This window comes from Mesoplodon mirus (genome assembly GCF_964341445.2).
Source record: "Mesoplodon mirus genome assembly, chromosome: 11".
Lineage (NCBI taxonomy): Eukaryota > Metazoa > Chordata > Mammalia > Artiodactyla > Ziphiidae > Mesoplodon > Mesoplodon mirus.
In genome coordinates, this window is record NC_138987.1 from 14,432,018 (window position 1) to 14,504,106 (window position 72,089).

Genomic DNA, 72,089 nt, shown 5'->3' on the forward strand with positions numbered 1-72,089 from the left:
TTTATATAACTTTAATATATATAATGTCAAAAGAAGGGGAGTTTGTCCTTTCTAATCACTAACTGATGAGAAATATGCCTAAGATATTAAGACATTCAAGTTTCTCCTTATTTGTCTTTCCAGAGAGAGTGGCAGAGAATTTTCAAAGAGCAGCCTAAAAAACCTTGCTCTGACATTGTCCACATAAAACATAACTGCTTTATTAGGGTCTACATGAATATCATAAATGTTACAATTTTGGAGATCTCCTGAGGAAACTGGAGAAATTGTTCTGAAGAATCAGAAATTTTTTTTGGCTTTTGAGAAATATTTCCCTTTTTTTGACATGATTTTTGTTTTTATAGTTGAAAGTATTAACTTTTTAAAAAAATTTGATGGTTCTTTTTATTTTTAAGTATTTACAGTATATCTAAATAACCCTGTTCTGTTTCCTCAGTTCTTTGGGGTTTGGGGTTATAAATCTATAGATAATTTTATCAAAATTCTAATTTATGCAGCAGGACACTTTATGTTCATAATCTAAAGGACACCCTCAGACACGCTTATGAATAACAGGTTGCTGATTTGCCATCAGCATCTCATGTTTCAGCTACCTGGAAGTATTAACTTTGAAAAAGACTGAGGGTCTCAATACAATAAGGTTTCACATTTACTATCCATAAGGAACAATAACACAGACAGCAGCTTGCTATCTGGAGAATTCCAATTCATGACGTAGTAAAAAGAAACAAGTTAACACCCAGAAAATGAACTGTTTCTGATGATCAAAGCCACAAGACCTCGGCTTTTTCTGTATAAAACTATTTATTAACAGGAACTTCAAGTGAATCAGTTGATTTTAAAAAGCAGTATGATACAGCAAACATACTTTTAAAAAACTTAGTGTGATGTTTTAGAAGCTCTCCAGGAGATAAGCAGGTTTCACTTATGAAAGATATTTGTTAAGCAGAAATTGACTGGCCAATGATGAAAAGCTGTAAAACTTTACAGTAACAATAAAAATAAATCTTTATTAGCTTCAATATGGAAAATTTCTTCCAGAATGAGTGTCAGCAAAAATAACAGGGAATTAAGAGTCCCTATCCTTACTTCTTTAACCTTGATCATAACTTTGGCAATATGTTTCAATATGCACTGTTTGTCTCTGCCAACGGATTTTTTTTACATAAAATATATAACATAACAAGAAATGATTGTTAGGTCCATGAATTGCCCTCATAGGAAGCCTATAACTTACTCATCTAACTGTCCTATGTTACTATTTCCTATTTTATTTTATTTATTTATTTTTTTTTTTCTATTCTTTTTGCGGTATGCGGGCCTCTCACTGTTGTGGCCTCTCCCGTTGCGGAGCACAGGCTCCGGATGCGCAGGCCCAGCGGCCGTGGCTCACGGGCCCAGCCGCTCCGCGGCATATGGGATCCTCCCAGACCGGGGCACGAACCCGTATCCCCTGCATCGGCAGGCGGACTCTCAACCACTGCGCCACCAGGGAGGCCCTACTATTTCCTATTTTATATAATATTGGCTCAGTGGGATAGTAATCAGGCTCCTCAGGAAGTTTAGGTAATGTGTTGTTTTTGCTGATTATCCCATATTTGCATAACCATACATTAATTTTTTTTTTCTGGGAGATTTACTCTGTAGTCATTAAGGTTAGTTCTCAAAGTTCTGGACAATGGTATACTTAAACCCTTGACCCTCTTATGGTTAGATGGGACTGTGTGACTAGTTCTGACCAGTGATTTTTGGGCAAAAGTGATGTGTGTAATTTCTAGACCAAGCATTTAATAGCTAATTTTGGATCCTCCAGAACCCTCTTTTTTTCCAGTTACATTTCAGTTGTTCGCTACTCTTTCACCCTGGGTCCCTGAATGCCTACAATGGCAAGCAGAGGGACCTACAGGGAAAAATAGATGCCAGAGATGGTAACATGACTTTTTTTTATATAAAAATGATTTATGTTGGATTCATATGAATTAACTAGATTTGGAAATAACAATCCAATTATTTGGTCAGCTTCTTAAAAAAATGAGCTATATCATCATTTCAAGGGTATATTCACTTATTGTGGCACATGCTGATAAAAAGAATTTTCTTCAAGGATCACAGAAGCTAACAATATAAGAAGAAATAAAAGTGATACAAGCAGAGCTGGTTTGTTAATTAAAATAAAAATGGAGGCTTTTAACATTTATTCTCCCCTCATTTTGAGTGTCTTGTAAACAATTGGGTCTCTGTCGGAGCTACTTTCTGGAGATCACTTCTTGGTTACTGTTCTTGCCAATTATTAAGGTATATCTTTTTGTGGAAATTTTTGGTTAAAGTGAGTGTAAATAAGCACTTTATATCTAAGTAGTATAGTCTAGGGGTAGATATAACTAAAAGGAACTAATCTGTTTTGGGGTTACTGCTCCCTACCTGTATATGTAATATGTAAATTCATTTTTGGTATAACTTTTTGTTTCTTACGAAGTTGGTTAATTTTTAAAATTAGCATATGAAAATTGCAGAGACATTTTTATTCTAGTTCCCTTCCCCAGAACCCACCAAAACCATTGCCATTGATGAAGGAGGCGTTGATTTATACATTTTAGTATTTAGCTACATACAAAAATGTATCAAATACTCTGGCCAACTACTTTGAAATTGGACTAAACTGGACAAAATTAAGGGCTGACTTATAAATTTTCAAAATTTGAGGAGGAAAACAGTTTCCCTCAAAGTGTCAGTCCTATCCAAATATCTTGATTAAAGTGGCAAGATTTTGAGGTGCAGCTAGATCACAATAGAAGGCGTATCATTATGTAAACTTGGTTGGACACAGCATAAAGGCAGAGAAAGTAGCGCTAAAAAAGAAACTATCTTTACTCCGCATTTACATTTTCTATGAATTACAAACCTAGACAAGGGAAACTTCCTGAGGAGAAGTGAGATGAATTATGGAGGTAGGGCAGTAATTGCTATGCTTCAGCATCAAAATCCTGTGACTTAAGGCTTTGTTTTAAGCTATTTAAATATCTTAAACATCAAACACTAAGGAAAAATGAACTATCAGGGCAAAGGAAATAAAACATTCGGTGAGATGGTTTCAAAACAGTAAATCAGAAACAAAACTGTTAACTACCCTGTTTATTTTCCCTATGCCACCCACCCTATTTAAAACAGAAACTGACTCAAAGACTTAGGTAACGAACTTATGGTTACCAGGGAGGGAAGGGTGGATGGAAAGGATAGACTGGGAGTTTGGGACTGACATGTATACACTGCTATATTTAGAATAGATAACCAACAAGGACCTACTGTGTAGCACAGGGAACTCTGCTCAATATTCTGTAGTAACCTAAAAGGGAAAAGAATTTGAAAAAGAATAGATACAGGTATACTGATCACTTTGCTGTATACCTGAAACTAAAACAACATTGTTAATCAACTATACGCAATATAAAAAATTTTTTTAAAGAAAATAAAGCATATATTTATAAAGTATATTACTATAAAGTATATATTTATAAAATTTAAAATGAGTAATTATCAAAAACAAAACAAAACACAGAACCTAAACATAAATACTATATATAAATACAGCAAGTGTACATAAGCTAAAAGCAAATGAAAGATCTACATCATATAAAGACTTACCCAAAGAAACAGAGACAAAAATAGTTCAGATACATTGTTCTTCATAATTTCAAAGACATTAAAATAACACAGTAACCCGAATAAAAAGAATCTCAAAGTAGCCAAAATGTGATAAGATAATGAGAATATTTGAAAAGGAAGCTTGTAAATCATGAAAAAGAAGTTGAAGGGAAAAAATCCATTACAGAAATAAAAGCCCTTTCTAATACAGAGGCCATAAAAAACAGATTACTAATAACTGAAAATACAATCAATCATAGGTTGATTGACTCTAGGAAAATACACACATGCACACACACATACACATATGTAACACACACAGGTGTTGTAGACTTTTGGAAGATTTCTTCCTAGATAATTTTCAGTTTTAGTTGCTATTATAAATGGGTTATTTTTTCAAGGTTTCCAATTTTTGCTAGAGTATTGAAATGCAATTGACTTATTTTTAAATCTTTATTAAGGTATTATTTATATATAAGAAAATGCATCCATTTCAAATGTTCAGTTCTGTTAAGTCTTGATAAACACACACACCTGTATAACCTGTGCCCTTTAACAGTCAATCATTCTATTTGCTCCTGGTTACCACTGGTCAGTTTCTTCATTTTAAATAAAATTTGTCTTTTCCTATAGGTTCATGTAAATGAAGTTGAATCTGTAGACCAGTTGGAGAATTGACATCTTAACAATATTTTAAACCTTCCAGTCCATGAATATGGCATATCTCTCCGTTTATTTAGGTCTCTTAAGTTCATTTAGCAATATTTTGTAATTTTCAGTGTGCAGGACGTGCATATCTTTTGCTAAATATATTTTGAAGTATTTTACATTTTTTATTCTATTGTAAATAATGTTTTTAAACTTAAACATCCAACTATTTATTGCTGGTACAGAGAAGTGAAATTGACTTTGTCTTTACCTTATATCTTGTGATCTTGCTTAATTCACATATTGCTTTTCCTTCTGAGACTCCAAATACAGGTATGTTAGACTGCTTCCTCTTGTCCCACAAGTCACTGAAGTTCTATCCATTAGTAGTCAGTCTTTTGTTTCTCCCTCTGTGCTTCAAGTTGGATTGATTCTATTGCTATGTCTGCACAGTCTAATTTGCTCTTTATCCCATCCTGTGAATTGTTCATTTCACATTTCTTTTTATCTCTAGTCATTCCACTTGGTATATTTCTGTAGCTTCTATTTCTGTCTTCATGATTCCTGTTTTGTTTTCAAATCTCTGAACATATTGAGCATATTTATTATAGCTATTGTAATGTCCTTGTTTGCTAATCTATCCTCCCTGTCATTTTTTAGTCTGTTTCTATTGACTGATTTTTCTCCTGACTATGTGCTATAACTTCCTGCTTCTTTGCATATGCAGTAATTTTTTTAATTGTATACTAGACATTGTGAAGTTACATTGTTGAGTATCTGTAATTTGATCTTGCTTTAAAGAGTGTTGTGCTTTGTTCTGGTAGGCAGTTGACTTATTTGAAGATTAATTTGATCCATTTAATTTTTATTTTTAAGCATTTCTATGGCATGTCTAGAGTAGTTTTCATTCCAGGTATACTTCAATTTCTTTACCAAGATATGACCCTTCTTGGGGTCTCTTGAATGCCCCAATGATGACTGAAGAAACTCTATACCGGCACGTCAGAACTCAGATGTCTTCCTGCCTTGTGCAGGATCTGAGGATTGTTCATCTCACAGCTCTTTGCCTGACTTCATTGAATTTTACCTCACACATGCAGACACTAATATATGGCAAAGACTCAAGGGACCTCAATGCCAGTTTCTGAAGTTCTTTTCCTTAATAGCTCCTTTGTCTATAAAATTCTATCCCACAATTTCCAGCTGTCTCAACTTTCCTGAATTCCTTCTCCATCTGCTAAACTAAGTGAGAGTACCAAGCTTTATTTGGATTCTCCTTTCCTGTACCCATGGTATGGATATTGCCACCAGGCAGAAAGCCAGGGTGATTATTGAGCTTACCTCATTTGCTTCCTTTCTCTCCTGGACCACAGTGCTGTCTGTTGTTCAATGTCTAAAAATAATTGTTTCTCCATTTGTCCAGTTTTCTAATTATTTATGTCAAAAGATTATGTATGGCCCATATTTCTCCATTATGGTTAGAAGCAGATGTCCAATTAATTGACTTTTATATGTTGATATTACATCCAGCTAATTTACTGAACTCTTGATTATTTCTAGATACTTGGATGGGAGTCTATGGGTTTCCCTATGTGGATAACTATATCACACATTAGAAATAATGACTTTAGTTTCTTCTTTTCCATTTCTTAAACCAGTCATTACTTTTTAGTATCCTTATGGGAAGAACCTCCAATAAAATATTGTCTTATTCTGAGAGGGATAATGCTTGTGAATATACTTGCCTGAGAAGTATAACAATTACTTTGGTTTTTACCTTAATTCTTAATTTTCATTTCTAAATCGAGTAAAATTAAATTTAGTATATTATTCTAACATTAGCAGAAATAGATTCCATCTTTTTTCTATCTACTTATCCATCTATATAGTTATCATATATGGACAAAGGCATATCATGATATTTTAAATATTATCCACCAAATTTTGACATTTATTTCTGGGGAGTAGGAGTTGGAGTGGATTTTTATTTTGTAACTTGAGAAAGCTTTATTGTTATTTTAAAAAATTTTTATTGGAGTATAGTTGCTTTACAACACTGTGTTAGTTTCTGCTGTACAGCAAAGTGAATCAGCTATGTGTATACATATATCCCCTCTTTTTTGGATTTCCTTCCCATTTAGGTCTCAGAGCATTGAGTAGAGTTCCCTGTGCTCTACAGTATGTTCTCATTAGTTATTTATGAGAGTGGATTTTGAAACTAATTTTTACTTTCCTTTTTGTTTCTTTCTGCATTGCTTTAATTTTTTAAATAACAGACTTCTATTATTTTATGAAAATAATAGCCCTTAATCTAAAAAAATTACATTTTAGAAAGTCAAATAATTTGAAAGTGTAGATAGGAAAATATGAAAGTTATTTTCATTCAATACAACCCAATTCCCAAGGGTATACGCTAAGTGATGTATATACATCCATATTTTTTTCAGTGTATATACAAGCATTTATGTATGTATAAATATGTGTATATGTGTAATAAATATATGTAAATGTGTATTTATATAGGTATATATGTACATCACATATGTGTGAATATATAAAATATGTATATATATACACATATGTATATTATATATGTGTATACAATAATGTGTGTATATACATATATGACTAAAAATATACTTTTTCCCCAAATGAGATCATATTGAATATAATAATTTGCAATGTACTTTTCTTAGTTTAGCAATATACTATATATATCTCTTTATGTCAGTATATATATATAATTTTCTAACTTTGTAAAATTATATTTAAATAACTATTATCTTCTATCTATATTTAAACAATAGAGAAATATTGATAGAAAACTGTACATTTGTCACTTTGGCTACTTCCTTCTCTTCTCTACCATCTTTTCCGAAGGCAACACTGTAAATAGTTTGTTATGTAAACTTCTGTCTTCTACACATTTAAATTTATTCAATTGTACCTTTAAATAATACAATTATATATCCCCATATATTTAATTTTACATATATACTTAAATATATGTGTACATAGTTTTTATGACACTTGATTTTATACCTAACATATGTACTATAAGTTTTTCCATTTCATTGTATGTATTCTTTTTAATAGAATGTTAATATTTTTTTAGCATAAATGTTCCACCATTCATTTAGCTCCTCTCTTACTAATGGGCTTTTAGGTCCTATGGCTTATATTACACATTGACTCACCTCAGTCCATTTCAGGTATCTTGGAACATGCTTGGCTGAATGACAAATATTGAAAAGTTATAGACTACTTTTCTCAGACTCCTTTACAACTCAGGTTCCAAATGGCCTTAGCTTTCATTGAACAGACACATTCATATATTGAGAAGGCATGCTGGTACTTATGCCGTTTCTGCTAGTGAGCTTAGTTGTGGCATTTGGTTTTATGAAATGGCAATTACTGGCCTATGCATGGTACCTAGCTTCATAGGTGTTGTGAGGCAGGGTGCTTGACACCCACTTTACTGGCTTGAATCTTGTCTAAGTGAGAATGGTCCTGGAACTGGATGTGGTGGCAGCCTCACCTTCCCTACATTCTGGCAGAAGAGGCATGGAATGGTATACATGCTTCCTTGATTCTCCTGATCACGGTGAAGGTAGAAACTTGCTTGATGGTACGATTCTATGGGGGTGTTCTGGGAGTTATTTCTAGAGATTCAGCATAAAGGTTGCTTTTTAGCCCTTCAGTTGATTTCCAGGCACCTAATTTCCTGCACTAAATCCTTTTCAGCTTAAACTAGCTAGAGTAGTTTCTGTTATCTGTAACTGAACATTGAGTGCAAAGGAATTTTGAACTTGAAATCGAGGGTTGCATGTAATAGAAGCCATATGTTTGGCATTGATTTAGTAATCAAGTGGAGGATGGGGAGGACTCAGATGTTATATTCTAAAAAGATGATGAACTTTGTTATTCGATGATAAAAACTAATACAGTTGTTTCCTATAGTTCAATGTACCGACCATGGCTGTACCATTAAGAGAAATGGGAGAGACACCCATTATTACACTAGGGTGTGTTGATTACTTCTTTCACCTTTACCAAAATTCTACAAGAAAGTTATGTGCACAGTCTGAAGCCAGCCAATCTGCAAGCAGAGATGGAAGGAAATACAATCCCATTCACTGAGTGCTCTCTGCCTAGATCTACAATCTAGGCTGGCTGAGGATGCAGTAATGTAGTTCCTTGAAATAAAATTTCATTAATTCAGTTGAAGGAAGGTTTTAAAACTATTATTGCTGTCCCACAACTTTGGGAAGTCAGTAAGTATATTTTAAAGTGTGTGTTACCTGTGGTACTAGCATTTGAAAAAAATATGATATTTAAACAATTGCAAGTATTTTAGAATAAGGATACTATATGAATATATATATTGTTGATGTGTTTGTATGAATACCTGTGTTGTTGATTGGTTAACAATTTATGAATATAATGAATCATTTTTCATTTTATTATTCCAAAGCAAAATAAGCAACTATCCTTCCCCCAAAAGTCTCTGGGTCTATATTTAGACAAAGAATTAATCCAACCCTAATTCTCTTTTCTGTATAGTCAGATGTTTTAGTGCATGTTTAATGAGATAGGCAAGTATCGGTGTTCTCGGTTTCCTTTGATTGACAAGAAACTGGCAGAAACTGGAATTTCTGATTTCTTATAATTCTGTTAAGTGAATGTATTAGTATTGTGAAATATTTCGCTACAGATATTGGGCTGGCCAAAAAGTTTGTTCGGATTTTCCATAACATCTTATGGAAAAACCCTAACAAACTTTTTGGCCAACCTAATACTATGATGTAATAGTTATTATGTGGACAGAAAGACTCTGACATTGGATTAATGTTGATTTTGCATTAATAAGAGATGAGTATATAACTTTTAGAAAAATCAGTGAGAAATGCAGAACTTGATTATTCTTTGGCTACTATTGCCTCTGTCATAGTCACATGGCACTGTTTAGCCAGCTTTGTTTTAACAGGTTCTTTATTTCACACAACTCACCCTGGAAGGGATTTGATAGTATACTTTCCCAGTTGCTGTTGAGGGTCAGCTCCTAATAAGCCCACATGTATTTGCTGACTGGGATCTTCCCCAGAGCCTGAAAGAGGTGGTGGGCATTTCCTCCACCTTCTCCCTTTGTCTTGCTCCAACAATAGAACCAGGTTGCAAGTGTCATTCTAGAAGGAGGTTGTTTACACATCTAGTCTCCCAACTTTTATGACTGACACCTGAGGGACAGGCCCCCAAATTGCCTAGCTCTGAGAGCCAATGGAGCTTGCATTCACGAATCTCAAAATATAACAAACGAAGAAGCAGTTTGTTAAATGGGTGTGAGAACAATCCCTCCAGCTATATACCCAGGCTCTGCCCAGAGGGAGCAGCAAAAACTCTCAACAAAGTGAGTATAGAAGGAACACACTTCAACATAATAAAGTCAATAAGTGAGAAACCCACAGGTGACATCCTACTTAACAGTGAAAAGCTGAAAGCTTTTTCTCTAAGATCAGAAACAGACACGGATGTTCACTCTCTCCACTTTTATTCAACATAATACTGGAAGTCCTAGCCAAAGCAATTAGAAAAAAAAGAAAAGAAATGCATCTAAATCAGAAAGGAAAAAGTAAAACTGTCACTATTTGCAGCTGACATGATATTATAGATTGAAGACTTTAAAGACTCTACCAAAAAAACTGTTAGAACAAATAAACGAATTCAGTAAAGTTGTAAAATACAAACTCTATATACAAAAGTTAGTTGCATTTCTATACAGTAATAATGGACTATCAGAAAGAGAAATTAAGAAAACAATTTTATTTATAATTGCATCAAAAAAAACCCCAAAACCCTAGGAATAAATTTAACCAAGAAGGTGAAAAACATGTACATTGAAAACTATAAGACATTGATGAAAGAAATTTAAGAAGACACAAATAAATGGAAAGATATTTCACACTTATGGATTGGAAAAATTAATATTGTTACAATGTTCATACTACCAAAAGGAATCTACAGATTCAATGTAGTAACTATAAAAATTCCAATGGCACTTTTCACAGAAATAGAACAATCCTAAAATGTGTGTGGAAACACAAGAGACCTTGACTAGCCAAGCAATTCTGAAAAAGAATAACAAAGCTGGAGGCATCATGCTTCCTGGCTTCAACCTACATTACAAAGCTGTAATAATTAAAACAGTATGTTAATGGCATATAACAGACACATAGCTCAATGGAACAGAATAGAGAGCCTAGAAATAATCCCATGTGTATATGGTCAATTCATTTATGACAAAGGAACTAAGAATATATAATGGGGGAAAGAACAGTGTCTTCAATAAATGGTGTTGGTTGGGAAAACTGGACAGCCACATGCAAAAGAAAGAAACTGGGCCACTATCTTACACCATACACAAAAATTAATTCAAAATAAATTAAACTTCAATGTAAGACCTAAAACCATAAAACTCTTAGAAGAAAATATAGGTGGTAAGTTCCTTGACATTGGTCTCAGCAATGATTTTTTTGGATTGGGCAACGAAAGCAGAAATAAATAAGTGGGACTACATCAAACTAAAAAGCTTCTGCACAGCAAAGGAAATAATCAACAAAATGAAAAAGGCCATGTACCAAAAGGGAGAAAATATTTGCAAATCATGTATCTCATAAGGGGTTAATATATAAAGAACTCCACAAGTCAATAACAAAAAAAAAAATCAAACAATATGACTAAAAAGTGAGCAGAGGATGTGAATAGACATTTTTTCAAACAAAGACCTACAGATGGGCCAAAAGTACCTAAAAAGGTGCTCCACGTTACTAATCATTAGGGAAATGCACGTCAAAACCACAGAGGCATCACCTCACTACTGCTAGAATGGTTGTTACCAAACACACAACAAATACCAAGTATTGGTGAGGATGTGGAGAAAAGGAAACCCTCCTGCACTGTTGGTGGGAATGTAAATTGGTGCAGCTACTATGGAGAACAGTATGGAGGTTCCTCAAAAAATTAAAAATAGACCGACCATATGATCTAGCAATTCCACTTCTGGGTATTTATTTGAAGGAAATGAAAACACTACTTGAAAAGATAGTTGAATCCCCAGGTTCATTGTGGCATTATTTACAACTGTCAAGACATAAAAGAAAACGAAGTGTCCACTGATGGATGCATGGATAAAGAAGTTGTGATAAATATATATACAATGGAATATTATGCAGCCATAAAAAGAAGGAAAGTTTGACATTTGGGACAACACAGATAAATCTGGAGGGCATTATGCTAAGTGAAATAAGTCAGAGAATGATAAATGCCATTTGATCTCACTTATATGTGGAATCTACCCCCTTCCCCAAATGAATTTATAGATACAGAGAATGGATTGGTGGTTGCCAGAGGTAGGGGTCAGCAAAATGGGTGAAGGTGGTCAAAAGATACAAACTTCCTATAATAAAATAAATAAGTCCTGGGGATGTAATATACAGCATGATGACTGTCATTAACAGTACTGTATTGTATATTTGAATGCTGCTAAGAGAATAGATTTTAAACGTTCTCATCACAAGAAAAAAATTTTTGTAACTGTGTGTGGTGATGGCTGTTAACTGGACTTACTGTGGTGATCATTTTGTAATATATACAAATATCGAATCATTATGTTGTACACCTAAAACTAATATAATGTTATATGTCAATTATATCTCAATGAAAAAATAAGATAAATTTTTTAAAAAGATATGCAAGTGGCCAACAGGTATATGAAAAAGTGCTTAACATTATTAATCATCAGAGAAATACAAAGGAAAACCACAATGAGATATCACCTCACACCTTTTAGGATGTATATTATCAAAAAGTCAAGAGATAACAAATGCTGACGATGATGTAGAGAAAAGAGAACCCTGTACACTGTTGGTGTGGATGTAAATTGGTATGGACACTATGGAAAATAGTATGAAGTTTCCTCAAGAAATTAAAAATGGAACTACCATGTGATCCAGTAATCCTACTTCTAGGTATATATAAAAAGAATACAAAAGCATTATTTCAAAGAGATATCTATACTCCCATGTTCACTGCACCATATTCACAATAACCAAAGTATGGAAACAACTTAAGTGTCTATTAACAGATGAATGGATCAAGAAAATATGGTATATCTATTCAGTGGACTATTATTCAGCCATGAGAAAGAAGGAAATCCTGTCATTACAACTACATGGGTGAACCTGGAGGGCATTATGCTAAGTGAATTAAGCCAGACAGAGAAAGACAAATACTGCATGGTATCACTTATATGTGGATTCTAAAAAAAAAAGTCGAACTCATAGAAACAATGTAGAATGGTACAAACATTCAATTATAAGATGAATAAGGATCTAATGTGTAACATGGTGACTATCGTTCACAGCACTGTATTATGTAATTGGAATTTGCTAAGAGTAGAACTTAAGTGTTCTCACCAAAAAAAAAAAAAAAAAAAGGTAACTATGTTAGATGACGGCTGTGTTAACTCGACTGGGGGAAGCCTTTTACAATGTGTACATATATCAAATCATCACATTGTACACTTTAAATATATTATAATGTTGTCAATTATACCTCAGTAGAGCTGAAAAAAAAGAAATGAGCTATCAAGACATTAAAAGACATGAAGCTTAAATGCATATTACTAAGTAAAAAAGTCAATTTAAAAAGGCTATATGATTCCAACTGTATGACATTCTGGAAAAGGCAAAACTATGGAGACAGTAAAAAGATCCGTGGTTGCCATGAGTTTGAGGGGAGGGGGGTTGACTAGATGAAGCAAGATGTTTTTTAGGGCCGTGAAATTAGTCTGTATGATATTGTAATGGTGGATATATGTCATTATACATGTCACATGGGTCAAAACCTATAGAATGTACAACACCAAGAATGAATCCCAATGTGAACTATGGTGATTATGATGTGTCAATGTAGGTTCATCAGTTGTAGCAAGTGTGCCACTCTGGTGGGGGATGTTGACAGTGGGAGAGGCCAATCACGTGTGGGGTCAGGGGCTATACGGGGAATCTCTGTACCTTCCTCCTCTCACTCTTGCTGTGAACCTAAATCTGCTCTAAAAAAAAACAAATCTATTAAGAAGCTTCTAAAAAGATGGATCAGACTTCCCTGGTGGTGCAGTGGTTAAGAATCCGCCTGCCAATGCAGGGGACACGGGTTCGAGCCCTGGTCCGGGAAGATCCCACATGCCACAGAGCAACTAAGCCCGTGTGCCACAATTACTGAAGCCCGTGCGCCTAGAGCCCGTGCTCCACAACAAAGAGAAGCCACCACAATGAGAAGCCCACGCACTACAAAAAAGCGTAGCCCCCACTCACCGCAACTAGAGAAAGCCCGCGTGCAGCAACCGAAGACCCAATGCAGCCAAAAATAAATTAATTAATTAATTTTAAAAAATAAAATAAAGAGATGGATCTCATCTAATTCCAAAACAACTCTAAGAGTTAGATATTATTGTAACTCTTATTGTATCGATGCAAAGATGGAGGCACAGAGAGACTAACTTGATCAACACCAGACAGTGAGCAGGTGATAGACCTGGGATAAGAAACCAGTGTGACTTCAGAGTCTGTGCTCTTAACTACTACTTCATACTGCTTCCCAAAAGGACCAAAGTAATAGAATTTTGAAAAAGACTCCACATGGACACAGGCTGCCTTTCTCTTCAGGAATGTGACCATCACATCAACTACCTCCAGTAAGAGTATAATGAGAACTACCCATAATATTTGCTGTGTTATAAAACATATACGTATGTGAAATATAGTATCTTGTAAATTTTAAAATTGTCCCTAGGTATTTATACTACGTCTTCTTCCTGAAAGTCTATATTGCAAAAGAGCATTTGCTTTTTATTTGCCTTTGGGTTTTTCAGTGAGTGTAAATCTGAACCTATAAAGCTTGTCCAATGTCAACAATGTCAACAAACAAAACTGTGCCTTTTCTTTTGTGAATTAATCTGTGACTTTGCATACATACATCCTTAGACCATTCCTGTAGGACAGCAGCAGCAGATTAATTCAGAAAGAAGCAGACAGGTTTCTATGGGTACAGAGAATGCCTGTATACTTTCAGTAGATTTACTTTTATGGCCTAAAATTTTAACAAGAGTCTTTGAACAAGCTGTTGTAGAAATTCTTGTTAACAGATCCAGTGAAAAGACTTGGGCAGAGAGTCCGGCTGTTACTGCTTTACCTCACTTTACCTAATTAGAAAACCTGCAGATAATTGGTGAAGAGAGTTATTTTAAGTTAAAAAAAACACAACACATTAATTTGCTCATCTCATGTAAGTAAGCTAGAGACACAGTTTAAGAACGTGCTTTCTCTTATCAGGATAACAATATCCTTTTCCTAAAAAAAGTATTTGTATCACAGTGAAAATTCCCCTTTTCCCTTAGATACCTATGGGAAAGCTTCTAAATATTGCATTTGTTTTGGCTCTAAGGCAAATCATGGGTAACTTGAACCTCTCATCAGTTTCACAATTCTCTGTAGATTAGTACTGCTTCTTCAGCAAATTTTCCTTGATCACAATGGAAATTTGGGCAAAAAAGTGTTTATATTTTCCACCAGTAAAATAGTGTTATCTGAAGGGCCTACTCTGTGGTATTTGGGGTACTTTGCTTGTCTTTTACTGTGAGCAGTTTAGACGAGAACATGAGTCAGGCTGCAATATTTGGGCTGTTTCAGAGCTCATTCTAGGGCATTTTGTTCACATCACAAACCACAGTGTGATGGGAGCTCTTACAAATTTCAAAAACACGCTCTCCTGGGGCAATATTTTAGTGTGGTAAAATATCAGCAAACCATCTTCCTTACCCTTGCTAAAGATCACCAGGGAACGATGTGGTCCATTTCTGTGGCCCAGTAGCAAAAATGACCATTGACAGAAAATAGTTTATATTTGGCATGTGCATGCATGAAGCCCTTCAGTCTAATCTTCTCCTCAGACCACTTTTTTCTTTTCTTCTTTCTGCTCTCCTACTTCACTATTTTAAATCTTTTTCTAAGTTTTTCCTCCCATAATTGACATAAAATATTCCTACAGTATTTTCAGTGTTTAATAACAAGCCCCTGGGAGGACATAACATTATACATATTTTAAAACCTTTTGTTAATTCTGGTGATTTATAAAGATAGGTCTGCCATTAAGTATTCTTGTTCCAGGCTCTGAGCAAAAATTTTAAGTGCCTTAAAGAGAGAGCAAATGACATAGTAGAAATACCAGAGTAAGAGAACAGTTAAAGAATAGTTTTGGAAATTATATACAAATTAGGAATTTTAGAGAAATAGTGGCTTCAAAGGAATGAGAAAAACAAACAAACACATCCAACAATTATTGAATACTTCCATGCACTAGGTACAAAATTAACATATTTTTACCATCCTGGGTATGAGAAGCATCTCACATTACTTAAATAAAACTAATTTTTAATAATGAAAACATTTATAGACATCCTCTTGTTAATTGAAAAGCTAATTTCATCAATGAAACACCACTTCCAATATAAGTAGAGCTTCTTACGCCAGCATAAAATAAAGATGTCCCAGAGTGTAATCTTTTCTGATTAAATGTTGAGTCTGCTATACTCCGTGAACTCATAAGTAAGGCAGTTGATGACACATATATCATATCACAGTGTCTATTCTGAGGTATTTTAAAATAAATTACAGACATCTTAGCACACCATGGATTTTCCTTCCTACCTCACAGGTCACAGTTTCTTAGTTAGCTTTGCTGGTAGATCTGGAATCAACCTATAGATGTTGAGCTGCCTAGGGCTGAAGCTTCAACACCCTCTTTCTCTTTAAATAACTTTAAACATCATCCATATGCTGATGAGTCTCAATGTCTATCTCCTACCCTGACCTTTCCCCTGAGCCCCTTAACCACTACTTGATGTCTCTACCTGGATGGCTAATCAGCATTTCCAGCTCTTCACAGTTGAAACAAGTTTCTTGATTCCCACACCCAACTCCCAATAAGGGAAAAAAAAAATCCTGTTACGTTCTGGGTCCTCTCATCATCTCAGTAAGTGGTACCACCTTCTATCTAGTTTCCCAACTCAGAAACAATGGAGTGAGCCTTGGTTCTTTCCTTCCTTTTCTCCCTTGCAACCAATCCAGAAATTCTAGTCTATCTGACTTCCAAAATCCTCTTGCACTGTTCCACTCCACTCTATTTTCTTCATTACAGTCCTAATCCAAAGTAGCATCATATCTTACCTGGACTGCTGCAGTAGCTTCCAAATTGTTGTCCCTGCCATCCAAACCATCCATTGTTCACCCAGCAGCCAGTGGTCATTTTTAAAATATAAATCAGATCATATTGTTCCCCTGCTTAGAACCTTTTAATGGCTTCCCATTGCATCTATATGAAAATTCAATCTGTGATCTGGCTGCCCACTTCTTTATCCTTTTTGTATCAAATTTACTCCTTCACTACCCTCCCCCATTTGTTCATTACGCTTCAGCTTCACTGGCCTCCTTTCTGTCCCTGGAGTAACCAAGTCCTTTACCAATTCATGAACTGTTACCCCTGCATGGCGTGCTCTTTATCCAGATCCCATGTGGCTGATGCCTACTCATTCTTCAGGTCTCAGCTCAAATCCACAGAAAGCCCTTACTTGGAAACTCAGCTGAGGTTACTTTTCCTTAAAGCCTCCACATTCACACTCCATCACATCAGCCTATTTATTGCCACAGAGGCACTTGCCTCAATCTATAATTCTCTATCTATTTACTCACTGGCTTCCTTATTGTCCCCCCAAGAGAACTTAAGCTTTCAGAGAAAAAGGACTTTGCCTATCTTGTTCATGGCTACATTCCCAGTGGCAATCACAATGCCAGATCTATAGATCAGTGCTTGATAAACATTTGCTAAATGAATGAATGAATAAAAACAAAGAACAGAGGAGTTGTTCAAAGAGTGAGAAATGAAATCATCACAGTAATAAGATGTTACAAGGCAAAAGGGCTTTAAAGACTTATCTGATGAACCTTCCAGATGAGATAGCCCAGAGGGGTTAAGTTGTCTAAAGCTGAGAAAGTGAGTGCTAAAATCTGAATGTCCTGACTCTGAGTTTAGTGCTTTCCACTAGACAGATGGCTCATAAACTTGATCCATGATAAGGTTTTCACTGAATTATGTTGAGAAAAATAAGAGCAATATTACATGTGGTTATCTTTCCAAGAAAGAAAGCTTATCTTTCTTGGAAAGAACACCTCTAGCTCATGCCTTTCCTTTCTTTTTGTTTTAAATGTCTTTTCTTTTATAAAATATTGATAATATAAATTTTTTAAATGTTCTATTTTGACAAAGTAAAAAACTGGCAACTTTAGGCTAATTTTTTGTGTTTTTTGTTGTTGTTTTGTTTTTCATTTTAAAGAGACTGAATTTGAAAACTCTGATAATCAAGCAGCTCTAAACAAACCTAGTCATTAAAAGTGGTTTAGTTTATAGATCCTACCTCCTACCCATCAACTCTTCCAGTCCTGCTCCAGGGAGAAAACAAATAACAGTCTGGTGTATCCTTCCACATCTTTCTCCATACTCACAAAAATGTGCACCTGTGCACGTACCACACACACACACACACACACACACACACACAGAGTTTTTATTTTGATTTAGTACAAAGGGATCATGTTATCATATTATGCACATCACCCTAAGTTTACTTTTGTAACCTAGTAATCAATCTGGAACAATGCACGTATAATTGTATGTCATTCTTTTAATTTTGCATAATATTGCATAGCATGGATGTGCCAAAATGTATTCAACCATTCCTCTACTGATAAATCTTCTCAATTTCCCAGGTTGTTTTTTTGTCCACCACAAACAATCCTGCCATAAACATCTCTATATTTGTGTCAATAAATTAATATAAAAATCTCCATCTCCATCTCTTCCTACATTTACATTTCTTCTCACATAATAGTGCTTTTACTTCTTTAGGAAACATGTTCAATAGTAGAATTGTTAAATTAGGGAGTGTATATATATTTTAATTTTAATATATTTTGGTAAGAGTTAAGAAATTCAACCAACATGGCCTATATTCCCAAACACAGTTTTAGCTCCTTGAAACTTCCTGCTATATTCATTGTGGCCTTGGCTCAGAGCACTTCAGTTACCTCCAAGACACAACCACTTAAGCCATCTCTTCGCTGTCTCTATTTTTTTCTGTTATTTGCCACTCTAGAGACAGTTTAGTAGTCTGAACTACCCAAGAGATTAATGTATCTTCAGGTGAGATGGAACTCTATATTCAAAAAGATACCCTCAGTTTCTGCTCCTTATTTTATATTTCCAGCCACTTGCCCCAACATGGTAACCCACTGTCTGAAAATGCAATTAGCTCTGACACTAGGGCATAGTACTTAATGCTGGTACATGTTGCAAAAGAAAGCAAAAATGCTGAAGTCACCTAAAATAAAGCTGCTATGAATTGCTATACCAATTTTAAATTATGGTAGTTTTGCTTATTTAAAAAAAATAAAACCAGTCAAATCCTCACCTGTCGGATTGGTAGGAAGCCCATGGTCCAAGGAGTCTGAAGGGTGGGAAGACTGACCTCCACTCCCCAAGGAGAGAAGCCTGTCACTGCTTTTGGTTCTAAAGGCTTTACAGTCACAGAGGTGATGGGGATGTACCCTGGGTCCAGGTCCCTGCACAGGAACGTGAATTTTCTCCCAAGCCAACCTCAGCCTGGTATTGTTTACAACACCTCAGGCTGGCCAATCCCTTAAAATGCTGCTTCAAGAGTGTCAGAATTGGGACTTCCCTGGTGGCACAGTGGTTAAGAATCCACGTGCCAATGCAGGGGACATGGGTTCAAGCCCTGGTCCTGGAAGATCCCACATGCTGCAGAGCAGCTAAGCCCATGCACCACAACTACTGAGCCCATGTGCCACAACTACTGAAGCCCAAGTACTCTAGGGCCCATGTGCTGCAAATACTGACCCCACGTACTGCAACTACTGAAGCCTGCATGCCTAGAGCCCGTGCTCCGCAACAAGAGAAGCCACCGCAGTGAGAGGCCCACGCACCGCAATAAAGAGTAGCCCCTGCTCGCCGCAACTTGAGAGAAAAGCCCGCACACAGCAATGAAGACCCAACGCAGCCAAAAAACAAAAAATTAATTAATTAAATAAAATTATTTTTTTAAAAAGAGTGTCAGAATTAATTCTCGTGTCCATCTGCAAACTTAAAACCATCTTGCCCTTTGCTTCACTGGGGTATCTCACTCCAAAGTTTCAATTCTTTTTATGCTCCTGAAAGATAAAGGGGGTCATGACACCCTTTTAAAATAAGCACTGCTATGGGATAACCTACCTAACTACCTGGGGTGGTAATTCTGATTGCCTCAAAGAACCCTGTAATTTCCTCCTCCCACCTGTGCGTGCATGCATACACACACGGAGTCAGAAAGGGAGTGATTTATTTCCTCAAAGGTAGCTTACCAGGCTAAAGACAACACGGTGACTTTCTGGTCATGGAAAGAAAAAGGGAAACAAATCTACAAGATAAATCTTCAATAAGATGTTTATTCTGCAATATAACAAGTGGATTAAAATTTTGACAAAAATGAATGCGGGGCTTCCCTGGTGGCACAGTGGTTGAGAATCTGCCTGCTAATGCACGGGACATGGGTTCGAGCCCTGGTCTGGGAAGATCCCACATGCCGCGGAGCAACTAGGCCTGTGAGCCACAACTACTGAGCCTGCGCGTCTGGAGCCTGTGCTCCACAACAAGAGAGGCCGCGACAGTGAGAGGCCTGCGATGAAGAGCGGCCCCCGCTTGCCACAACTAGAGATAGCCCTTGCACAGAAACGAAGACCCAACACAGCAAAAATAAATAAATTAATAAACTCCTACCCCCAACATCTAAAAAAAAAAAAGAATGTGCACTCTAAAATATTCAAAATGTGTAAAATCTAATCAGAAATCTGCTCTTGTGCCTTAGTACAGACTACAGAAGAGAGTCATTGATGTTCATTTTCTCATAAACAAATTTGGAACTTATTCTCTTCTCTAAGTATTTAAACAGCTTCCAAACCGAAGAACGTTTTAAAATGTCAGTTTATTTATTTACTGTGAATAGGTAAGTGTTTTGCTTCATAAATGCTAATTCAAGAAAAAACAGTCACTTACAGAGTGAGTTCTTAGGTTACGTAAACAGTCTGGGCTGCATTCGGTGTTGGGTGAATCAAGATATGAGTCTGCTGGCAACATTTTGCATAAACGGTACATGTCAGGCGAAGATTCGACAAACTGTACTATTAATTTACTCCCCCAAATTCCTTAGCTGAAAATGTCCTTCAAATTATTTTTTGTTTGTTAAATGTTCTATTAACGGGAAATATTTCTGCTTTACTTTCCTCAGAAGGTCCATATATATTTTTTTAAACTGTGCTTCACTTTGCTTCATGAAGAAACTGAATTGTACTTTTTATGACTTGAGTTGGTCTGCATAATAATTAAAAAGGAATACATCTACATGTCTATGTGATACCTTAAGAACTGAAGTTAATCTATAAGTCAGTTATTTGCTATAAAAAAATGACATAAAAATCCTAGAGCCAGATATTTGTCTGATTTGGCAAATAGTTGTCTATTGGATATCATGGATTTTCTTTTCATATAAGGCTGAGTGCTAAATGGTTGGATTTAATATGAATAAAGAGTTCATCTTTCACATTCACTTACTTTTAAAATACAGGCAGTCACTAAAAATCCCATAAAATGCAAGAGTCCACCTCTCACTCCAGTTCCTGAATAAAATAGGGGATGAATCTCACTAAGGAATAAACTAAATACAATTTTATTCTATAAATAAAGAGCCAAAGACCATGGGCTATTTTAAATATCAATACCATGAGGAAATTTTAAATGGTAAAATGAACCCAAAACCAATTTCTAGCAGTAAAAAAATATAAAGTGGGAGACATGATTACAGACTAAATAGCTGTGCTCAAATAGAAAATAGCAATAGGTTGAGCATAACATACCAATTAAATATGAATTAAAAAGTAGATTTAACTCCCCCCCATTAGTAAGTCAAGAGTGATTATGACCCCCAAAGTGCAATTTGGAGGACGGAAGATAGTTTTCTGGGTTTGGGTGGCGACTGCTGCATTCCAGAAGCAAGCAGTCACAGTCTGCTTTCAAAGATGGAATTATAGAGGCTGTGAGAGTCCTAGATTTGTCCTCTAGTGGGGGTGACAGAGATTCCTCCTCAAACATGCCTTCCTTACTGGCTAACCCTATTATCAAGCCTCAGAAAGGGCCATGATTGATTTTGTGATCTCTTGTACTTAAACTGAAAACATCTCTAACATCACATTTCAGCTGAAAGGGTGTGTCTTCTTTTCCTGACATTCACAAACTACCAGATGTTCTTTCAGGAATTCCATACACTGATCTAGATAACTTATAAGCAGCTCATACTAGATACCACATCACTGAATGGATTTGCTCTTTGCTGTTCCAACCCTACTGCCAACCCCACAGAGTAAGAGAGCCATGTATCGAGCACTTACTAAGTGCCAGCCATTGTGCTAAATTGTTCACCTGTTGTCATATCACTTTAGCCTCACCCCAACTATATGTGATAAGGACTGTTACGATTCTTAAGTGTACAGAGAAGGAAAGTAAAGATTAAGAAGCTAATAACTTCCCCAGAATTACACTGTGGAACCTGTGTTTCTCATCTCGATGACATCATCCTCTGTAGAGTGGAACAAGCCAGAAACACAGTTCTGTGTCCTTCTCGTCCACCTCCTGCATTTAATCAGTCACTAAGCCTTGCCAAACACTCCAGTACCCCTGGAATTCATCCTTATCTTTTCATTCCCTATCACTGCCAAGTTCAAACTTTCATCAATTTTCTTTTTTTTGTCCTAAGGATTACAGTAATCAAATAATCTTCTAATTGGTTTTCCTCTTTCTTGTCTTTCCCACTCTAATCCTTGAGTCACACTGACATTTCCAGCCTGCCTTTTTTTTTTTTTTCCTTTTTTCCTTTCCTCCAAAACCTCCCAGAATTTGCTGCCTTGTCATTCTTGCCCAAGGTTAATGTGCTCATTTCTGCACCAGTAGAACCTGTGTGTCTTATCAATATAAAACTCATGGCATTGAAGCACAGATGGCTAAGGTATTTCTGTTGCTCTTCCAACCATACTATTAACTTCTTATAGACAAGATTCTGTCTCACTATACCTTCATTCATTCATCCATCCAACATTTATTGATTACCCACCTTCTGCCAGGAACTTATTTTTTCAATAATGATAGCTATCTTTTACTCATAATATGCTTAACTATCCTATGAGGTAGGTATTGTTATCTTTATTTACATTAAGGAAACTGCAAAGTAGGGAGGCAAAGACACCTATGTCAAGAGAAACATTTTGGTTGTATGCCTGGGCCTGGGTAAGGGTTCAAGTGTTCGTTGAATTTAGCTGAACTTAAAATCAGAGAGCAGGGCTTCCCTGGTGGCTCAGTGGTTGAGAGTCCGCCTGCCGATGCAGGGGACACGGGTTCATGCCCCGGTCTGGGAAGATCCCACATGCCGCGGAGCGGCTGGGCCCGTGAGCCATGGCCGCTGAGCCTGCGCGTCCGGAGCCTGTGCTCCACAAGGGGAGAGGCCACAACAGTGAGAGGCCCGCGTACTGTAAAAAAAAAAAAAATCAGAGAGCAGACCAGCACTTAAGAGAAACTTGTTCAAGAGGCTAAGAATAGTAGAGGTAGTAAGGAAAGCAGTGATTGAAGAACTTGGGGACCTTAGAGTCAGACATACACATTGCAGTCCCTGCTTTGTCTCTAGTAAGCTACATTACCGCAAATAAATTGCTTTAAACATCAATTCAAACCCTATAAAATGGAGATATTATTAGTACTACTTCAAAGGGCTATCATATTGGTTAAATGTGAAAATACATGTAAAGTGCTTAGTAAGCCACCTGGTACAAAGTAAGCCCACAATAAGTATCAACTATTATTATAATAACAGTACAATAACATAATGTAATAGGGGTCAATAGTAGGCTATTCAATGAGGAATTACAAATCTTCTAGTTAGAGTTCTCGATGTCATTATTTTCATCAATATATTTGTTTTTGTTATTGTTGCTGTTATTTTTATAGAGAGCCAATAGGAAGTACAGCATGGGAATGGCCAGTATACATTGAGTATCAACTGATGAGTTCCTCCAGCTTTACTATAACAGGATTCAAAGCTATAAAATATGACCCTAAAGGAAAAATAATACTATCTCCTTCTTCCATAATGAAATAGAGCTATTTTGAAATGTTTTACACTTTATCTTTCTTTCACAGGATTGCTGTACCAGGAAGAATAAATAAAAATGAAAGTAATTACTGGGTTAAGAAACTAGGTTAAACATCATAGAAACATTATTTACAAGCTAACTTAACCATCTCAATTGTTGTTGAATTAAAGAGCAAATGCATTTTTAAACAACCCTAGGGACTGTCCTCTTAAGGGAGAGAGAAGAATTTCAGATATCTCAGAATACAAAGAAGGAATTTCTGAAACTTAGAGAAGACTTCTGGCTAGAACATCAATTAACCAGCATACTCTAGGCCTGAGACGCCAATTGGCCTGACCTGTGGTTTTCATTGCGCTGTTAGGAAGAAGATGGCACATTGCCCAGAAGTGGCTGTCCTGTGTGGCGGGTGGGTGAGCACGTGGCCCTTCTTTCTTTCGTCCCATTAGGTATGCCCAACTCCACACTAGTGGTCACTTTCCCAATGAGTAAATAATGCCTGATTTTTGACACACATTCCCCAGGCAAACCAGATTTTAGGAGACAAAAAGTCATATGTGTCAAAAGGAAATTACAGAAGCCCAAGAAGCCACACAAGAGTGGGGACTGTGGGAGGTGGTAGCAGGGGCTTTGCTGAAAAGCCAGGGCAAGGATTACCCAATCTTCTCTTTCTATAAACATCGTTAGGATGGAAGCACTAGATTGTGGGCCACTCCAGTAATTCCCAAGCTAATATATTGGGCCTTTTGTGGCTTATAGTCTAGGATTTTATTTTGCTGTATCATCTGTGTATTTTTCAATGTTGTATTTCTTTTGGTGAATCTTCCTTCCTCCTGGGAAGCAAAATGTTCTGCAATAACAAACACTGTCTCTGGTAAGTCCCTAAAACTCCAGTGCAACAGATTGCAAAGCCTGCTGTCCATTCTAAATACACTTGCACTGTTTCTCTCTGAAGCTGGTTGTGTTCATGTCTCCAACTTTATATTCCATATGTGTCATTTTTCTTTGGTCACCAACCATTGATCACTCTTTTCAAAAGATGTTTCACCATGTACAGCAAATGTGTTCTTCAAATGAAATCCACAAACCTGCTTGACTTGGAGAAATTATTGACACCCCAGTAATATGAAAACTGTGCCTTTTTTGCTGCTTTTACTATGTACAAGTCTGTATACATGTTTCTAAGTGTAACCTTATAAACGAAGGCTAAAATCTGAAAGATTTTTGTAGCCAGTTTCTTAGAGACTAAGAATGTATAAATTTGCTTTAATGAAAACTTAACCTTCCTTATTCACCAAATGGACCACTGTAAGTCAAAGGTAGTCTTACAGATTCTCAGTATTATATTCTGAAAGACTTTCTGCAAAGCTTAGGAATGAAAATAAGGATCCACACTGTGACTCTAATGTACCCCAAGCCCCTCCCCCAACTATATAATTCCTACTCTAATCAGAAAGTATCCAGGCGCTGGGAGCGCGGGGAGCGCGCCGTACCTGCGCAGCTGCCGGGGGTGGGCACCGCCGGGACACGACCCTGGAGGACAGGCACTGTGTGAGAATTCTTACTTCGGCCCTCTTAGTGTCAGGCTTCCTTGGTGATGCGTGGTGTATACTGAATTAAAAAGGAAAAGGAAGGCAAGAAATAACCATGTGCCTATTGCTGAAGATATCTCATGTAAACTTTTAACAGCTAAGGGTGAAGCAGGTTTTGTTTACCCCATTGCACAGCAGTGCTGAGTTCTTGGAGAAAATTATTTTGTGGACAAGAATTGTGCTCCTTCAACTTGGGGTGTGTGCCAAGGGCAAACAGCCATGAGGAACCACAGGATGGATGCGTTGCCACTTCCTGGAGCAATCCATTTTACTTGAGGAATCAGAAGGGAAGAATCTGCCCCACCTTCTCAGCACTCTGCCCCTCTCCAAATTGAAACCCTCAAGGGGGAGGAAAGGATGCCTGCTGCACACGGGAAATCCAAGTCCAAGGCACCAGCCACATTTGGGGATTTGGCCATCTACTTCTCCCAGGAGGAGTGGGAATGGCTGAGCCCCATTCAGAAGGATCTGTATGAAGATGTCATGTTGGAAAACTACCGGAACTTGGTTTCTCTCGGACTTCCCTTTCGGAGGCCAAATGTGATCACCTTATTGTAAAAAGGGAAAGCACCCTGGATGGTGGAGCCAGTGAAAAGACGCCGGGGCTTGGATTTAGGGTCTAAATGTGAGACCAAGAAGTTATCTCCATATCAGTGCAACAAATCTGGGCAAAGCATCTATCAGAAAGCAGTTTCTGCACCACAAAAAGTTCCCACAGGAAAGAGAGGCTGCAAGAAAAATTCAGTCCTAGTAAAACCCAAGAAAGTGCATTCAAAGAAGAAATCTCTAAAATGTAACGACTGTGGGAAATGCTTTAGTCAAAGCTTATCTCTTAAACTTCATCAGAACTCTCATACTGGAGAGAAGCCTTATGAATGCAGTAATTGTAGAAAAGCTTTCAGACAGATCTCATCCCTTACTCTTCATCAGAAAATTCACAATGGAAGGAAAAGCTATGAATGTGATAAATGTGGGGAAAGCTTCATTCAAAGAACAACCCTTATTTTACATGGGAGAAGTCATGATGAAAAGGAAATCTTTGACTGTGGGAAGGCCTTGAGTCAATGCCAATCTCTGAGTATACATCAGGAAATCCAGCTTGTCCAAAATGTCTACCAGTGCAGAAAATGTGAGAAAGCCTTCATTCGAATGTCATCCTTTTTACTTCATAAGAAAATTCACAGTGGAAAGAAAATACATAAATGCAATGAGTGTGGGAGAGGCTTCAGTAAGAAATCAGTCCTTGTTATACATAAAAAAATTCATACTGGAGAGAAAACCCATGAAAGTGAGAAGGCCTTAAGTCAGAGTTTACAGCAGAGAAGTCACCATATAGAGAATCCTTATAAATGCAGAAAATGTGGGAAATCCTTTAATAGGATTTCATCCATTATGCTTCATCAGAGAATTCACGCTTCAAAGAAACCCTACAAATGTGATAAATGTGAGATCTTCATGCGGCTTTCAACCCTCACTCTACATGTAAGAATTCATAATAGAGAAAAACTGTACAGATGTAATAAATGTGAGAAGGTCTGCAACCGGCATTCATCCCTTATTCAACATCAGAAAATTCATACAAAGAAAAAGAAACTGTTTGAATGTAAGGAATGTGGGAAGATGTTTTCTGGAATTGCCAACCTTAAAATACATCAAAACATTCATTCTGAAGAGAAACCTTTCAAATGCAATAAATGTAGTAAAGTTTTTGGCCGCCAATCATTTCTTATTGAACATCAGAGAATCCATACTGGAGAAAAACCCTATCAGTGTGAGGAATGTGGGAAAGCCTTCAGTCACCGAATATCTCTTACTCGACATAAGAGAATTCACACTGAAGATAGACCCTATGAATGTGATCAGTGTGGGAAGGCCTTCAGTCAGAGTGCACACCTCGCCCAACATGAAAGAATTCACACTGGAGGGAAACCATATACATGCAAAACGTGTGGGAAGGCCTTTAGCCAATGCACATCCCTTATTCTACATGAAAGAAGTCATACTGGAGAGAAACCCTATGAATGTAACGAATGTGGGAAGGCATTTAGCAGTGGCTCAGATCTTATTTGGCATCAGAGAAGTCATTCTTCAGAGAAATCCTATGAGTGTAGTAAATGTGGGAAGGCATATAGTCGGAGCTCATCCTTGATTCGACATCAGAATACACATTCTGAGGAAAAGGCTTAAGATTGTTTTAAATATGTAAAAGCTAAGAGGGAGGCTAGCAAAGTAGCAGAGACACAGGCATGGGAAAATGCATTTGTCTGTAACATAAATTGTGTAAAAATGGGACAGTTTGATGATGTGTCCCACTTTGAAACCCAAAGAGCAAAAGTCATTGGTGATTTTGACCTGAGTATTTGAAATCAACTGAGGCAGTGACTTTATCATAGGTCTTTGTTTCAAAATAGCAAGTTCAGATGATTGGATCAGTCATTTTTAATGAAGAGCATTCTTCATTTGATAAAAATAACTGGTACTTTATTTCCAATGTAATTTTAAAGCTATTTCATTGGTTATGTACAACAAAGTGAATTGTAAATCCATTTTTCTGGATGGAGCTGTGAGCCTGATTTAAGGTCACATGAAGAAAGAGTTTGAGTTTGTCCCTTAGAACCAGAAGTATCACACAGAAGGGATTTCCTCATAAACCAGGGTGCCATTTTCAGCTGGCAGAAACTTCTGGTTGAGAATAAAGAAGATTGAGTAAAGATAGCACTCACAATTGTGTGGAGCAATAGAGTCATTACCATACTGTCTCTATGGATATGAAGACGTATGATCTTAATGGTGTGAAAAATCTAACAAGCCTGGGACAAGCTAATGAAAAAAAAACAGGATGTATTGAAGAATGAGGAACTTCAGAACAAGGAGAAATCATTTGTTACTGTTTCGTTTGAAAATGAATTTATATTTATATGAATAACATTGGTATTTTCATGTGAAGACACTGGTGTACAACAAGTGATTGGTGGAGAATGGGATGTCATGGTCTGAATGTGTCCTCCCAAAATTCGTTTGTTAAAACCCTAACCCCCAATGTGATTGTATTTGGAATTGAGGCCTTTGGGAGATAATAAGGGTTAGATGAGGCCATGAGGGTGGGGCCCTCATAATAGGATTAGTGTTTTTAAAGAAGAGACACCAGAGACCTCTGCCTCGTGAGGACACAGCAAGAAGGTGGCTATCTGCAAGCTGAGAAACTAGCCCTCACCAGTATCCAACCTTGTGGCATCCTGATCTCAGACTTTCAGCCTCTAAAACTGTGAGAAATAAATTTTGTTTACATCAAAAAAAAAAAAATAGAAAGTATCCAGAAAGAAGATATATCCATTCTTTTGTAAGACATTTTTCATCTTTTTATTGGATCACGGACCCTTTGAGTGAGTGTGTGTGTGTATGTGTGTGTGTATTTTAAATGTTCATCCTTCCACTTACACAGCAGCAAAAATCTTCCCCTCCCCATCAAACCCCTCTCAGAATCAATATTATCTGCCTCTCTAGTATCAGCACAGAAGATTCTGTGATGCTCATTTCTATTAAAAAACAATACAAAACAATTACAAAAACAATACGTACAATATGACTTTCACTTTTCAAATTGAAAAGTATGACATTGAGTAACCTTTGCAAGCTAATATGCTATCCCTTCAGAGATACAGAAATGTGCACAACCCTGTTGTGAAACACTGCTTTCAATTTTCAAAAGAAAAATATTATTAAATAGCCACATCTACATATTCGTTGAATGTAAATGTATATGACCATTATTTCCTTGTTGAAGAAATCAGAATTTAAGATGCAAACAATGTAAGACACAAGCAAGTTTTTTTAGAAATAAGCAGTCCTTTAGCTGAGATTAATTGACGGTCTTTCTGAGAGTAGCAAGGATGGTGGTAAACACAGTTCCTGATTAGTCTGCCATGGTCTTATCAAAAGGCCATATACCCTAGAGTAAAGGGCTATGGTTTGGCACTAAACCAACCTCTATATCTTACTAACCTATCCAACTCTGCATTTGTGTGTGTGTGTGTGTGTGTGTGTGTGTGCAATGGAATAGATGATACTCTATGCAATTTGGTTTTTTGAAGACTAATGATAATATAGAGTGCCTAGTACAGTGTATAGCATGCAGTAGGAATTTAGTAGTTGATAACAATTGTAATTATGGTTATTATAATTCTAAGAGCAAAACTGTCAAGCAAGAGTTCTATAAATATGTCCAGCAGTACTTGGTCTAAGGTTCCTTTAAGCATACAGCCAGCACTCCTCTCCCCACCATGCAGTGATAATTTCCCACATTTGTGGCCCCAGCTTAGACATTAATCTTCCAGGAAGCCTGCCCTGTATCCAAGCCTGAGTGACACGTCCCTTCTATGACTTCTCCAAGACTTTGTGTTATTATAACGATTATCACTTGTATTGATAATGTCTGTAGGCTCTTGAATACATTTTGCTTGACATGTATCCCCACAGCCTAGTTTGGTGCTTAAAACATTGTGCATGCTGAATATGTGTTTTTGAATGGCTGCTGATAAGTAATTAGTACATACACTATTAACAGGCTGAAAAGATGCCAACTGAGAAAATTATTCAGATCACCCTAGGAACTGATTCTGGTGGGATTCTCTTTTGTTCCTGTGTAGATTTTCAAATTTGTGAACCTAACTTTTCCTCTTGGTCACCGTCTTCCTAGTTTGGCATACGCCAATTAACTGAGGCTATTTGACCCTACCTGTCCTCACACAACTTCATGTATTGGATCATGGACCAAATACAGCACCTGCTCTTGCTACCTCTAGAAATGATGCTACGTGTACCCTGATTTCCTTCCCGCTCAGTCCTATTTGGGTCCAATTGAGAGCACTCTCATTTATATTATCTGCTTCTCCAAAAATCTTTCCAGTTATGCCCTTCACTGTGATTTCTAGTCTTTTACCCTAAGGTGACTTTACTTACTGCATGGTTTTAATACCCCTTTACTTTGGTTTAACCCACATAGTTCTCAGTATGGTTATCTTGACCATGTATTCTGCCTTGTTTTCCTAATTTATTCCTGTACTTGCTATCTAATGGATTCACTTTTGCCATTGACTTACTATTTTTTTTTTAATTTTTACTTTATATTGGAGTATAGTTGATTAACAATGTTGTGTTAGTTTCAGGTATACAGCAAAGTGATCAGTTATACATATACATGTGTCTATTATTTTTCAAATTCTTTTCCCATTCAGGTTATTACAGAATATCAAGCAGTGTTCCCTGTGCTATGCAGTAGGTCCTTCCATTTTAAATATAGAAGTATATACATGTCAATCCCAAACTCCCAATCTTACCATTCTTAATTAAGTGTCTCTATTGAAAATGTGACTTTTTTCTTTGGGATTTGTGCAATTGCAACTCCCTCAAGGAGTGTCCTTCCTTTACCAATAATTTAAAAGATGAGTAATCAAATACCGAATTGTGGTGTGGTAAATTGTCTGCGAAAATGGCCACAATACTTCCTCCCATCCCTGTGGGCTTTTGTAATGTGACTTGTCCACTTCCCCCATCAAGAGCCAGAGTCTATTTTCCCAGCCCTTAAATTTCAGTTGGCCTATTACTTGGTTTGACCAATAGAATACAGCAGAAATGATGATAGAGGACTTTTAAGCTTAGGTTCCAGGAGACCTTATAGCTTCTGTTCTCACCCCCTTGAATCACTGTGCTGAGGTACCGTGTGAGGAAACCTAATCTAACAAACCAAAGATAAAAGGCCTCCTGGAGCAAGAAGAACCCTCCCCTCTGAAGGTCCCTCAACCAACTATCTGATAGCCAGTAGTAATCATCAGAAACATAACCAGATTATACCATCCAACCCCAGTTAAACCTCCAGATGATTGCTGTTGTATGAATAACTCCAGATGAGAATAGCAGAAGAACTACCCAAGTGAACCCAGCCCAAATTTCTAACTCACAGACTCATGATGAAATACGTTAAGCCAGTACATTTTGGGATAGTTTGTTAGATAACTGATAGCAATAGTTAATGGCTAAAACACATGGCTTTCTAAAGAAACACTATTTTTGTTTGTTTTAAGTCAAATCTGGAAATGTATCCTTTTTGAACCTACAGTGTTATTTCATTGTTGTTTCTCACTCGTATCTAACAGTTGTGGAACATCTTAACATTCAAACTCTATCTTTATATCTATTCCTTTGATCCTGACATCCACTCTGTAGGAAGGAGGTGGAGCAGGTGTTACAAACATCCTCATTATCTGGATGAGGACATTGACTGCAGAGAGAGCCCTCCGTCCATCCGAGGGCGCGTGGTGGAGGCCAGGATCATAACCCAGCCCTCTGTCCTGTGCAGTGCTCGCAACCCGTTCTGCCTCAGTAGAAGAATATTATTTCTAATAGTAGCAGAATTGCATTAGATCTAGGGTTGCATTTACCAAATGTGTGATTCTCAATTGTTTTAAAATCCCTTCTAATGTTCACTTTTCATCACTGCCTTTTTTAAAAAGTTTTACAACCATGTTCATTTTAAGTAAACGTAGCTCTGAAGTTTCTGATTCATTTTCAATCAAATGTTTGTTTAACAATACTTCTTTGATGTTCTGTAAGCCCTTTGAAACATTTTATAAGCCAGTTATACCTTTTATCTTTGAATCATCCAGTCACATATTGCCAAGGTAACCCAAAAGTGTGTTTCACACTCTTTGTATTAGGTTCAAAATGCACTGTATTTCTCTAGAACTAATAATGAATTTGGTAAGGTTGCAGGATACAAAATTAATGCACAGGAATCTCTGGTTCCTATACATTAACAACGAAATATCAGAAAGAGAAATTAAGGAAACAAACCCATTTACCATTTCACAAAAAGAATAAAATACCTAGGAATAAACCTACCTAAGGAGGCAAGAGACTTGTACTCAGAAAATTGTAAAACACTGATGAAAGAAATCAAAGATGACATAAACAGGTGGAGAAATAGACCATGTTCTTGGACTGGAAGAATCAATATTGTGAAAATGACTATACTACCAAAGCAATCTACAGATTCAGTGCAATCCCTGTAAAACTACCAATGGCATTTTTCACAGAATTAGAACAAATTTTTTTACAATTTGGATGGAAACACAAAAGACTCCGAATAGCCAAAGCAATCTTGAGAAAGAAAAATGGAGCTGGAGGAATAAGGCTTCCTGACTTCAAACTACACTACAAAGCTACAGTAATCAAGACAGTATGATGCTGGCAGAAAAACAGAAATATAGATCAATGGCACAGGATAGAAAACCCAAAGATAAACCCACACACATATGGTCACCTGATTTATGACAAAGGAGGCAAGAATATACAATGGAGAAAATACAGCCTCTTCAATAAATGATGCTGGGAAAACTGGACAGCTACATGTAAAAGAATGAAATTAGAACACTCCCTAACACCATACACAAGCATAAACTCCAAATGGATTAAAGACCTAAATTTAAGACCAGACACTATAAAACTCTTAGAGGAAAACATAGGAAAAATACTCTTTGACATTAACCACAGCAAGCTCTTTTTTGACCCACTTCCTAGAGTAATGAAAATAAAAACAAAAATAAACAAATGGGACCCAATGAAACTTAAAAGCTTTTGCACAGCAAAGGAAACCATAAACAAGATGAAAAGACAACCCTCAGAATGGGAGAAAATATTTGCAAATGAAGCAATGGACAAAGGATTAATCTCCAAAATATACAAACAGCTCAAGCAGCTCAATATCAAAAAAACAAACAACCCAATTAAAAAATGGGCAGAAGACCTAAACAGACATATCACCAAAGAAGACATACAGATGGCCAAGAGGCATATGAAAAGCTGCTCAACATCACTAATTATTAGAGAAATACAAATCAAAACTACAATGAGGTATCACCTCACACTGGTCAGAACGGCCATCATCAAAAAATCTAAAAACAATAAATGCTGGAGAGGGTGTAGAGAAAAGGGAACCCTCTTGCACTGTTGGTGGGAATGTAAACTGATGCATCCACTATGGAGAACAGTATGGAGGTTCCTTAAAAAAACTAAAAACAGAACTACCATGTGACCCAGCAATCCCACTACTTGGCATATACCCTGAGAAAACCATAATTCAAAAGGACACATATACCCCAATGTTCATTACAGCACTATTTACAATAGCCAGGAAATGGAAGCAACCTAAATGTCCAATGATAGATGAATGGATAAAGAAGGTGTGGTACATATATTCAATGGCATATTACTCAGCCATAAAAAGGAACAAGATTGGGTCATTTGTAGAGACGTGGATGGACCTAGTGTCTGTCATACAGAGTGAAGTAAGCCAGAAAGAGAAAAACAAATATCGTATATTAACACATATATGTGGAATCTAGAAAAATGGTACAGATGAACCTTTTTGTAGGGCAGGAATAGAGACGTAGACATAGAGAACAGACATGTGGACACAGAGTGGGAAGAGGAGGGTGGGACGAATTGGGAGATTAGGTTTGACATAAATACACTACCATGTATAAAATAAATAGCTAGTGGAACCTGCTGTATAGCACAGGAAGCTCACCTCGGTGCTGTGACGACCAAGATGGGTGGCATGGGGAGGGTGGGAGGGAAGTCCAAGAGGGAGGGGATATAGGTATACATATAGATGATTCACTTCATTGTACAGCAGAAACTAACACAACATTGTAAAGCAATTTTATTCCAATTAAATGTTAATTAATTAATTTTTTTTAAATGCAGTGTATTTCTAACCCGGGTATACTGTTGCTTTCTTCACTGAAGGAATTGCTTTATTATATCCTTTACAGACTTGTCTTCCCCTAGAAGAGGATATTTACCTCATGCAAATTTTATTGCTATCTCAGGTTGTTATAGTTCAGAATGGGCTTTCGGAGGCTTGTTTTGAATTCTGAGGAAGCAGTCACATAAACTATGAGGACAGAAATTATAATAAGCACCAATTCTGGGAAAAGCATATTAAGAATAAAATCTTAAGTAAAGTTCATTGAGCCACCAATGCAGTAACACACACACACACACACACACACACACACCTTGGATTACTTATTTAACCGCAGTCTAATTTATAGGTGATACATATTGATACTCAGTGTTCCACTGAAATCAAAGGAGTGTTTCTGTCATCTATCTAAAAGTAGCACTGCTAACATTGACTTTACCTCTACTGTGTTCCTGGAACGCTTCTTGTTACATATTATCTGTTTAATGCTCTCAATAATCCACTAGGGAGGTAGGTATTTTTTATCTCCAGTTTACAGACAAGGAAAGTTAGACTTAAAAGTACTAATGGCTGGGCTTCCCTGGTGGCACAGTGGTTGAGAGTCCGCCTGCCGATGCAGGGGACACGGGTTCGTGCCCCAGTCCGGGAAGATCCCACATACCGCAGAGCGGCTGGGCCCGTAAGCCATGGCCGCTGAGCCCGCGCGTCCGGAGCCTGTGCTCCACAATGGCAGAGGCCACAACGGTGAGAGGCCCGCATACCACAAAAAAAAAAAAAAAAAGTACTAATGGCTGAACCTCCACTCTATCTTGTATCCTATGATACAAGGGTGAAAATTGCTTGTATGTATGAAAATCAGTGAATCTCTGGATTTTCCTTATATGTAAAAGAACATATTAAAGTATGCACACTGCATAAAATAATTGATGTGAGAGCAAATCCTAACCTCTAATATGCTATCCATATAGCTATCATCATTAAATTTTTCCAAAGAAATCATTAGTCAAAATTATTCTTTAGTGTGCTGTGGAATAAAGTGTGTTTCCATTTGGGCGTGCAAAACACACAAAGAAATGACAAGAATTAATACCTATTCGTGAAGCACACAATGGAACCCCACATTGGGGATTCCTGCGCTGAGGGGCCTGGTCTTAATTTCTATTGGCAAGTGAGGAACCAATTAAATACTTCGATTGAAAGAGCTTTACTTGTACCTAATTGAAATACACAGCATGAGAAGAAACAGTATCTTCCATTCCGAATATTCTAAAATGTTGATTAAAATTAGTAGATGATAATTATATTTTTAATTAAAGTGTTAAGTCACCTATACTTTATTCGAAAAAATCTTATGAGAAAGGTATCCCATGTCTATATCTCTATTTCCCAGTTGTGGAAATTGAGGCAAAAAGACATTAAATCTAATAGTCACACAGCTAATAAATGATAAAGTGAAACCTAGATAATCCAGTACCAGACACGCATTCCTAAATTCTCTGCTCTTGGCAAACCCAAGGTTCTTAGGACAATGATACGATATTATATCTAAGAGATTTTGCAAATCATAAATGTAATACCAATGGAAGCTACTGTTTTGACTAAAGAGTGAGAAAGTCAACAAAGGATTTTAAAGATACAGGCACCAATGTGCAAACGGTGTAAGATGATTGCCGTGGAACTACTTGTTCACTGAACTCAAAAACAAAACAAAACAAAGTCAGTAAAAAAGGAAAAACGTTAGAGACAATGGAGCAGCGATTTCTAAAATATTTTAGGCATAATTGTCTTAGCTTCTTTTCCTCCTGTCCCCCCAACTATTTATTAGATGCATAGTAGAAGTACATTTATGAGATTAATCTTAGGGCTAATTTAGATTGTATTATATTGAAGACCAAACTTAAGCATATACTTGGGAATAATTTCTTTTTCTCATCTCCTCTTATTACAATAGTTTTGTTTTTTTGGTTTTTTGGTTTTTTGGATTTTTTGTCTCGATGTGTCTTGTTTTACATGACTTACTTTTCAGGATGTTAGACTACCCCTACCTATGAAAAGACCATTCCACCAGCACCAGCTTCAGTGAGTCTGGATCAAATAGCAGTTGGATTTAATAAGCCCATAAATAAGGCAGTAAGTAAATACAAATGGAGTTACTTTTAAAACTTTATGGCCCAATAAAACCATGTCATTCCCGAGGGATAAGATATTTGAATAGTCAGTATAACTCTGGATATGCAAGGTAATATAGTGCAAAATGTTTTAGCTATTGAAATGAATAGATCTGGCATCCTTGATTCTACCACCAATCACCTATCTGAGCTCAGGCAATTTATTAAACAGTCAAACTCATTTTCTTCATCAGAAAAACAAAGTTAGTGAAAACATACCTTAAGGTTTTTAGGGAGGACTAAAAAAGATATGTAATGTTTCCAGCAAAATTTCCTTTCACATTGCAGGTGCTTGATAATTTTTAATCTCTTTTCTTCTTCCTTCTGGTCTCCTTCTCCAGCTCTCCATCTTCTTTCATTATGAATTAATTGTGTCAATGAGGAAAAAAAACGCTTACAGACTTTCAGGTTTAAGCTGTGAATTATCATATAACATCTTTCATGTGAGACTTTTTAGAAAATGGATTAACCATAGTGTTAGTTTCGATACCGTGAAAGAGCTAAATTAGCCTTTCCTGGCTTTCTGTGGGTCTCTATTTTCATAAAAATTGCTAAGGTTTATATACAAGACATAAAATGAACATTTGTACAATTCAAGATTTATGGAAGTTTAGAATTGGAATATTCAAGAAGGAAGAGATGAGTATTTATTCAGTCAAAAAAAGTGTGAGGTCTAATTAGGTGCTAAGTCAAGAGGTCCCTGAATTTTAGAAGTTTTTGTTTTTGTTTTTAATAAATTTTATTTATTTATTTTTGGGTGTGTTGGGTCTTCGTTGCTGCACGTGGGCTTTCTCTAGTTGAGGCGAGTGGGGGCTACTCTTTGTTGCGGTGCTCGTGCTCCGCATTACGGTGGCTTCTCTTGTTGTGGAGCACGAGCTCTAGGCGCGTGGGCTTCAGTAGCTGTGGCTTGCGGGCTCTAGAGCGCAGGCTCAGTAGTTGTGGCGCACGGGCTTCGTTGCTCCTCGGCATGTGGAATCTTCCCAGACCAGGGCTCAAACCTGTGTCCCCTGCACTGGCAGGAAGATTATTAACCACTGTACCAACAGGGAAGCCCTAAATTTGAGAAGTTTATTTTCTAGTTGGGAAGGTACACAATGTTCAGTTTTACTTGGCAAGAAAGAGACAACACAGATTGGGTGGTGAAAGAAGATCTATCCAAGAAGGTTTCAATTAGCAGATGCTTAACCCTGGGAGAAGTCAGCTGCATGGAGGGTGGGAAGAAGAAAATAGCAAGTATAAAGATATTAGGTGGGAACAATCTTGGCCTGTTTGAGGACTAGCAAGAAGATCAGTCAGGAACAGAAAAGGAGAAATTGGCAGGATATGAAGTCAGAAGGGAAAGCAGGAACAGACTGTGTAGGGTAGGTATTGTAGACCATGATAAGTAGTTTGAGTTTTATTTTAGTGTGATGGGAAACTGTGAGCAGAAGAGTGACAGATCTCTTTTATAAATTTAAAAGGTATCTCTGGCTGCTGTGTGGAAAATAGATGGTCAAAGGGCAGAAATGGAGGCAAGGAGACAGTTAGAAGGCTCTTGCTGTATTAAGACTGAACAGGATGGTGGTTTAGATTAAGCTGGTAGCAGTGGAAATAAGAAGTGGTCAGATTTAGGTTGAGGCAATGGGACTTGATTGTGGATTGAAGTGAGGAGGCAGGGAACTCAAGAAACCAACTGTGATTCCTAAAATTGGGGCTTAAGCAACTAACTGGTTGGGAGTTGTTGCCATTTACAGTGATGGGAAGGGTTTTGGGAAAATAAAATTTGAGACGTCTTAAGAATTCTATTTTCAACTTGATAAGATGGAGATGACTATTAGACATTAAAGAAGAGATGTTGTCAAATAGTCAATCAGATACATGACTTGAGTTTGGGAGAATAGTCAGGAATGGAGATATAAATCGGTTGGTTAGCAGCATTAGATGGTTTCTAATGTCATGGGCCTGGGCAAGTTCACCTAAGAAAGGAGTATGGCTAGAGAAGGTTAGAAGGTCAGAGACTGGGGCATTTATCAATTGTAAGAGGAGACGTCATCAGGAGAGTTCGAGGAGTATCTATTGAATTATTGGGTAAAAAGAAAATCAGGCAAAACTAAAAGACAACCAGTTTTAAATCAGAGATAAATCAACAAATAAAAAATGATGAATACAATCTTAACAGGATGCCAAGAAAATGTCAGGTAATCAATCGTGAAGGTCAATATTGTGATCTTAGAACCAATGCTGATTTTTTAATGATTTTGCCAGACCGAGTGATGAGTATTATTTTATTTCAGAAGTCCAGGAGAAAACCTGGAAATCTGAAAAGAATTGGTAGAGGGAAAGAAAGAGGAATAAAGGAAGGGAGAAGTCAGAGAGAGGTGCTCTGAAGACCTTGCCTCAGGTATTTCCCCTCTCAGAGACACTAATTTTCAAGCGGGAATCAAAGGAAGGAAAAAGATCATACAGGCTTTCTTTTCTCCTGATACCACTGCCCGTAGCTGCTTCCTGCCACTTTTTGTGTTGCCTGTCTTCATTCTGGCTCCAGTCCCAAGCCAAAAGGTGGAAGCCTAAGCTCTACGCAGCAATAGGGGACATGATCTAACCCCCTAAGTCAGTTGAAATTTGAAAATACATAATTACCCCACCAGGGTCAAACTGACCCCATTACTCAAATGACTGATCCCCTCAAATGGTTTCCTTATTGTGTAACCACTATCCATGAAGGAATGGAGACACGTTCTGAACCTTGAAGGAGTGTTGCAGGACATCGAAGTCCCAAGTGGTTTCCTTCAGAAAAAGCTGTTGAAATACAAATGTCTAACATCTAGCAACCGGGTTCAAAGAGGAAGAGAATGACACTATGAACTCCAATCAGTGTGATTAAGAAAATTTTAGATTAACTAGACAATCGAGCACAGGCTTTGGAGTCAGTCAAACATTGGTTCAGCACCACCACTTATTATATTTTGACCTTACACATATTACATGACTTTTATCATAAACCTCAATTTCCTTTCCTGAAATGAGCATTCTGATAACACTTAACTGAAAGGTTACTGTGAGAATCAGATGACAAAATTTCCCTTAGCCTCTTCCAGGCATACTTCTTTGCTGACTCTCTCCAGCAGCAGATCTGAGTAGGAAGGGCTGCAAGTCCAGGTTCTTTCCCCAACTTCCTTAAACACACTTGCTCCCTTGACTACCCTCCCCATAAGGCCCGTGAAATACAATGGCTCTGCTTGATCATTCCATTCTTATCCTATCCAAATTCATTTTCCAAAACTTCCCACTCCTTACTACCTGCTTCTCAGCCTGTTCTGGCCAAGTCAGTCCCCTCCTTATACCCCACGTCTCATTGCTTAGTCCTGCTTAATATCTCTAACTTTCATTGCCCCACAGCCACCTCGTGGGCCTGAGCTTTCCTTCCTTCCTTCCCTTTGTACCTCCAGCTATTATTCATCTTCAAAACTTAGTGCAACTAAATGCAATGAGTTATCCTGAGTCGGGTTGTCCTGAAGCAGAAAAAGGACATTAATGGAAAAACTGGAGAAATCTCAATATATTAATGCACTGATGTGACGTTAGTTTCAGTTTTGACAAACGTACCATAGTAACGTAAGATGTTAACATTAGCAGAAACTAGGTGGGGAGTATACTGGAACTCTCTGAATTATCTTCATAGCTTTTCTGTAAAACTAAAATTATTCCAAAATAAAAAGGTTATTTAAAAAAATCAATACGACATCAAAGAAGCAGATTCACAGATATAGAGAACAAAGTAATGGTTACCAGTGTGTAAGGGGGGAAGGGCAATATAGGGGTGGGGGAGTAGGAGGTACAAGCTATAGGGTGTAAGATAGGCTCAAGGATGTATTGTGCAACACGGAGAACATAGACAATATTTTGAAATAACTGTAAATGGAATGTAACCTTTAAAAATTATATAAAAATTAACAAAATTCAGGCCCTAACCTTTCTTGAAGACTACCTTGCCTATAACACTTTCTTTGCCCTCCCCTCCACAAACCCCTGTACATCTTTCCTAGCAATGTGACCTTGGGTCCATTGCTTAACTGTCCTGCGTTTTAGCTTCTTCATCTGTAAAATGATGCGAATGAGCATAAACCACAATTAAGAGAAGGTCTGGGAGGAGGTATTATACTTTGTGTGTGTTTGTGGAGGTGTTAGGGGGTTGTGTGGAGGGGGTCTGGAGGAAACCTAGGGAAATATTGAGCTGGGCTTCACGCCAATGCTGTCTAGTTCAAGAGTCTCTGTTCTTAACCATTAAGCTATGCTGCATGTGGACACATTATAAAATTTTTTGTTGTCAACATTTATATAGTATTCATAGAGAAAATTAAAGGGAAACATATCAAAAATCTTAGGGGTTGTCTCTAAGCTATGGGATTGTGAATGATCTTAATTATTTTATTTTCCTTCATTTTTCAAATGTTCTACAACAAATACATATTCCTTGTGATGAATAATATATAATTATACACACCAAACTCATAGTAGTAATTGCCTCTGGAGACAGAGTGATAGAAATGAGACTCAGGTAAGGGTTAAGGGGAGCTCTCATTTCATTTTTAAAAATCAAAACCAAATACCATATAATGCCAAAGAATGTTTCTTCTGGCTTATGGACAGGGAAAAATTTAGAGGACATAAGGAAAAAACAGGATTTTTGGTGTCACCTCAACGCTATTTAATTTTTTTTAATAAAATAAAAATAATCTATCCAAGTTCTAGCTATTCACACAGTGAATGATTTTAGTACCTGTTTTGAAATGTCAAATTCCTTCAAAAAATTTTTGCACAGAGCCTGTGCTTTACTGATAGGCGTCACAAGTGTTTTCTTTGCCTACAGGGTAATTTGGCTCCACAAAGGTTACTTCTTCATTCAAGTTCCAGCAGAACAGGATGGGTTTGTATGCACAAGTGTGTCCTCACCAGGTTTCCCAATTGTTAAAGCACATGGTCCATAATAATTCAAATATCTCTTTGAGAGTACAATTTTATACTCAGAGTTGCTCAAAACCTTTCAAATGCATTATTAAGGGAAATATTATCTAGGGAAGTTGCCTAGATACTCAGTGATCTACCCTAGAATTAAATGTCTTATATTGACTCAAGAAGTATTTTTACTCATTTGCCTTTTAGCATGGTGACTGGCTGTATCAAGAGATGTTATAAAAAGCAATCCATCACTGTTAATATTGTCAGGATATTTGGGGGGGGGTTGTTGACCATTATAATCCACATATGAACCAGTCCTAGAGGAGAAGTTTTACTCTGACCTCATTATCAGGTTATTTCTGAATATTATTTTACTTTTACCTTGTGAACACTGTGAACTCTATACTTGGTTGTGCATTCTTTTCTTGTTTGGCTGCTAAAAAATTGTTAAAGTAAAATTTGTGGCCTAAAAAAGTTAGAGGAATATCTGCATGACATTATTATATGCAAAAAGTTCTCACACAGGACTCAAAATCACAGTGACTTAAAAGAAAAGATTGAAAATTGGACCTCATTAAAATGAAAGTTTCTGTTCATCAAAAAATACCATTAAGAGAATAGAAAGGCAAGCCATAAACTGGGAGAAAATATTTCTGACAGATACATCTAATGAGCAGTCCATTCTGAACATGGGCAAGAGACTCAAAAAGACACTTCACAAAAAAAAAATATCAAAATGACCACTCAGCATGAAAATGTGTTCAGCATCATTAGTTATCAGAGAAATGCAAATATAAAAAATAATAAGGTACCGTGATCCACCCATCAAAATACAAGATATAGCTTATAAGCAAATACATGACCACATGAATAAAAGTCCAGGTTTTCCTAAACTGAACATCAGAATACTTGGAATCAGACGACTCAGATTTTCATCCTAACTCCACTTACTAAGAGTACAACTGTTGGGGAAATTACTTAAGATAGCATCTATTTCACATAGTTGTTGAAAGAATTAAATAAAACAGCACAACAAAACTTATTTTAAATTTTTAAAGTGAAATATAAGTTACATTTAAAAGCAGCCAATATTAATCTAGAAACATGAGCCTGAGAGTTAACAAAAAAAACAACAAACCACCATCAACAAAAACTGAGTCTTACGAGGAAACAATTTAAGTCCATAATTTTTGTCTTTCCCGAGATTGTTTAGAATTGCTTTAGGAAATATTTGGCATCCTTCTTTAAATTCTGTCCAAGTGACCACTAACATGAGTTTAGATGTTTGAGAAATTGCTGGTTCTCCCTGGGTCAACTTGTGATAAGCTTTCAGAAGAGAGGACCAATTTGCCCATATAAAAAGTATCCCATTCATGCAAAATGGTTTGTTGAATCGGGAGATAAATATGCAATATACCAAAGGTCAAGTTGAATTTGTAAAATAAAATCTACTGTAGCCTCTATTTAGAGGGGAAAATGAAAGAGGGAGTGAGATGAATGTGGGGGCTTTTTTCATCTCTCATTGTGCAGCTGAGCAGTTTGTGGAAAAATAATAAGTGCTATGAGACCTTCCCAAAGGAGTTTCTGAATATAAATACTCTGATTTTCATGTTTAGAGATGTCAGCTCTGCCAGGTGATTTTCTCAAGTTTCTTTCTAACTTGACACATTCCTCAACACATTCCAAATAGCTTCTGCTCCCAGTATCCCATTGGGATCATTCTCATCGAGATAATTTTCAATCCTCTTGTTGCTAGATCTAATATACAGTTTTTAATCTTATCTTATTTGGCCTCTTGGTATTTCACCCTTCCTCCTTGAAAAACTTGAAAAACTTCTGTGGCCCCATACTCTTGGTTTTCTTTCTTTCTCTAGCAGCTGCTTCTCAATGTTTTTTGTGAACTCTACTTTTGCTCAGTGTTTAAAATTTGATGGTCCTTAGGTTTTCCCCTGTGTCCCCTTTATTCTCTCTCCCAAAGCAATCCCATCCATTTATCTGGCTTCTAATACCATTTGACAATGACTGTTAAACCTCTAGCTTCGGGCCTCCCTGGTGGCGCAGTGGTTGAGAGTCCGCCTGCCGATGCAGGGGATACGGGTTCGTGCCCCGGTCTGGGAGGATCCCATGTGCCGCGGAGCGGCTGGGCCCGTGGGCCATGGCCGCTGGGCCTGCGCGTCCGGAGCCTGTGCTCCGCAACGGGAGAGGCCACAACAGTGAGAGGCCCGCATACCACAAAAAGAAAAAAAAAAAAAAAAAAAAAAAAAAAAACCCTCTAGCTTCAGCCAAGATTTTATTCTTGTGCTCCAGACTTGTATAACTCCCTACTGGACATCTCCACTTAGGTTTCCTGTAGAGACTTCAAAACCAACAAGTCTTAAGTAGACTCTGTCTTCTCTCTCCTCACCCTGATGCTACTTCTGTTCCTGTGATATTTCTCAGTATATGCACAATCACCCATCAACTCCTTTCTTTCTATATTCTCCACTTTCACACAATCAGCAAGCCCTGTCAAACCTATCTGCTAACTAGTGCTGCAATCCATTCACTCTCCATCTCATTTCTTTCAGTTACATAAATGCTTGACTATAGTCAATTCTACACATAACTGCCAAATCTGATTATGCCCTCCCCTTGCTGAATATATCCCGTTTTTAGCAAAAGATGTGCATCCCATAGTGACTGTTATTGACTATTTGTTATAACAGCTCTTGAAGAGTTAGATTATTTTTAAGAAAACTTATTTTTTAGTATAACAATTTTTATTTTTACTTCCAAACACACTAAATAAATACACCGTATGGAATAACATTACAATTTTAAGCAAAGGCACATTTACCAATTTAAGTGACATCGAAGGACAAATTTGATGTGAATGCAATTTTGGGGTGAATCTAAAACATGTTGTTTTGCTTACGTAAGCTGAATTAGTGATAAGGAGGTATCACTCTTTAGTCTATTGTGAGCATGCACTATTTTCATGTTAGCCTTTCCTTTAGCTTCTAGCTATTTTGTGTTTGTATATATGTGTGTGTGTGAAAACTTCCTTTTTAGTGCAGTTTGAATACAAGATAACCATATGCCCCTCCCCAAGACTTTCTCCTTTATATGCTCCTCCACCACTTTCTCCAGCAAGTACAATAAATTTTCAGGTATCATAGATATTATACATACAGATTGTATTTACCATCATACTGTGATATTGTGGCTTATAAGAAATACTTATTTGGTCATTCAGGTGGCCAAAATGTATTTCTCATATGTATTTGGTCTTTATCCATGGTTCCTGGCTCTCAGCTTTTAAGAACCTTGGAATTTCCTGTGATAAGAGTGACTAAGGTGTCTTTTGTTATGTTAATGAGGTGATTTTTGGAAAGCCCTTAGGTAACTTGAGGATGGGGGGCTAACTGCCAGGAGAACCAACCACTTGATTAGAGGGTTAGAACTTTCAGTTCCTCCCCAACTCCCCCCTGCCCCCCCACCCCTACCCCTGTCCTCCTCCCGTCCCCACCTCTAGGGAGGGGAAAGAGGCTGGAGATGATTGAGTTAATTGCCAATGGCCAATGATTTAATCGATCATGACTATGTAATGAAGCCTCCATAAAAATCCAAAAGGGTGCCGTTCAAAAAGTTTCAGGGTAGGGCTTCCCTGGTGGCGCAGTGGTTGAGAGTCCGCCTGCTGATGCAGGGGACACGGGTTCATGCCCTGGTCCGGGAAGATCCCACATGCCGCGGAGCAGCTGGGCCCGTAAGCCATGGCTGCTGAGCCTGCGCGTCCGGAGCCTGTGCTCCGCAACGGGAGAGGCCACAACAGCGAGAGGCCCGCGTACCGCAAAAAAAAAAAAAAAAGTTTCAGGGTTGGTGAGTAGTGGAGATTTGGGGAGAATGGCACACTCTGAAAAGGCATATACATTTTCCCTTCCCGTACACCTTGCCCTATGCATATCTTCCATCTAGCTCTTCCTGAATTATATCTTTTTATGATAAACTGGTGATCTAGTAAGTAAAATGTTTCTCTAAGAGCTGCCCTAGCCAAGTAATTGAACTTAGGGAGGGGGTCATAGGAACCTCTGGTCAGAAGGTAACAGGTAACAAACTGGACCTGTGGCTTGTGTCTGAAGTCCAAGGAGGGGGTCGTTGGAACCCCCAATCTATAGCCGTTAGTGAGAAGCACAGGTGACAACCTGGGCTTGCGTTTGGCTTCTGAAGTGGGGGTGGGGGCGGTCTTGTAGCACTAAACCCTTAAGGCGTGGGATCTGATGTTATCTCCAGGTAGATAGTGTCAGAATGGAGTTGAATTGTAGCACACCCAGCTGGTGTTGGAGCATTTCTTGTTGGTATGGGGAAACACCCGCACACACACATTGGAAACGGGTTCAGAATATCCATTCACATACTTACAGAAGTGTTTTAGTGTTCATGTGATATCTATTTTTCTGTATGTGCAAATTGTTCATATATCTTGATTTGGGATGGAACATGTAAGAACATGTCTCATTAAAATAACAGAATTCTTTTCAATTAATGACATTTCATCTAACTGAAGAGTTTTCAAGAACAAATGAAAGTTGTCAGGTGCCATTTGTATTCTCCTTGCTTTCAGGATAAACTCTAAACTCCTTAACCTAGTTTGAAAGGTATGTGACCTAACCCCTGCCCCATCTGACACCAAGTCCCACTTTACCTTTCAGCCATACGGAGTGACAGAAACTTTGCACCAATGCAGGAGATGTACTTTCCTTAAAAGTACCTGGGCTGGCAGAGCGAAGGCTGGCATGATTAAGTAAAGTCTCACGTATGATAGAGGATTCAGGGAAAACAAAAAAATGATATTAAACGTGTATACCACAGCACAGAGGAATGTTAGAAAGCATCTTCTTCTGGAACAGAATGAATCAACAAATGACTATTCTCCTAAACCATCTTTTTGAATGCCTTCTGAAAAATCATGGTGCTATGGTGATCTAATGAGGCTGAAGAGTTTACATGTTTTGTTACACTGACTACCTCCATTAAATTTTGTAAATCAACCCCTATAAGTTTCACATTTAGTTAGGCTACTCATAAAAATCGATTCATCCTATGCCATTCATCCTATGTTTTGTTGATTATAAACTCTCCATAGCGCTTAATTGTTTTTTGTTGTTGCTATTTTGGTTTGGTTTTTAACCAATACTGGGGTGCTTTAGTCTTTAAGGCATTTGAATACATGCGGTACCTAAACATTTTCTTGAAGGATCTTTTTAGGTGAAATGCTATTAATCATCTGGGCTTTAATGAAAGCACCTCTCTGGCTGCTTTGTCAAGAATGGATACTAGGGCACAAGAATGCAAGCAGAGAGATTAGTGTGGAGGCTATTAGAATAACCCAAGTAAGAGATAGTAGTAGCCTACCTAGGCCAATGGCAAGGAGATGGAGAGAAGTAGGATAAACAAGATTTTAGAATGAGAAACCTTGCCTTTCGTGACAACATGCATGAACCTGGAGAACATTATGCTAAGGGAAATAAACCAGACACAGAAAGACAAATACTACATCATACCACTTATATTAAAAAAAAATCTATAATAGTCAAACTTACAGAAGCAGAGAATAGAATGGTGGTTGCCAGAGGCTAGGAGATGGGAGAAATAGGGAGGTATTAGACAAAGGCACAAAGTTTCAGTTATGCATGATGAATAAGTCCTAGAGATCTACTGTACAACCTAGTGCCTATAGTTATTAATACTGGATTGTATACTTCACATTTGCTAAGAAGGTAGGTCTTATGTTAAATATTGTTATCACCAAAATAGTAATAAAATAATAAAAAGAGTGGGATGAAACTCTTGGGGGTGAAGGATATATTTATGGCTTAGATTATGATGATGGTTTCACAGATGTATACTTATCTCCAAACTCATCAAATCGTACACATCAAATATGTACAGATTTTTGTGTATCAACCATACCTCAGTAGAGTAGTTTAAGAAGAAAAGAATGAGCAACTGAAATGTTTAAGACTAAAGAAGGAATAGGTTGGGGTGGGGGAAGTAAGGAATCAAGAGGTTTGTCTTGGACATGTTGTTTAATTTGTCTACTAGACATGCAAGTGGGGATCTTTTTTTTTTTTATGTAAGAGCATTTATGTTTTTAAACTTCTTTGGTGTTCTTTTATTAATTAGTTTATTTATTTTTGCTGTTTTGGGTCTTCGTTTCTGTGCGAGGGCTTTCTCTAGTTGTGGCAAGCGGGGGCCACTCTTCATCACGGTGTGTGGGCCTCTCACTATCGCGGCCTCTCCTGCAGCAGAGCACAGGCTCCAGACGCGCAGGCCCCATAGTTGTGGCTCACGGGCCTAGTTGCTCCGCAGCATATGGGATCCTCCCAGACCAGGGCTCGAACCCGTGTCACCTGAATTAGCAGGCAGACTCTCAACCACTGTGCCACCAGGGAAGCCCGCAAGTGGGGATCTTAAAGCAGTCATTGGAGAGTTGTGGGAAGAAGATGTAAATTTGAAAGTCATCTCCATAGAGCCATGAGACTAGCTGAGATCCCAAGTGAGCCTAGAAGACTTTCATATTCATATTCAGACCAGCACAGGAATTAAAGTGAATAGAAATGGACCCTTGGTGGATTAAATGTCAAAAGAAAATGGCATAAAACAGGACTCTATCCCAGCCTTCCTCCTCTTCAATTTACTCATGAAGAATTTGTATACCACTGCAAGCCTTTTTTAGAATGAAGTGGACCTCACATAAATGATATAAATCATTTTTTACAGGATGTCTGCCTTCCTGCTATGCTAAATGGGAAGTTAATATTCTTCTCTATACTGATCCTGTGATTTTACTGTGGCATTCTAAAAGTAGCCTTAAATAGCAAGTCAGTCTGAATTTATTACCAAGCTCAATATCATTTTCACCAAAACCAGAAGTGTTTGGCATATGTTGACATGCAGAGGGATAATTCTAAATAAATCCTGTTCCACAGAAAATCCACTTAGTTGTCTTACAGTATATTTTCCAGTTAACCCAAGTTATTAGAACTCCTGAAATGCTATTTTCCTCAAAACAAAATATTCCAGAAGAACCATATTAGGAGTCTTTAGACAGTAGAAGCTAATTCCTGCTATCATATACTCTTAGACCACAGTTTATCTCTTGATAAACTAGAGACAGAGCTCTTATTCAAGATTTGCATCAAAATCTTTTAGGGACTTTGTTTTTAAATACTCATACCCAGGCCTCACTTTTGGAGATTCAGATTTGGTGGGTGTGTGAAGAGAGTATTCTGAAAAAAATTCCCCAAGTGACTGTGCTCTGGACCCCTAGTTAGGAATTACTGCTTGATGAGAACAACCTTTGGGTCTCTAAGCATTTGAGATCTAGATGGATTCCTAGGAAATGTTTCTTTACCACCACCCCTACACCACCCCCATCTGCCTCCCACCCACCCACCTGTCTGCCTGCAACCCACCTGTGAAAGTCATCTTTTCATTTACATCAGAATCAGGTCAGATTCTTTAATTTTTATAACAAAATAGATAACTTCATCAAACACATGCCAAGCATTTGATCTAAAGCAGATGGATCTCCTTTAACAATTAAGAATAACTATATTTTAGGCACGTATGATGACTTCTATATCAAGTTGATGGCTCTCCTAATTCAGGCAAAATCTGGGTTATTCAATAAGTGCCCAACAGGGGCTGTACTGTATAAGTTGTATTCTTACCGATTCAATCTAAGCCTCTCTTCCTGAATGATCAGAAAGCCAAATTTCTGGACTGTATCCCCTTTGATTACTTTTGTTTCCTATGGAAATGCCTTCAGAGAATGAAAATTTTAAACACTAAGTCCTTCAAGTGTTATGAAGGTTTATAAAAGAGATAGCTTCATCTAATAAAAACTACTATTGTGTACACTGTCTACATGATAAATTTCCCCTCAGAGTGGAAAGCCAGGGAAAATATACCTAATATAAATTGATATGCTTCATTTTATTTATAAAGAGAATTATTTAAGTGCTTTGATCTTAACAGCAGCAAGTTTTATGTGCTGCTGTAGTAATCATCCCTAACCAAGTCTTTCTGGCTTAAGCATCTTCTCATATCACTTGGCCTTCATTCTTTAATCCTTGCTTTAATGGTGCCATAGTACCTATCCCTTTTATTGTAAGTTACACTTCAAATCCTTTTTTGGAAGTAGGTGAATTATTAATATTAAATCTATCCTGGATTCTACTCTTTCATAAAATCAATACCTATTTATTTTCAATTATTGGGAGACCAACTCCAACAAGTCTAGTTTGAAGACTGTCTAAGTAAATCCCAAAATCTTCTGCTTTTTTTCTTTGTTTTAAAACAGGCCCTGCCATGACAAAAGGCTTTCTCTATGGCAGATCATGTTGTAGTCAAGGGTTGAGAATGCTCCTTTTAGCATCTGTAATGGAACTTTGTGACTCTTCTCTCCATCCTCTTCTTCTGCATCATCATTACTGATATTTGAGCACTTTCTACGAGCCAGGAACCGTGCCGGAAGCTTTGCATGCAAGCACTCATCTAATCCTCACAAGATTGAAGGCCATCCTAAATAACATCCCTATTTTAGATGAGGAAACCAAAACTTAAAAGATTAAATATCTTGTTTTTAAGTAAATGCATAAACTTATGTAACTGAATATCTAATTATTAATTTAGTTCTGGCTGAGACTAGGAGAAACAAGTTAAGGAAATGCTCTGGATCTGGATGCAGGAATAAAGTACTGCTGTTCCAAGCAGCTCTCTGGGGCTTTCTCAGTCTCACCGTAGATTAAAAGGATGGCCTGCTCTTGCCCTGTGCATGGGGCAGACAGTTCAACTTAACATAACATATAAAACAGAGTTCTCCTTCTTTGATCTGGCCTTAGACTTTTCTCTTTACCTGTGTTATTTATGTTTGAAATTTATTTTATTTTATTTTTTTTATTTTTTTGCTGTACGCGGGCCTCTCACTGCTGTGGCCTCTCCCGTTGCGGAGCACAGGCTCCGGACACACAGGCTCCGCGGCCATGGCTCGCGGGCCCAGCCGCTCCGCGGCATGTGGGATCTTCCGGGATCGGGGCACGAACCCGTGTCCCCTGCATCGGCAGGCGGACTCTCAACCACTGCGCCACCAGGGAAGCCCCTGAAATTTAAATAAAGGGTAATTCCAGCTGACCAAAGGATCAGTCACATACATTTGACTGCCCCAAGGCCCATAGAATCCAAGTGACAAAGGTCACGGCCAGTATCTACTTGGTTGACCACTGACTGTGCCATGGTTTTCAGTCCCCAAAACGGGTCTCTCACAGCACTTTTTCTGCATGTGAAGAGTTAGCCATCATCTACTTAACATGAGGCATGTATTTCACCATAGCCTGGAGAATGATAATTAGTAGCCCATTTGATTCATATTCTTTGACTATAGGATTCAAAATTAATTAATAGAGGCAAGGATCTAATGACCCAGTAAGTCTTCTCTGGCAGCAGTGGATTGGGAATCAGGAAACCTGTTTATTCTAGTAATGTGTGACTTCAGATGAATTATTTAAGTGCTCTCAGCCTCAGCTTTTTGACTGTGTGATAAGATAGTTGTGTTAGATTGTCTTGAAGGTGTCTCTCAACTGTGAAAATTTATAGTTACCAATCTCTCTGATTTCCTGTCTCAAGTGACTCTTTATCAAGATAAAGCTATGCTTTATATAATCTTCTTCAGTCTGGCAAAACATAGTTCAAAATCAACAGGCAAAAGCAAGAAAGAGCTTCTTACAACACAAGGATAAATTTAGAAATGATCTGTTCTCACATGCCTCATCCAGTCATTCATGAGGATTTTCTTTCATTACTTCTTATTTCCATAACTGATTTTAGATATGAACATATGATACATGGAGATGAGGTCAAATAATCATTGATGAATTTTTAAAAAATTAAATGTAATAATTGCTTCCCATTGTATCATACCCTGAATGAAGTCACTTTTCCCAAGTTAACAGATCCTAACACATTGCATTTATTTATGAAGATATGTAATTATAGACTGCTCTCTAAACCTATAAATATTTAACAACATATTTCCTTACAGATGTTTAAGAAAAACAAGTCTTTCCTTTCACTAACTCCCCAGTTCAGTGAAATCATCTCTGTGCTCAGAAGCCTGGCCATCCCTTGGTCATGAGCCCACGGAAATCTTTGTTTTAAAAAGATATAAAAAATCAGAACTTCAAGTTACAATGATTCCAACTTAGTCAAAACAAAAACAAAAACAATTTCCTACCATAATCCCTCTTTTCTCAGTTTATTATCCTTTATTTCAGTACACTTTACACACAACCATGCTTATTTTTTAAATTTTATGTTTGCTTTTCTAAAGCCATCCCTGCCTGCAGTTCTTTCCTTATTCCACAAATGGCAATAGGCCAAGCCCCACTTTCTTCTAACTTAATTTTTCCAGACTTCTTAATGGCTATGTCAATTTCCTGTCATTGTTCTTCTGTAGGATTTCCTTAGTCCCCTCCTAATGCCTTTGGCAGCTACACATTTAGACTGAAATTGATAAAGGTGGGGAATAGTCATCAACACAGTCCAGAGGAGAAGAGACTGAGTCATTATGATGTAACTAAGCTGAAAAGCACCGTTTAATGGACTATTTCAGTATCATGACTTGAGACTCAGAGGCTATGCTTTTTACTCCCTGGAAATGGTTGCTTTTAAATGGTATTCCCAAGGTCAGGAAGGAAACATGACATCACCAAGGAGAAGCTGCTCCTGAGGTAGTGAAAAAAAGCTTCAAGAAGCTCCTGTGTTTAAAGGTGCATGCATTGTGACTATCCAGTTGGCTAAAAGATAAGATAAATACTAGGAGTTGGGGCAAATTCAGAAAAACTCAGAGGAGAAGAGATCGGAGTTTTGTCTTCAGAATCAGTGAACTCAACCTTTGTAAAATGCTTCCTAATAAAATTTATTGTTTTTTCATTCTGTAAAGAAAATAAGTGCTACCATTTTCTTCTCACGTACAAGGTCAATTGAGTGGTCCAGCTTCTCCCTTCAGAGTCCAGTGTTAAAACTCAAATACATAGTTCACAGAATCTATGTATATCTCAAGGCACATGAAGATCTGGGCAGAAGAGAACTATTTTGGAACTATATAGATATTGGACATGAACATTTTGAAACACAATATTATAAAATAAATTTTATTGTTATTAAGAATATACACATAGCCTTTGAGGAATGCAAAGAACCTAATATTTCAGCATATTTGGAAAATTATTACTTTTCCTAATTGGTAAAAACTTTTTTTAATGGTAAAACAGTCAGAATTTTGCTAGTATCGATCTCATTTGTTATAACAACTTCATTTAGTCCTTTATTTTTATTTAGAAGCTATGCTAAGCTACACATATATATGCTGTCAAACTCATGAATATTATAGGTTATATATATGTACATATGAATATGGTGGCTATAAAACTTTAGAGTTAGGTTTAAAAATTATATCTCTTGAGTGAGTGTACTGGTTCCCTATTGTGGAAACAAATTACCACAGAGTTAGTAGCTTAAAACAACACAAATTTATTCTCTTACAGTTCTGGGTCAGAAGTCTAGAACCCAAATGTTGTCAGGGCTGCTGTTCTTCTGGAGACTTGAGGGGAGAATTCGTTTTCTTGCCTTTTTCAATTTCTAAAGACCACCTTCATCCCTTGGCTCCTGACCCTTTGCATCTGTTGTCACATTTCCTACTGCTCCCTCTAATCTCCTGCCTCTCCCTTATAAGGATACTTGTGACTACATCAGACCCACCTGGATAATTCAAGATAATCTCCCCATCTCAAAATCCTTAACTTAACCCATCTGCAAAGTCCCTTTTGCCATATAAGGTAAGATTCACAGGGTAAGAAGATTAAGATATGGACATCTTTGGGGGAGGTCATTTTCAGCCTAGCATAGTAAGATTCATTTACCCAGTAATATACTTCATGAATCCTGTAGTCTTAGTGGAAAATGACAGTCAAAAGTCATTTAAAAGATATTTATAAGTAGAAGTCAAACAAAGGTTCTACATGATAATATTATAAAAATGATGATACTGAGAAATAGATAAAATATATGACAGGAAAATTTACTGCAATAGTAAAACATCAATCAATCAAATTCAAGAAGGATAAAATGGTAAAGGAATGTTAAATATAATTAATCTGATCTGGGGTTATATTGGAAATAACGGAGCTTGCAAAGTCAAACTTTGAATGGATAAAAACATATTTATTTTGTTAAAGTTCTGAAGAAAAAGTATTTATCAATGGATGAATGGATGAAATGAATTGTATTTATTCAGCTATAAAAAGGAATGATGTACCTATACACAACACAACATGGATGAACCTCAAGAACATTATACTAAGTGAAAGAAACCAGACACAAAACATCATATATTGTGTGATTCCTTGTACATGAAATATCCAGAATAGGCAAATCCATAGAGACAGAAAACAGATTAATGGTTGCCAGAGGATGTGGGATATGGTAACTGGTGAGCAATTTCTTAATAGGTAGGGGGTGTTCTTCTGGGGTGATGAAAATTTTGAAATTAGAAAGAGGTGGTAGATACACAATATTGTGAATGTACTAAATGCCACTGAATTGTACACTTTAAAATCGTCAAGTGTATGTATCATGAATTTCACCTCAGTTAAGAAAAAATTCTAAAGAAATCCCAGCATGACAATTCTCTTTAATAGCAGCCAGTCCAACAATAGATTTTGTGAGGACCACAAGAAATATATAACTCCATCTCAAGAAGTGCTTCAAGAATGCTGATGAGCAATACAGGCAATGAGCAACCTCTGCTCTAATCTCAACTTAGCCACATACTAGCCATCTGATTTTGGGGAAAATTACAATGTCTCTGGGCCCATTTCCCTATTCATAAAATAACTTGAGTAAATCAGATAATTTCTAATATTAAACTTCAAAATTCTATGATTCTTTTGTACTATCTGTTCAACACTGAGCTAGTTTCTTTGGGAATCAAAAAGTTACTATATTTTCTGCCCCCAAACAGTTTACATTTCAATGTAAAAACCAAACATGACAAATGTTCTATTTATTTGAATATATATACTTTCTGGACAAATTTGTCTACAACCACCAATAAATTAAAAGCAAGAAGGACAGAGAGACACAGAGAGAGAAGAGAAGTGCATATACCTATTGATGGTTGGTTATATCTGGATGGTGAGATTATAGCTTTTCTTTTGTTATTTTTATCTCCTAACTCTTTAAGAAATAACAAGTATTATTTGTATCATTAAAAAAAAATTAAATCCCAATAAATTTGTCTCTATACTTCAGTGTTGAAGTATGGCTAAACCTGTAGTTATTAGGAATTTATAGTAATCTGAATAACCAGCAGTCCTTTTGAAAATAATAATAAAATTCTTTTTAAAAATTAGCATAAAAAGTCATAAACCTGTTCGATTATTTGACCCAAAAGAAGTAGTTGAACAAAAGCAAAAAGTTGTATAAAGGAAGATGTTCATTGCAGCATTATTTATAATATTTTCAAATAGAAAGTTATCTCAAAATCCCAAAAAAGAAGAGTGGTTTAGTGAAAAGCCCTGCACCCCTGCTTCTTTTCTTTTCTTCAGACATACTAATTGCATTCCCAGGACACAGCCCCAGGTCTGAAACATTCTTCCCTGGCTCTTTGCATAATCAGGTTCCTCTCCTCCTTCAGGACTCAGCTCAAATTGCAGCTCCTCAGAAAGTACTCCTCTGATCACCCAACCTACTACCTCATCACTCTATTATGTCATGTTTTTAATTTCTCTTATATTATCTTTTATAATCTAAAATTATATTGTGAATTTATTTGTTTACTCCTTATTGTCTGTCTTTTTCCACTAGAATGTAACTCCATGAGAAAAGGCATTTGCTGAATGATCACCATTGTATGTTTAAGGGCTAAAATAGTATCTGAGACACACAGTAAGAGGTCCATCAATTTCTATTATTTAAAAAAACCCACACTATTGTAAAGCAATTATACTCCAATAAAGATGTTTTTTTAAAAAAAAAGAAGAAGAATGATAAATACCTGCACCTAAGAAAAAAGTTTAGTAGGGAATGTACAAAAATGAAGTAATGATCTTAAGTAGATGAGATTTTGATTATTTAAAAGTTTATTACATACATTTGCTAAATTATTTTCATAATACCTTTTCTTTCTTTCTTTCTTTCTTTTTGGCTGTGTTGGGTCTTCATTTCTGTGCGAGGGCCTTCTCTAGTTGCGGCGAGCGGGGGCCACTCTTCATCGTGGTGTGCGGGTCTCTCACTGTCGCGGCCTCTCTTGTTGCGGAGCACAAGCTCCAGACGCTCAGGCTCAGTAGTTGTGGCTCACGGGCCTAGTTGCTCCGTGGCACGTGGGATCTTCCCAGGCCCGTGTCCCCTGCATTGGCAGGCAGATTCTCAACCACTGCGCCACCAGGGAAGCCCCCTTTTCTTTTTAATTAAAATTCTAACAGGGTGTCCTCAATGGTAGTTGTTGTGGCCTTGGTTTCCTATCACTATACACTCTGTTCAAATATAAGGTCTAGTAGCCATATTTACTTACTTTTCTTTCCCTGATTTCTCTTACATGCAAGCAAAGTGTTATATAAGAATAGCACAGGACTTGTAATATTCCTAGAAGTACCATTTTATCAGCTCTGTGATCTTGGACAAGTTACCTGACTTTTATGGTGCTCATTTTTTTTTTTTTTATCTTATTAGGTTGTGTATCTCATGAGGTTTTGGTAGGAACTGAGACAATATTTGAATTATTTAGCACAGTTTTTGACACATTGTAGCTCAATAAATGATTGCTGTCACTACCCTTATTGGCTCCTTGTAATCATCAAATTGATATTGAATCCCATTTTCTGTTCTTGGAGTAAGAAGAGCAGAAATATTAAAAGGGTTTTATTTATATTCCCATTGTTCAGCTTTTCTGATCCTCTCCAAGCCTTTGTTCTACTACAAGTTTGGGTTATCAGATTTGCATGAAGGAGGGTACCTTACTCTCTGTCATCCAGAAAACTGGAAGGTAGCATATTGAACACAATGTTCTAACCATGCTTGTGCCATGTGATTCAGATATATATATATATATATATATATATATATATATATATATATATATATATATATATATATATCCTGCTATATGAGATTGGATGCACCTTTACCAGGAAACAGAAAGTCATCAGCCCAATTTTTTGAACACTTTTTTGTGAATCAAAGAACCACTGATGAAAATTTTAGAGCTAGATGGACCCATTCACTCCACTTGATCTATCTCTGTCTAAGGGACAGAGAAAGGAAGAGTATGCAGCCTAAGGCTACCCAGTTAGTGTCAAAATTGAGAGCATAGTCCAGCTCTAGACCCAGGCCAAGGCTCTTTTCACATACCTCCAGAACTGAATCTTTACCAGATGGCATCTAATGTAAAAAAGAAAAAAAAATTCAGTTCAGTCAATCATGAAAAAAGATCGGTGCCACTGGCTATGTGGCCTAAGTATCTGCCAAGGTTTATTTTGTGATGTTTGTTAAATGACCAATCTGGTTTGGCATGAAGACACAATGTTTTAAAGTTTGGGGACTGTAAAATAATAAGAAGAATATTAATAATTATAAGATTCTTGATTTAATTTCAACATTTTCTGCTGTAATCATTCTGAATTTTAGAAATTAGAATGGCCATGTTCTTGACTCTGTTAAATGTCTGGCAAGTCAACTTCCATGTTCCTTGATGGGGTGTGGCCATCACTGTTTGATATTTATGGGGTTGCTCCTGTCTTTTCTTCATCAATGTACAGAGTTCTTTTGAAAAAATAACCTCGAATATCTTCTTCATCCTTAAAGCAGAATTTCCTGGGGATTTCATATTCATGGCCATTCTCTGGGGCAGTTATAAGTAGATCAGGAAGAACAAACAGGTAGTTAGGAAACTTTAAAATGAACATAATAGCATGCAGTTAGAGGAGAAAGCTCACCCTTCAACCAAAGTACTCTGATTCTGCTCATTGTAGAATTTGCTGGTGTGTCTCTAACTTGAATGCACTTACTTGAATGTACAGAATCTGCCCCAGAAAAGGTCCCTGGACATAACTGTAGTGGTGATAACAATGCGTGCATGACTTCAAAATACCCAGTTGGCAAATCGAAGATTGAGCCAAACTTCTATGATTATTTTCTTTTCTAATCGAGACCAAAATAGGTTGATTTCTGATTGTGCCACTGTATCAATTTAGCAAATATATTCTTGGCCTCATGTTGGTACTCCCAGAGAATATTCCCTTGTTTGACCACAGCTTCCTGGCTCACAATAGTTTCATGTGTTCTAATATTGACAAATATGTCCTAATCTATCATTTTCTTGAGAATTTATGATCCCCTTACACAACACAGGTCATTGCAGTAGAATCAGTTCACTAAGCAAGCTATGTTTTCTTCATTTTTGTCAATATCTACTCAAATATGTACCATTTCATGGATTTTGTTCTTACACATTTGTCCTGATTCAAACATACAGAAGTGTTAGTCTTTTTTTTTTCTTTTTTCTGGGAAATAGTTTTTATCAGAGTTTGATTACTGCGTCAGCAATGGAAAAGACCTAGTTTCAACCTGAAGTATTTTCATCTAAAGCAGTTCCAAATAATATAGCTCTAAATTCTAGAGTTATAGTATCTCTGATAAGGCCTTTTAATTCTGTGGAAGGGATTATGGGTGGGGAGAAGCTCTAATTAAATACATTTTACATTTAATTCAGTTTTGCAACACTCCTTGCTAATTCCCAATTCGGCAAGCTGTATCTTGGAATGCTTAGTAATAAAGATCAGAATGGTTTTATTGCCAAAACCTGAAATCGTTTAAAAAAAATCAGGCATAGTTCCTATACAACCTATAGGGTATTAAGAAGTTATTTAAAATGGACCCCTGTTGTGTTAACATATAAGTACAGACTCACAGCTCTCCGCATACCACTTAAAGCTAATGATGCTTTCAGCCATCCATCGTATTGCTCAATACAAATTAAGCATTTATGACCAACCAGGAACAGTGCTAGGCTTCTAGGATACAGTGGTGAATAAGACATTGTCCCTGCCTTCAGGGAGATTACATTTCAGTGGGAAGATGGCATGTAAGCTGACACATTGCATTCAGTAGGACAAGAATTGTGTGATGGAGGAAAGTACAAAGAACTATGGAAATCCATAGAGAGATCTCTAACTTAGTCCTAGCCAGTCAGGAAAGGACTGCCGTGAGAAATGTCACATAAGCTGGAATTTAGGATGAACAGGAATTAGCCAGGGAAGGAGGGATTGGGTGAGTGTGTGCATGAATGTGTAAGTGTATGTGTAGATGGAAGTTTTCCTAAAACCGAAAGTAGTTCAGTGCACTGGAGCATAAACTGACGTGGGGCAGAGTGTGTGTTTGTTGATAGGGTGGGGTTAGCAATGACAAGGCTGAGTCAGGCGTTAGGTAATAACGTTCTTTTTTATTCCATGCCAAGGAATTTGGATGTTCTGAAGGGGACAATAGGAATTGAAAGGTTTTAAGTCCTGTGGGGAGGGAGGATGGGGAGAGACGTGGGCAGCAGTATCAGGTATGAGTTTTTTGGGAAGGTCACTTTCCAGCTACAGAGAGGCAGCTGTATGGTGGGGAGATATGAGATAAACCACCCAGTGGTACTTAGGTACCACTAAGGACCATTCAGGGTTAGTTCTGAGGTTGCTCCCATGCGCCGCAGACATGTCCTTGGTTTGTTGCACTTGAGAGACAAGGAGTAATTTCAGACGATGCACAATTCCAGGGAGCACCATTCCCTTTCCAGCCCTGATAGGGTTGTCCTCTCACACAGGGAAGGCATGGTTGCCAATGCAAAAAGGCTTAAAGAACCTGACAGGTTCATGGCCTATAACCATTTCTTTTTCAGAGGCACCTGAAAAATGACCACTAGTTACTCTGTCTTTTGGGTTGCTGCATCTTTGGGAAGAAAGACACCTCACTTTACATCATAAGGCTACCTACTGGGAGACACAAATAAGGATACACAGGTAGACATACTATGTAAAAGAGTAAAGGGTGGTACAAAATCCAAAAGAATATCATTAGAGATCATACTTTTTGGAAATGAGATTATCATTTTTTAAAATTTCTTTGTATATAGTCCAATTCAGGAAAAATAAAACGTATAGGCCTCCAAACTTGTTTTTGTAAAATAAAAATGTTTTGAGTCCCATTGGAAAGATACATTTTTACAAATGCATCATATCACTAGTGCCTCAAAATATCTCCTTAAGGTAGAGGATTATCATTATTTTCATTTCACATCTGGTGAAACTGGGTTTCAATGAGCCAAAAGTGAGTTGTCTGGGCTGCCCTGAGCTCATAATACAATCAATGGCAGAGGTGGGCTAGGATTAGTTCATTCCACTCACCATAACACAATGCTTACTCTGTGCCAGATGCCGTAAAAGGTTTTGAAGATGCAAAGATAAGTAAGATGTGGACCTCTGCCCTTCCTCATCTTAGGTTTCCTCCCATGTTTGTAGGATTTTCTCTCTGCTTTGCCCACAGTGGACCAGGGAAGTTCTGAACCCAGAGCAGCACAAAGGACTCAAAGGACCACTACATTCCTAGACAGCTAAGAGGTCCACGGTTGTTTCACTCTGTGCTGGGCTCAGTGAATCTCCAGCTTTCTATAGTACTCAGCATTGCACTTACTTGCTTTCATGGTGTGGCCCCGCAACCCACAGCTTCTGAGAAAAAAAAATTCTAAAACCAATTTCTGGAATTTTTATGATACTGTTCTTGATCACAATACTTTGCATGCGATAAAAGTTTGCATCTAAAATTTGCTAGGTGCGTTTTGGGTTACTCATCACTGACCTAGACTGCAGACTCTGAAAACAGGATGTAAACTTTATTATTTTGCCTAGGATCTACTCTTCAGAAGGAAATAAGCCCAGTCAAGCATTACTTCAAATATGTACTGAGTAGCATACAATTTGGACTTTTGAGTGCAGAAAGGATTGCTTTATATATCCCTGGAGTAAAAGGCCCGTCTTGGCTCCACAACTATTCCTAGGAAAGACGTTTCACGTGATGATTAAAACAAAATAACATCTTTTGACAATTTATGCCTACCGTTTAAAAGTGATTGTGATAGGGGAGCGAAGACTCTGCCAGCAAGTCCTGCCTGCCCTGCATTGCACAGGAAGGGCTTCGTCTTCGAGAAGATCTGTAGGAGGAACCTTTTGACAACAACAGGTCCCTGATAACTGTCAGATTACACTGCTGAACAGGCCTGAGGCAGGGAATCTATTTAAGGGCTGAGCAGCAACACTGGCCTCACTGTGGAATGACTCTGACTGCTGGTTCTACAGCAAGAAGCTGTTGTCATCCTCCGGACTTCCACGAAAAATTGACCCGGCTAATGTGACTGTAGGGACTACTGACCGTGGGGGAGAAAGACTCTCACCATCTTCCTGTCCCACAAGCCAGTACATCAGAAGGACCTCCACTGGTAAACGTTACCGTACAACTGACTGCCCTTGAGTCCCCCCGGACTGTGCTGTGTGGAATGGAATAGGCTGGCTTCTGGACACACAAGTCCAGCTAGTGGGATTAACTGGTTTTTGTTTGGAAAGACCTAATGGGTCCACCACGAATGGCGCCCAACATTACATGGGGTGACAGATCTGTACTGTGACTAATACAGTCTGTCTGGTGGCTAGGCCACCAGAATATTTCTTTTAAAGCCAGGCCTTCCCCTCTTCATGGGGGTGGATCTGGGTTTGTGAAAAACAGAGGTGGCCTTACCTTCCTTATAACTGGACAGGGCACTGCTGCTGTTGACTCCCTTTCCATTGACTCAGTAAGCTCCAAAATTTGCCCATATCGGGACAAGTGACTGTTCTGAACATACTAGGTGTCTTATTCTTGATACTCTGGCTGCTGCTGTCTGTATTGAATTTGTGGTATCTGGTCGCAGTGCCCCCTACATACCTGACCCCGCAGAAGTGGGGAGGACCAAGATGTAAGGGTTGTACAGAGTATGTAGGGATGGGGTGTATGGTCAAGATGGCTGCTCTCTTGCTCTCTGTACATCGCCTGCCTGACCAGTGCCCGCTTCACCTACACCTACTCACATGACTGACCTTCCTATTACTTGCCCCCCCGGCCCCAGCTGGTGATAACTTATCAGAGGGGCAGTGAGGGGCGTGCCCCTCTACTGGTTTCCCTGGTAACTAATGAGCCCACCTTAAGTCAATTCCCCTGTAACTGGTAAAATTCCCCATCCCCCACCCCCAGTGAAGACAACACCATGCTGGGGTGTTGCTCCAGGACCTTGTTTCAGACATGTAAGCTCCCTCATCCATTAAACCTCTGATGTCTCTATAAAAAATAAAATAAAAGTGATTGTGATTTACGTGCAAGAAGTTCTGCAAGAATATATAATAACCAACCATAGTATAGGGAAAACAGAAGACTTTTCACTTCCTAAGTTAAATATTGTTTAAAAAATTTAATAGGAACATTTTATGACCAAAATTTTAAATAAAAATAAAATTTGAAAACTAAAAAAAAAAAAGTGATTGTGATATAGCTATCAATTTTAAAGCAGGTTAATTTTAGGGCAAAGTGGGTTTAAAAAACAACCTATCGATCAAAGATTGCCAAGATTCGTCTCCAGTCACAATGTAAAATTGATTTTATAAAATTAACTCACTAAGCAACAATTTAAATAGCATTTTGGATTCTGCAACCTATCACAGTGTATGTCAGTGGCTTTTTTTCCTGAGAATTTGGTATAATAGAGCAATGAAATCAAAGGGTAGTTTTCATCTGATGATCACTTAGGCTTCAGAAATAAGTACCAAAAAACTCTCTGGGGTTTAAAGCATAGACTGTCTTAGGCTATGAAGTACTAAAGTTAGCAAACCACATTTTCACATCTTCCTTTGTAGTGAGAACCAAAAGTGACATAAAATCTATTCTGTGATAATAATATCTTTCAGCTTTTCCATTATCCCCTGAAGATCCAAATATCTGTCACTCTCATGCTTGCAAGAATCTCTCCACCAAAGTAAAGCTAAGAAAAATATCTGTGTCCCAGTTTCTAGTTTATATTATTGCTCCTGTCAATCAGACCCACCCCACTATCACAATAAGTTAACAAGGGCCTCTGAAATAAATGAATCCTTCAGAACTAATAAAAATATATGTAAATTTTCAACACAAGAGTGTCTTTTGGGTTTTCACGCACACTCCTTATGAGCCTCAATGGAAGGGCCCACAAACTGTAAAATTCTAGTCAGAATTGATAAAAGTAGCAATGTTTGCTGGTAAAGTTATTTTCATGCTCAAAGCTCAAAAGAATCCATATTATAAAATCTTTTGACCAAAAAAAAACCCCAGGCTTAGATGGCTTCACTGGTAAATTCTACCAAATATTTAAGGATTTAAAAAATACCAGTACTACAAAGCTCTTCCAGAAAATATGAGAGAAAAGGCTACTTCCCAATTCACTTTATGAGGCCTGTGTTATCCTGATAATAATACCATGTGAAGGCATTTCAGATAAAGAACACTTCATCAACGTGTTAGCCTGATAATATTTAAAATATCCTTCATCAACATGATAGTTGCAAAAAAAGTTCTTAAAAAGTTTAGTGAGCCGAATCCAGCATATATAAAGAGCTTAGGACCTAAATGCAAGAACAAAGACTATAAAACCACTAGAAGAGAATATAAGAGAAAATCTTTGTGACTTCTGGATTGGTAAAAATTTCTTAGATAAGACATAAAAGAAAAATTGATAAATTTCCCCCAAATTAAACATTTTCTCTTCAAAGGATATTAAGAAAATGAAAAGACAAACCAGAGATTAGGAGGAAATATTAGCCAACCCTTGCATCCAAATTATATAAATAAATCTTATAAACCAATTATAAGACAAACCACCCTATTAAAATACACTAAATATTTGAATATTCAGATCATCAAATATATACATGAATGTCAAATGAACACAGGATATGTTCCATATCATTAGCCATTATAAATATGTAAAATAAAACCACAATTAAATATCGGTACAAAAAAGGGCTAAAATTCTTTTAAATGACAACACTAAGCATCAGTGGGGATTGAGAACTTTCATACATTTCTCTTGGGACTGCAAAATGGTACACTTACACAGGACATATGACCCAGTGATCTCACTCCTACGCACTTATTTACGAAAAATGAAAACATATGATCACACAAAAACTTTTATGCAAATGTTCATGACAGCTTTATTCATATTACCCCAAAACTCAAAACAACCCAAAAGTTCATTAACTGGTAAATGAATAAGCAAACTGTGGTATAGCCATACAACCTAATACTGCTCAGCCATAAAAGGGAGTAACTTACCTATGCATGCAACAGAATAGATTAACCTCAAGAGTATTATGTTAAGTGAAAAAGATAGACACAATATACTGTATGATTCCATTTATATGAAATTTTCAAAAAGGCAAAATTATAGTGACAGAAACCAGCTCAATGATTGCAGGAACCGGCTGGAGGTAGAGGATTGATTGCAGAGGGTCAGCAGGCAAGTTCCTTGGTCGATGGACATGTTTTATATCTTGACTGGTGATTACATAGGCTAAACTCATCTAATTATACACTTTAAGTTTTTGAAGTTTATTTTGTTTAAATTATACCTCAATAAAGCTGACCCCAAGAAGAATAAATGTTCTACCTAAAGGTCCCTGAGGTTGTCTCAGTTGAAATGTTAGGTTGATGATATTTAAAAGAATGTTAAGAGGCCCCCCAAAAAACTTGGAGAAATCATAAAAAGTAGACCATAAAAATGTAAATAAAGAGAAATTGCCCAGAATTGAAAAGTTACAATTGGAAAATCAAACCAGTAGTAATTTTGTCAGGACAATTAAAAAATAATGAGGGAGAGAGGAGGGAGAAGCAGGCTGAGCAATACAAATAGGAAAAACAAGGGAAAGGAAGTGAGAACGAATATGAGTGATCTCGGTATTGTCACATAGTGAGGTTTGCAAAGTTGCTTGTAAAGCCACTTTCTTGCATATTAATGATGTATTGGTTCCAGTGCCAAGGTATTGATTCCTTGATGTGGACAGTTCTTGTGCTTTCCTGCAACAGCAGGGAAAATTTCAGAGGGCACCTCTTCTCTCTGCCAGTGTCAGAAGGGGGCAAACTTGAACAATGCTTGATTGTTTTGTAGTTGAATGGGTTTGGGGAATGTTTTGGAATTAAAGACAAGAAATGCTTATTGATGGCTTCCATGTCCTGGCTATTGTAAATAGAGCTGCAGTGAACATTGTGGTACATGACTCTTTTTGAATTATGGTTTTCTCAGGGTATATGCTCAGTAGTGGGATTGCTGGGTCATATGGTAGTTCTATTTTTAGTTTTTTAAGGAACCTCCATACTGTTCTCCATAGTGGCTGTATCAATTTACATTCCCACCAGCAGTGCAAGAGGGTTCCCTTGAATGGATAAAGAAGATGTGGCACATATATACAATGGAATATTACTCAGCCATAAAAAGGAACAAAATTAAGTTATTTGTAGTGAGGTGGGTGGACCTAGAGTCTGTCATACAGAGTGAAGGAAGTCAGAAAGAGAAAAACAAATACCGTATGCTAACACATATATATGGAATCTAAAAAAAAAAAAAAAAGGTTCTGAAGAACCTAGGGGGAGGACAGGAATAAAGACACCGACGTAGAGAATGGACTTGAGGACACTGGGAGTGGGAAGGGTAACTGGGACTAAGAGAGTGGCATGGACATATATACACTACCAGATGTAAAACAGATAGCTAGTGGGAAACAGCCACATAGCACAGGGAGATCAGCTCAGTGCTTTGTGACCACCTAGAGGGGTGGGATAGGGAGGATGAGAGGGAGACGCAAGAGGGAGGAGATATGGCGATGTATGTATATGTATAGCTGATTCACTTTGTTATAAAGCAGAAACTAACACACCATTGTGAAGCAATTATACTCCAATAAAGAAGTTAAAAAAAAAAGAAATGCTTTTTGAAGGGGAGGTTTCCAATTCCACCAGCCCATGTTGAAGGACTGCGGAAATGAAATGCTTTGCTGAAGAAAAAAAGACGTTCAGAAATGGAAATAAGCAATTTCAAAATAGAATGTGATGAAAGAAATGATAGAATGAGTGACATCAAAAAGTTTTAAAAGGAAAACAGAAAAATATTTTGTAAAGCAATTTCAAAGAAGGCCTATATTTCCAAAATAAAATAATTGGTCTCAAGAATGAGCTCATTAAAAATCCTTAACTAGCTTCTGGAGATAGAAACCTCAAGACAAGCAGAGCAGTCATGAGGAATGTCTCCCGAAGCAGGAAGCATGGTGAGAGGTAGCATAGCCTTTCAGGGCAGAGAGGAGAGAAGAACCAAGAAGAGGGATGGGAGTGGTTAGGGCTAGAGGGAAGGAATGCAAGGAGGTGGGCAGGAGGACACAATAACATCTTACCTCCTAATGACCACAGTGAAAACCTTGGAAATACTTGTCACAAGTTACAGGTGGCAGGTTAATGTGGCTGAAGTGGGTGGAAAACAGCAGACAGCTATAGTTATAAGGAAAGAGTTCATGAGTTCAATGTTTTTTAACTAAAGGCACATAAACGTCATGCTCTGTCCTCAATGTTTACACGGTCACATCTTGCCCGTTTCTCCCCATTTGTATGTGTTTTGTGGCCAGAGACACCCAAATATATTTTTTTCCCTTCCCATATGGCATTTTTTGCCCTTTACCTTGAATACACTTCCCTCTCAACTGTCACTTTTTTGGAAAAAAATGTTTCCAGATGTATCTTCACTCCAAACTGAGTTATTCTGAGTTGCCGTAACTCATCCAATATATATCGTTATATAATAAGCAAAGCCACCTCTGTTGAGCGTGTATTATGTTCTGAAACTGTAGTTGTTGCTTTATACATGTTATTCCTAATCCTCGTGAAAGCCAATAGAATAGGTACAGTAATCTTTAAAGTTAAGCAAGCTGGGGCACAGGGAGCTTTTGTAAAGAGCTTGAGGTCACACACCTGGTATTCATTGAGATCTGAGCCCAGATCTGTCTGCTCTAGAGAACACATTCTTCTCCATTTCACCAGGCTACCTTTTGCACTAGTCTTTCATATTGTAATTATTTTTTTACGTGTCTCTGTCCCTTACTAGACTGTGAGTTCTTCCAGGTTGAGACATGATTATTCATCTTTGTTTCTCCCATGACAAATACTGAGCCTACTCAGGGTTAAACAAATGTTTGATAATATATGAATAAAAGAGTGAATGAATGATAAGTGAATGAATAACTGAGAAATTTCCGTGGTGAGCATGAAAACAAAGCAGGGGTTGTGAGTTATGCAATTTTAAATATGTAAAGGTATCAAGCTCTAAAAATTGAATTCAGTGCTTAACTCTTTGTAAAAACTAATTAAAATAGAACACACAAATGTGTTATATATTGAAATCCAAGACAATTTAGACCACTTTCATATAAACATATGCTGCCAGTCTGACTTGTTTTGACTCAGACTGGCAGAAAATTTCTCCTGCCACCTCTGTGCCTATGTTTGAACTTCACTGTAAATGTGTCATTGGTTCTGAAGCTGATTGCTTGGCATATTGACTTGATATTTCTACTTCTATGAAAATCCCGATTGCTTACATAGCTCTGAATGACAGCAAAAAGGAATCACTGGAGCAATGAATCAGAAAGTTGGAAAAATATAGCAACATGATTTATCCAGATGAACCAGCATAATTCTTAACTTCATGTATATGAGGGCTAGACTTTTTCAAATGAGCAGTAAACAACAGCATGTGGTAGGTTGTATTATTGTTTGCAATATTCATCTCCTCTTTCCCTGTAAGAGGATTATATATCCCAGCCCATTGCTGTCTTCCTTATAGTTGTTACATATTTCCCTGCCTTTTTGACTTCAGGCTTAGCCATTAGACTTGCTTTGGCCAATGGCCTGTGAGAAGACACAGATGTTTGCCACATCTGAGCAGAAGATTTAGGAGACATCACCTGTCTCCATTCTTGCTCTTCCCTCACTGCTCTGAAAATGGCATGTCCCATAGGGGACAGAAAGAAGAAGACACATAGAACTGAGCCAAGCAGAGCCAAGCAGAGCCACGGCAACTACACCTCACTCACAAATGCAGATGTGTAACTTGAGCGTTCGTTTTTGTGAACCAGTGAGATTTGGGGGATGTTTATTATGCAGCAAATCTGACTGATAGATTGAAATTTAATGGAAATGAAAAAGCAATGTTATTTTTTTTACAAAAATGGAAAGAATAGCCCTCTCCCCAGTGATACATAGAAGTTTGCCCTTAGGTCTCAAAGGAGGACTGCCTATACCCAGAGTCTCAAAGAAATCACTCAGCCCTTCTACCAGGACTTGCAAATTCAAGGGGACACTGGCTTTCAGCTCCTTCCTTGTTTTCAAACAACAAAGCTCAAAAATCAAAACCAAAACAAACAACAAACCTCCTCCTTTACCACTTGCCAGAAAATACCAATGCATATCAATTTATGCAAGTAGAAAACAGAAGTGGTCACCAGGCTACTTGTCCTGCAGTCAATTCTGAAATCCATCTAGACATAATCTAGGGCTCTCTATTCTCTCTCTTTTTTATAGATGAGGAAACTGAATCTCAGGGTGATCACCATGTTGAGTTTCCAAGGTTACTGTTATGAGCTGAATTGAGTCCCCCTCCCCCCTGCCAAATTATATTTTGTATTGGAGATAAGACCTTTAAAGAGGTGATTTGTTCAAGAGCTATTGAGGCTGTTAGGATAGGCCTTAATCCAATCTGGTATCCCTATAAGAAGAGGACATTTGGACACATAAAGAGACACCATGGAAAGACGAGGTGAGGACACAGCAGGAAGGTGAGCATCTACAAACCAAGGAGAGAGGCCTCAGAAGAAAACAAAACTGCTGACAACTTGATCTTGGATTTTCTGCCTCCAGAAAATAAATTTCTATTATTTTAGCCACCTAGTTGTTAGTATTTGTCATGGCAGCCCTAGTAAACCAATACTGTCACAGAATTAATAAACAGCTGAGGAGTGTTTCAAATTTGATCTGCAAAACTCCAGAGCTCTTTCCACACTAGGGATTTCCTGCCTCTTCTTAACCAGTGTTCATTTATTACCTGTGTATATCTATATAGAGATAGGACTCTGCAGCTAATGATAGCTACATCAGCCCATATTGAGCCCTTACTGTGTATGACTATGTAAAGAGCTTTGCATGCAAACAGGCTAGATCATACTATGAGAAGCAGTTAAACTGCTAAGTAAGGGAGATCAGTTGTTTTCCCAAGTCCTACTCACCACTCTAGACTCAGTTAAACTCCACTTCCTGTTGGAAGGATTCAGACTGTAATGTGGATTCCCCTTTGAAGATTTCCTATGGAGTCTTGTGTTTATTTTTATCATGATTCTTATCAAAGTTTTGAATTGCTTACATTTGTAAGCAATTATTTGTACATTTGTAAGCAATTTATTCTGGATACTGATTTCTTAGATATCAAACACTGTGTTTTCATTTATTTATTCTCACTCTTTGCACAGTATCTGGCACATCATGAGCACTAATTTTTTTTTTCTCAAAATGAGGCTTCATGCGGTTTATTACCATTTCTTACCAAAGATAACTGACTTGATAAAAGATGATCTAACTGACTTGAAAGAGTTCTTCATTGAATGTATCATCCCAGAGTGAGAAAAAATTCTCCTCTTTCCTTGGAAAAACAGGTCCACCTCAATGTGTACCAAGTATTTTGGGGCAATTTAGGGGGTGGAATTTTGCAGAAATACAAACTGTGATGAATCAAACAGCTGACAGTGATCTTTTCTCTTTTTAATCACACCTTTGCCACCTGTGTGAACTTCCCTTATACCATTTTTATTTTCATTTAAAAGCCTACCATCACCACTTCTAGTGGTGAAAGGAATGGTAATGGTAGATTTAAAAAAAAATCTTTCGGGCTTCCCTGGTGGCGCAGTGGTTGAGAGTCCGCCTGCTGATGCAGGGGACATGGGTTCGAGCCCTGGTCTGGGAAGATCCCACATGCCACGGAATCACTAGGCCCGTGAGCCACAACTACTGAGCCTGCGCTTCTGGAGCTTGTGCTCCACAACAAGAGAGGCCGCGATAGTGAGAGGCCCGCGCACCGCGATGAAGAGTGGCCCCCGCTTCCCGCAACTAGAGGAAGCCCTTGCACAGAAACGAAGACCCAGCACAGCCAAAAATAAATAAATAAATAAAGAAGCTTTCATTAAAAAAAAAAAAAATCTTTCAAGGGCTAAAATAGCTTAACACATAATTATCCTTTGATAAATATTTGATAAATGAATGATCAGAGGTAAATATCAGATTTTCCTTGCTTCTCCTTTGGTACCATAGTCCTTTCCAGCAATCACCTTACTTCCTTACCTTACTTCACAGAAAGTCTTCTTCAGCAAGTTGCCACCTTCACTGTCCCCACCCAACCACCTCCAGTTTAGGCTTTTTTCCACTCCAGATAGACGTCCAGTCCAGGCTGACCACTGCACAGCACCTCGCATCCAGGTCATCAGTGATTCCATGTTGCCAAATCAAATGAATACGGCTCATCTTTGTCAACGTTCAATGGCTTTTCACACAGTTGACTAATCCACCCTTTTTGAAACACCTCCTCTCATTGGCTTCTATGATAGTCATGTCTCTTCTGGTTGCAAGTAATAGGAACACAACTCAAACCAACTGTTTAAACACAAAAGGAATTTATTGGCTCTTTTATCCAGGAAGTTCAAGGAATGTTGCTAGCTTAAGGCACCATGGGATCTAGAGGTTCAAACAATATTATCAGAAATCTATTTATTTTTCTCTATCTCAGCTTACATTTCCGCTGTTATCTTGGTTGTTAGGCAGGTTCACCTCACATGGCAACAAAGAAGGCTATTAGCTGTTCTCGACTTATATCAATCATCCTTCTCTTTACTGGTCTTAACTGGGCGGGGGTTGCGGGGGAATGCCTCTTTCCTGTGAGAATTAACAGACATCATAGTAAAACCTTAATTGAGCACGTCCAACCTGGAGTTGGTGAGGAGGGTCAGTTGTATTAGGAAAGAACCAGCCCCACCTGAACTGCATGTGTTGTGGTGGAGAGGAAAACATTCAACCTACAAAAAAACACATGTTCCATAGCTTCTAAGACAACCCTCTGTCTCTTGTTTTTCTTAAGTCCCTGCCTATTCTTTCTCAGTTTCCATTGTTGGCTTTACCTCCAAGTGGCCAACTCTGAGCTTTGTTATGAGCCTTCTTTTCTTTTCTCTTCATCCTCTCTTTTTAGCTGTTGACTAGAGTTCTAAGATCTGTGGTTTAAATTTACTTATGAAGATAATGATTCCTCAAATGTATGTCCACCAGAAGCAATCTCTCCTCTGAGTAACAAATACATGTTTCTAACTGCTTAGTTGAAATTTCCACATGGACATCTATATGAATCTCACAGTGGTGTTCTTGGGTTCTTTTTCCCCTCAAAACCTATTATTTTTCCCAGTCTTTAACATCTCATTAAATGGCATCAGCATCCATTAGTTGTTCAGTCTAAAAATGTAGAAAACATCCTTGGCTCCTGTCTTTCCTTCAATTCCCATATCTAGTTCATCAGCAAGTCACACGACACATAGCATCAAAATACATTCAAATCCATCCATCTCTGTCTAAGCCATCCTAATTTCTCATCAGACAGCAGCAACACCCTAATACATTGTCCTCTTCTACTCTTCCCCTTCTCTAATCCAGTTTCCTACTTGGTGGTTGGACTGATCTTTTTAGCATCTCTTACCTCATCTCGCTAAACTTCCCATCGCCTTCACTGTAGTAGACCCATGCTGGTCTCCTTTCTGTTCCTGTAACTAAGCCATTTCCTGCCTCAAAACATTTGCATTTGCTCTTTCCACTGTCTGTAAATGTTCTTTCCCCTGCTCTTTGAATTTTTCATTTCTTAGCTTAAATAGCCTCTTTGTAGTGGGACCTTCCTTTACCTCCCTATCTAAGTTTACTTCCTCCTTAACGCTCTTAATTCCTCACTCACTGGAAAGGATATAAGGTCCAGGAGCATATGAACCTTGACTATTTTGTGTACCACTAAATTGCCAGGACCTAGGACAGTGCTTAGGCATTCAAAATCTATTTGAATGAAGATCCCCATTTCCTTCATGGAATTCATTAAAGTTCCTTTCTTTCTTATTTTTCTTACTTGTTCAATGACTATCTTCTCCACTAGAATGTAATCTTCATAAAGGCATGGCAATTTCACCATATTTCCAGTACCTTGTACTTAGTTTTTTTTTAATTTTATTTTATTGAAGTATAGTTGATTTACAATGTTGTGTGTTGCCTTGTACTTAGTAGGCACTTAATATATATTTGTTAAATGAATATTTGAGACAATGCTTATTAGCGATCCCTTCCTGAAGTTAAGCAGAGACCAACACGAATAAAGCATTCATATTGACTCTCCCACATGAAAAGAGGAAATCACACTAATTATGATATAAAAGCTATACCTAGGTCTTGGCCAACATTTGCCATTTTGAAACAGGAATTGGAATTGTTAATCATTAAAACTAAATTAAAATATGGTTAGGTGTAAATTCTGTAAAAGGACATATATGACCTTTATAACCAGATTTCTACATTCTGGGTCTCTATACTACTATAGGCACCATATACCTTTCAGTACCATCAATATCAGATATTTCTTGGTCTTTCACATCTCAATGCTTTTTGCATTTTGTTCCTCCATTCCTGTAGTGTCACTCCCCTCCTTTCTTTACATAGTGAAGTCCTATTTACCTTAGGCATAAATGTTCAT